This window comes from Schistocerca cancellata, chromosome 5, assembly GCF_023864275.1.
Source record: "Schistocerca cancellata isolate TAMUIC-IGC-003103 chromosome 5, iqSchCanc2.1, whole genome shotgun sequence".
NCBI classification, from domain to species: domain Eukaryota; kingdom Metazoa; phylum Arthropoda; class Insecta; order Orthoptera; family Acrididae; genus Schistocerca; species Schistocerca cancellata.
The window spans coordinates 788,601,361-788,673,449 of NC_064630.1; positions in this window are offsets into that span (position 1 = coordinate 788,601,361).

Consider the following 72,089-nt stretch of genomic DNA (forward strand, 5'->3'; position numbering starts at 1 on the left):
GAGAATCACAGTAACTCCTGCCAGCGGCTCCCCCTCTTTAAGACCTTTCTATCTTTTAATTTTTCCTACGAACAATCCTGCAGAAGCAATATGACACCATATGTCGCCCTTAACGTTGTCAAACTTACTCCCACCATGAGATTCTCGAATTTGCAAATGGGTTTCTACTCGTTACGAGGCACTTGGCTGCCTTAAGAGAGTCATAGTTACCACTGTCAGCTGCTCCCGCATTTTTAAACACTTCCTCTCATTCATTCTTCCTATGACCTCTCCTGCAGAATGTGTAAGCCACTATATGTCCCCCTTAACGTCGTCAAACTTACTCCCACCACTACTTTCTCGACTTCGCAAATGTATTTCGCCGGATAAGGAAGCATCTGACTACCTTAAGTGAATCATAGTAACTCCTGCCAGCTGCTCCCCCTCTTTAAGGCCTTTCTCTCTTTTAATTTTTCCTACGAACAGTCGTGCAGAAGCGATATGCTTCTCCATATCCATCTTAACGGTGTCGGAGTTACTAATACCGCGAGTTCCTCAAAATTGCACGTGTACTTCGTCAGGTGGCGATGCATTTGACTACCTTAAGAGAGTCATAGCAACTCCTGTCAACTGCTCCCGCCTTTTCCGTACACTTCCTTACTTTCATTCTTCCTACGACCACTCCTGCAGAAGATATGTGAGACTACATGTCCACCTTAAGGATGTCAATCTTACTCCCACCACGAGCTTCTCGAATTTGCAAATGGATTACTACTCATGAGGAGGCATTTTGGTACCTTAAGAGAGTCATAGTTACCACTGTCAGCTGCTCCCGCTTTTTTGAACACTTCCTCTCATTCATTCTTCCTATGACCTCTCCTGCTGAATCTGTAAGCCACTATATGTCCCCCTTAACGTTGTCAAACTTACTCCCACCACTAGTTTCTCGACTTCGCAAATGTATTTCGACGGATAACGAAGCATCTGACTACCTTAAGAGAATCTTAGTAACTGCTGCCAGCTGCTCCCCCTCTTTAAGGCCTTTCTCTCTTTTAATTTTTCCTACGAAAAGTCCTGCAGAAGCGATATTCCTCTCCATACCCATCTTAATGCTGTCGGAGTTACTAATACCGCGAGTTCCTCATAATTGCAAGTGTACTTCGTCAGGTGACGAGGCATTTGACTACCTTAAGAGAGTCATAGCAACTCCTGTCAACAGCTCCCGCCTTTTCGTACACTTCCTTTCTTTCATTCTTCCTACGACCACTCCTGCAGAAGATATATGCCACTATATGTCCACCTTAAGGACGTCAATCTTACTCCCACCACGAGCTTCTCGAATTTTCAAATGGGTTTCTACTCATGACAAGGCATTTGGCTACCTTAATAGAGTCATAGTTACTCCTTCCAGCTGCCCCCCTCTTTTAGGGCCTTCCCCTCCTTCATTCTTTCTACGACCAGTCCTGCAGAAGCAATATGACACCATATGTCGCCCTTAACGTTGTCAAACTTACTCCCACCATGAGATTCTCGAATTAGCAAATGGGTTTCTACACATGACGAGGCATTTGGCTACCTTAAGAGAGTCATAGTCGCCACTGTCGGCTGCTCCCGCATTTTTAAACACTTCCTCTCATTCATTCTTCCTATGACCTCTCCTGCAGAATGTGTAAGCCACTATATGTCCCCCTTAACGTCGTCAAACTTACTCCCACCACTACTATCTCGACTTCGTAAATGTATTTCCCCGGATAACGAAGCATCTGACTACCTTAAGAGAATCATTGTAACTCCTGCCAGCTGCTCCCCCTCTTTAAGGCCTTTCTCTCTTTTAATTTTGCCCACGAACAGTCCTGCAGAAGCGATATGCCTCTCCATATCCATCTTAACGCTGTCGGAGTTACTAATACCGCGAGTTCCTCAACATTGCATGTGTACTTCGTCAGGTGACGAGGCATTTGATTACCTGCTCCCGCCTTTTCGAACACTTCCTCTCTTTCATTCTTCCTACGACCGCTTCTGCAGAAGATATATGCCACTATATGTCCACTTTAAGGATGTCAATCTTACTCCCTCCACGAGCTTCTCGAGTTTGCAAACGGGTTTCTACTCATGACGAGGCATTTGGCTACCTTAAGAGAGTCATAGTTACTCCTTCCAGCTGCACCCCTCTTTTAGGGCCTTCCCCTCCTTCATTCTTTCTACGACCAGTCCTGCAGAAGCAATAAGCACTTATATGTCCACCTTAACGTTGTCAGACTCACTCCCACCAAGATTTTCTCGAGTTTGCAAAGGTGTTTCGCCGGATAACGAGGCATTTGGATACCTTAAGAGAGTCATAGTGCCTACTGCCAGCTGCATCCCCTTTTTTAAGGCCTTCCCCTCTTTCATTCTTCCTACGGCCATTCCTGCAGAAGCAATATGACACCATATGTCACCCTTAACGTTGTCAAACTTACTCCCATCATTAGATTCTCGAATTTGCAAATGGGTTTCTACTCATGACGAGGCATTTGGCTACCTTAAGGGAGTCATTGTTACTACTGTCAGCTGCACCCGCTTTTTCAGACACTTCCTCTCATTCATTCTTCCTATGACCTCTCCTGCAGAGTCTATAAGTCAATATATGTCCCCCTTAACGTTGTCAAACTTACTCCCACCACTAGTTCCTCGACGTCGCAAATGTATTTCGCCGGATAACGAAGCATCTGACTACCTTAAGAGAATCATAGTAACTCCTGCCAGCGGCTCACCCTCTTTAAGACCTTTCTCTCTTTTAATTTTTCCTACGAACAGTCCTGCAGAAGCGATATGCCTCTCCATATCCATCTTAACGGTGTCGGAGTTACTAATACCGCGAGTTCCTCAAAATTGCATGTGTACTTCGTCAGGTGACGAGGCATTTGACTACCTGCTCCCGCCTTTTCATACACTTCCTCTCTTTCATTCATCCTTCGACCGCTTCTGCAGAAGATATATGCCACTATATGTCCACTTTAAGGATGTCAATCTTACTCCCACCACGAGCTCCTCGAGATTGCAAACGGGTTTCTACTCATGACGAGGCATTTGACTACCTTAAGAGAGTCTTAGTTACTCCTTCCAGCTACTCCCTCTGTTTTCGGGCCTTCCCCTGCTTCATTCTTTCTACGACCAGTCCTGCAGAAGCAATTAGCAACGATATGTCCACCTTAACGTTGTCAGACTCACTCCCACCACGACTTTCTCGAGTTTGCAAAAGTATTTCGCCGGATAACGAGGCATTTGGCTACCTTAAGAGAGTCATAGTTTATAATGCCAGCTGCATCCCCTCTTTTAAAGCCTTCCCCTCCTTCATTCTTTTTACGACCCGTCCTGCAGAAGCAATAAGCACCTATATGTCCACCTTAACGTTGTCAGACTCACTCTCACCAAGACTTTCTCGGGTTTGCAAAAGTATTTCGCCGGATAACGAGGCATTTGGCTACCTTAAGAGAGTCATAGTTACTAATCCAGCTGCATCCCCTCTTTTAAAGCCTTCCCCTCCTTCTTTCTTTCTACGACCAGTCCTGGAGAAGCAATAAGCACCTATATGTCCACCTTAACGTTGTCAGACTCACTCTCACCAGGACTTTCTCGAGTTTGCAAAGGTATTTCGCCGGATAACGAGGCATTTGGCTGCCTTAAGAGAGCTATAGTGACTACTGCCAGCTGCATCCCCTTTTTTAAGGCCTTCCCCTCTTTCGTTCTTCCTACGGCCATTCCTGCAGTAGGAATATGACACCATATGTCCCCCTTAACGATGTTAAACTTACTCCCACCACGAGCTTCTCGAGTTTGCAAATGGGTTTCAACTCATGACGAGGCATTTGGCTATTTAAGCCGTCTTTATTCACGTCTTCGTGAACATACATAAAGAAATAGATACCCACAAAGTGGGTTTACAAATGACATATACAAAAACAAACATTAGACAGACAGGAAGTGACTTGAATACAGATGGTGTTGTGCCTGTGGATAGACGCCAGGCAGCAGCGTAGACGACTTATAATTGGGCCATCACCCAACACCAGTCCGGGGCATCGTGCGCCTAATGGCAATCATAGTGTCGAACCGCCGTGCCGCCATCACAGTCCCGATGAGTACCCTTGTTGACATCGCCGCAAAGTGGTGGTCCTTGAATCCAAGCTGCCGCAGATCCTTTGCAGATGTGGGTGACCACACCCCCCTCCATGAGATGGTAGCTGAATAGGTGGTGATGGTCTTGGCTGCTGGGGTGTGACTCCTAATCGCCTGGTGGACGGCTTCCCTATTATAAACCGCGACTTTCTGCTGGTGACACTCGTCGATGTCAAGATTGACACCAACCACCTGGGCATCGATGATATAGGCTGCATCGCCACGAACTGCCACGATGTCCGGCTTCCTCAGTCCCTCGGATGTCCTGAGGTGGGTCTCCAGGTGGACGTCGAAGCCCCTGCAACGAAGTCCCTGCGCGACGTAAGACGCTAGGGCGTTGTGTCGCTTGACTCGTGCGTCGTGACTTCGGAAGCAGTGCTGGACAACGTGATTCGCAGTTTCCTTAGCGATGCAGCCAGCCCGGCAGGTAGTGTCACCAGCACGACCTCGCTGCAACTGCGCCCGTGTTGGAAGGGCGTTGATCCTCGTACGGATGCAGGAGATGAAGTCGCGGCCTGTGATCGCTAGTCGAGGATCATTGACCCAGCGATGCTGCCCTGGTGTTCGGGCAGACTTCTTAAGGGCAGCGCCGTCCACCGACAGATGCAACCGTTCAGCCCACATCCGGCCCATTTGGTTGGAGGTTCTTATAACCGTATTATTACCCCGTAGTTGCTGCTCAAGCCTCCCAATCTCACGCCCCAGAACGTCGTCTGCTGTCCTGTCAGATAGGACACCCAATGCCCGCATCTTTGCGAGCCGGTTCCGCCGCAGAAGAGGCCCTAGCCAGCAAGCTGATGGCACTCCCAGCCCCCCAGATGACACAGGGGCATGGAAGTAACCAACAGGAACGTCCGCTGGCAGGCACAACCAAGATCTAATAGCTGCGCGGATGGTGGTGTCCATTGCTGACAGGGCTCCAAGGCGGGTCCTCGAAAGGGCCAGGCCATGGTGTATCCCTGGCAAGACGACAGTTCTGAGGGCGTGCAAACGCTGTTGTGGCTTGAGTGGTGCCTTGGATAGGACGGTCAGCTGTCGCTCGACCTCCCGCCTCGGATGTAAGAGGCTGCGTCCGCTCGTGGAGAACTCCAGACCAAGATACCGGAAAGTGCTCTCGATCCCCAGGGTTGGGAGGATGGTATACCCAGCCCTGAAGGTCGCGGTGTCGTCGACCTTAATCTTCTTCTCACGGCCAGAAGCCGTCAGGGCGAGAGTGAAGCACTTTCCGGGATTGACTTGGAGACCAAGGTCCCCAAGGGCAGATGTTGCTGCATCAATAAGGTCCTGGAGCCCTCCTGGAGTCTCGGCGAACAGCAGGAGGTCGTCAGCGAAGGCAGCAGCGTTGAGACGTCGTCCCATCTCATTGGCACCAATATAATCTGGGAGGCGAGCAAGCATGAGGTCTAAGGAAAGGTTGAAAAGGATAGGAGAGAGTGGATCACCCTGTCTAACACCCCTTGAAGGCCGCACTGGACCCAGCGACGTCCCAGGACCAGAGATCATCGTCACCCCATCCTCATAGCATCCCAGGACGTATCCAATGAACTCGTCAGGCAGACCATGTGCCCTCAGGGCGGGCCTCAGGGCACCATGGTCCAGCGAGTCGAATGCCTTGGACACATCCAGGGACGCAACATAGAGGGAGCGACAGTTCGCCCTGGCCTGAGTCATCGCCAAGCCCAACAAGAACGTATTGTGCAGCATCCCATCCTGAGGAAGGAAAGCCCGCTGACGCCCGTCCAGCACACAGGTCCGCATCAGACGGCCCGCCAGGATCTTATGGTAGACCCTAGCGAGGACTGAGCAAACCGTGATCGGACGGAAGTCAGCGGGGGATGCTGGGGCGGCCTTCTTGGGCAACAGGGATGTACGGGCTAGGAGAAGACGGGATGGGAGGCGACGGGTCAAGAGGAAAAGGTTAAGAATTTTAAGGAGGACCTCAGGGGGTATACGGCGAATCTGGGCCGTGTCAGTCGGTCTGGGCCTGCAGCAGAGCGACGAGGGGGGAACGCTGAAGCAACTTCCTCCATCGTAATAGGCGCCCACAGCTGTTCGAAGGGAACCTCGATGAAGGAGGGCAACAGCCGACCCTCCAGACGGTCCACCCGGCCAGATGGTCGCCGGGTGAAAAGGTCCTTCCAAAACTCCACCAACCCAGGAACAGGGGGTGGTGGGTGAAGGAGCGTTCCATCCAGAAGGCCGCTGATGCAGCGAGCAGCGCTCTTAGAGAAGGCCCGCTGACAGAGGGCGTAGTCCCTCCTCCGCAGAGCCCGCATCGTCCCTCGTGGCTCTGACATCCAGCGGGAGGCCACAGGATTTAGCGATGGTTCCCTGCTGCCGATGGTGTCAAGGGCAGCCGACAGCATGCCCATTATGACTGAGGCCGATGTCGTTGGCCCAAGCGCCAGGATGTCATCGACTGCTCTGTACTTAGACCCAGACGACAAGAGGGCTGCGAGGGCCGACCAGACAGCTTGGTCGACAGTATCAACAGCTGCAGACGGGGAGGGGGGTGCTGCACAGGAACCGGCAGGCTCCACAACTGAAACAGATGGAGGCGACCCCGCCCCAACAGCAGAGAGCGCAGCAACAAACTCGGCGACCTGGTTCCTATAGGCAGTTCCACGACGCTGCCCTTTGATGGACTCGAGAGAACGATTCGGGAACACATTTGCAAGCTCTTGATTTAGGAACCGGGTGCCCTTGAGCGTAAGTGCTGCTTCAAAGTGGGCCAGGCGTAGCAGCTCTTCACTAGACCACCTGGCCTTTACCCTCTCGGTGGTCACCTCTGCGTTGGCTGCGGCAGGATGGACACGGCGACGATGTACAACAAGACCCGTCTTAGTGGTGAAGGTGCGGTGGCACTCAGGACATGCGATGGCAGGCACTGCGGCTCGAGCCGGACTGGCGGCGTCGGATGCTGACCCAACGACTGGCGCGGCGTCTCCTGTGGGAGTACCGCTACCTGCGTTCTTCCTTGTGTTGGGGCCAGCTGAAAAAGGGGCAGGGGGGGCGGCAACCCCCAAGCCCCGAAAGTTCACCCCGCTCTGTCTGTCGAGGAACTTTGGAAGAGTTATACCCAGGCATAATCTTCCTAAGAACCTCTCACGACCCCTGCCACGAGAAGGCCAGAGCTTGGATTTCCCACCGAGAGGCTAAGCGAACCATCATCCACTCGACATCGCTAAGATGCTGAGGAGTGGATAGAGAGGATCCGTATAAGACGCATCATGTGAGCATTAAGAGAGTCATAGTTACTCCTTCCAGCTACTCCCCCTCTTTTCGGGCCTTCCCCTGCTTCATTCTTTCTACGACCAGTCCTGCAGAAGCAATAAGCAAAGATATGTCCACCTTAACGTTGTCAGACTCACTCCCACCAAGACTTTCTCGAGTTTGCAAAAGTATTTCGCCGGATAACGAGGCAATTGGCTACCTTAAGAGAGTCATAGTTACTCCTTCCAGCTGCCCCCCTCTTTTAGGGCCTTCCCCTACTTCATTCTTTCTACGACCAGTCCTGCAGAAGCAATATGACACCATATGTCGCCCTTAACGTTGTCAAACTTACTCCAACCATGAGATTCTCGAATTTGCAAATGGGTTTCTACTCATGAAGAGGCATTTGGCTACCTTAAGAGAGTCATAGTTAACACTGTCAGCTGCTCCCGCATTTTTAACACTTCCTCTCATTCATTCTTCCTATGACCGCTCCTGCAGAATGTGTAAGCCACTATATGTCCCCCTTAACGTCGTCTAACTTACTCCCACCACTACTTTCTCGACTTCGCAAATGTATTTCGCCGGATAACGAAGCATCTGACTACCTTAAGAGAATCATAGTAACTCCTGCCAGCTGCTCCCCCTCTTTAAGGCCGTTCTCTCTTTTAATTTTTCCTACGAACAGTCCTGCAGAAACGATATGCCTCTCCATATCCATCTTAACGCTGTCGGAGTTACTAATACCGCGAGTTCCTCAAAATTGCATGTGTACTTCGTCAGGCGACGAGGCATTTGACTACCTGCTCCCGCCTTTTCGTGCACTTCCTCTCTTTCATTCTTCCTACGACCACTTTTGCAGAAGATATATGCCACTATATGTCCACTTTAAGGATGTCAATCTTACTCCAACCACGAGCTTCTCGAGTTTGCAAACGGGTTTCTACTCATGACGAGGCATTTGGCTACCTTAAGAGAGTCATAGTTACTCCTTCCAGCTGCCCCCCTCTTTTAGGGCCTTCCCCTCCTTCATTCTTTCTACGACCAGTCTTGCAGAAGCAATAAGCACCTATATGTCCACCTTAACGTTGTCAGACTCACTCCCACCAAGACTTTCTCGAGATTGCAAAGGTATTTCGCCGGATAACGAGGCATTTGGCTACCTTAAGAGAGTCATAGTTACTACTGCCAGCTGCATCCCCTTTTTTAAAAGCCTTCCCCTCTTTCATACTTCCTACGGCCATTCCTGCAGAAGCAATATGACACCATATGTACCCCTTAACGTTGTCAAACTTACTCCTACCACGAGCTTCTCGAGTTTGCAAATGGGTTCAACTCATGACGAGGCATTTGGCAACCTTAAGAGAGTCATAGTTACTACTGTCAGCTGCTCCCGCCTTTTCAGACACTTCCTCTCATTCATTCTTCCTATGAACTTTCCTGCAGAATCTATAAGTCACTATATGTCCCCCTTAACGTTGTCAAACTTACTCCCACCACTAGATTTTCGACTTCGCAAATGTATTTCGCCGGATAACGAAGCATCTGACTACCTTAAGAGAATCATAGTAACTCCTGCCAGCGGCTTCCCCTCTTTAAGACCTTTCTCTCTTTTAAGTTTTCCTACTAACAGTCCTGCAGAAGCGATATGCCTCTCCATATCCATCTTAACGGTGTCGGAATTACTAATACCGCGAGCTCCTCAAAATTGCAAGTGTACTTCGTCAGGTGACGAGGCATTGGACTACCTTAAGAGAGTCATAGCAACTCATGACTGCTCCCGCCTTTTCGTACACTTCCTTTCTTTCATTCTTCCTACGACCACTCCTGCAGAAGATATTTACCACTATATGTCCACCTTAAGGATGTCAATCTTACTCCTACCACGAGCATCACGAGTTTGCAACTGGGTTTCTACTCATGTCGAGCCATTTGGCCCCCATAAGAGAGTCATAGTTACCCCTTCCAGCTGCTCCCCCTCTTTTAGGGCCTTCCCTCCTTCGTTCTTTCTACGACCAGTCCTGCAGAAGCAATATGCAACGATATGTCCACCTTAACGTTGTCAGACTCACTCCCACCACGACTTTCTCGAGATTGCACAAGTATTTCGCCGGATAACGAGGCATTTGGCTACCTTAAGAGAGTCACAGTTAATAATGCCAGCTGCATCCATTTTTTAAGGCCTTCCCCTCCTTCATTCTTTCTACGACCAGTCCTGCAGAAGCAATAAGCACCTATATGTCCACCTTAGCGTTGTCAGACTCACTCCCACCCAGACTTTCTCGAGTTTGGAAAGGTATTTCGCCGGATAACGAGGCATTCGGCTACCTTAAGAGAGGCATAGTGACTACTGCCAGCTGCATCCCCTTTTTTAAGGCCTTCCCCTCTGTCATACTTCCTACGGCCATTCCTGCAGAAGCAATATGACACCATATGTCCCCCTTAACGTTGTGAAACTTACTCCCACCACGAGTTTCTCGAGTTTGCAAATGGGTTCAACTCATGACGAGGCATTTGGCTACTTTAAGAGAGTCATACTTACTACTGTCAGCTGCTCCCGCTTTTTCAGACACTTCCTCTCATTCTTTCTTCCTATGAACTTTCCTGCAGAATCTGTAAGCCACTATATGTCCCCCTTAACGTTGTCAAACTTACTCCCACCACTAGTTTCTCGACTTCACAAATGTATTTCGCCGGATAACGAAGCATCTGACTACCTTAAGAGAATCATAGTACCTCCTGCCAGCGGCTTCCCCTCTTTAAGACCTTCTCTCTTTTAATTTTTCCTACGAACAGTCCTGCAGAAGCGATATGCCTCTCCATATCCATCTTAACGGTGTCGGAGTTATTAATACCGCGAGTTCCTGAAAATTGCAAGTGTACTTCGTCAGGTGACGAGGCATTTGACTACCTGCTCCCGCCTTTTCGTACACTTCCTCTCTTTCATTCTTCCTACGACCGCTTCTGCAGATGATATATGCCACTATATGTCCACTTTAAGGATGTCAATCTTACTCCCACCACGAGCTTCAAGAGTTTGCAAATGGGTTTCTACTCATGACGAGGCATTTGGCTACCTTAAGAGAGTCATAGTTACTCCTTCCAGCTACTCCCCCTCTTTTAGGGCCATCCCCTCCTTCAATCTTTCTACGACCAGTCCTGCAGAAGCAATAAGCAACGATGGGTCCACCTTAACGTTGTCAGACTCACTCCCACCACGACTTTCTCGAGTTTGCAAAAGTATTTCGCCAGATAACGAGGCATTTGGCTACCTTAAGAGAGTCATAGTTACTAATGCCAACTCCATCGCCTCTTTTAAGGCCTTCCCCTCTTTCATTCTTCCTACGGCTATTACTGCAGAAGCAATATGACACCATATGTCCCCCTTAACTTTGTCAAACTTACTCCCACCACGAGCTTCTCGAATTTGCAAATGGGTTTCAACTCATGACGAGGCATTTGGGTACCTTAAGAGTGCCATAGTTAAGACTGTCAGCTGCTCCCGCTTTTTTGAACACTTCCTCTCATTCATTCTTCCTATGACCTCTCCTGCAGAATCTGTAAGCCAATAGATGTCCCCCTTAACGTTGTCAAACTTACTCCCACCACTACTTTCTCGACTTCGCAAATGTATTTCGCCGGATAACGAAGCATCTGACTACCTTTAGAGAATCATAGTAACTGCTGCCAGCTGCTCCCCCTCTTTAAGGCCTTTCTCTCTTTTAATTTTTCCTACGAATAGTCCTGCAGAAGCGATATTCCTCTCCATACCCATCTTAACGGTGTCGGAGTTACTAATACCGCGAGTTCCTCAAAATTGCATGTGTACTTCGTCATTCGACGAGGCATTTGACTACCTGCTCCCGCCTTTTCGTACACTTCCTCTCTTTCATTCTTCATACGACCGCTTCTGCAGAAGATATATGCCACTATATGTCCACTTTAAGGATGTCAATCTTACTCCCACCACGAGCTTCTCGAGTTTGCAAACGGGTTTCTACACATAACGAGGCATTTGGCTTCCTTAAGACAGTTATAGTTACTCCTTGCAGCTGCCACCCCCTTTTAGGGCCTTCCCCTCCTTCATTCGTTCTACGACCAGTCCTGCAGAAGCAATATGACACCATATGTCGCCCTTAACGTAGTCAAACTTACTCCCACCATGAGATTCTCGAATTTGCAAATGGGTTTCTACACGTGACGAGGCATTTGGCTACCTTAAGAGAGTCATAGTTACCACTGTCAGCTGCTCCCGCATTTTTAAACACTTCCTCTCATTCATTCTTCCTATGCCCTCTCCTGCAGAATGTGTAAGCCACTATATGTCCCCCTTAACGTCGTCAAACTTACTCCCACTACTACTTTCTCGACTTCGCAAATGTATTTCGCCGGATAACGAAGCATCTGACTACCTTAAGAGAATCATAGTAACTGCTGCCAGCTGCTCCCCCTCTTTAAGGCCTTTCTCTGTTTTAATTTTTCCTACGAATAGTCCTGCAGAAGCGATATGCCTCTCCATATCGATCTTAACGCTGTCGGAGTTACTAATACCGCGAGTTCCTCAAAACTGCATGTGTACTTCGTCAGGTGACGAGGCATTTGACTACCTGCTCCCGCCTTTTCGTACACTTCCTCTCTTTCATTCTTCCTACGACCGCTTCTGCAGAAGATATATGCCACTATATGTCCACTTTAAGGATGTCAATCTTACTCCAACCACGAACTTCTCGAGTTTGCAAACGGGTTTCTACTCATGACGGGGCATTTGGCTATTTCAGCCGTCTTTATTCACAAGTATACAAGTGAATAATACCAGTAAAAACACTCTTAAGAACTAGTGCGCCGTACTCCCCGAGAGGAGTTCACAGGGGCGCCGGTTACCGATGGTGGTGTAACCGCAACATATTATTCACAAGTACATAACTAATTAATTAATCTACAAATTATAAAGACGGTATTGCTCCTGTCATTGAAGCCCCAGGAGTCAGGCAAACTAACCTATAAAACACCAACTCACTAGCCCACGCCCTCCCTGTACTTCGGCCTCAACGACGTCATATTTTCGAAGATACCAAAGACCCATGCAGTCCCCCCGAGCACCCGCGTGCTTATAGTGCTTAGTTCCCGCCTGCGGAAACCTAGTTGCAGGAGCTGGCGGGCAGATGTAGGTGCCCAGGCCCCCCTCCAGTTTAAGGTCACTGTCTTGAATAGAAGGCTGTTGGCTGCGGGTCGGAGAGCGCTGACAGCATGCCGCACCGACGGGACATCGTATTTCGCCGCCTTCTGCCGGTGACACCAGTCGGTGTCGAGGTGGTCGCCGACTATCTGCGCGTCAATGACATGCGCCACGCCGTCCTTCGACGCAACGATGTCGGGTTTGCGGACTCCCTCAGGTGTGCGGAGGTGTGGCTCGACCGACACGTCGAACCCTCGTTGAGCCAGCCCGCGCGCGACGTATTTCACAACTGCGTCGTGACGTCGCACCCGAGCACGGCTGGTGAGCCCGCAGCCCTGGACGACGTGGTTCACAGTCTCGACGGCATTGCACCGTGCACGGCACATCTTCTCCCTGTCTCGGCCGCGACTCCTCCGCGCTTTGGTTGGTAATGCGTTAATACGCGTGCGAATGCACGCCACATAGTCGCGGCCTGACAGGAAGCGACTGGTGTCCTCGACCCAGCTGTGTTGGCCCGATGTCCTGGCCGACGACGAAAGGGCTGCCCCGTCGAAGGTGATGTGCAGGCGTGCCGCCCACATCTCACCAACTTTTGCAGCCGTTGACAGCAGATGGCCCTCCCACGTAAGGTGTCGTTCCAGCGCCGCCACTTCGTGACGTGCCTCCCCCAGGTCTGCGTCGGTGGTAGTTGGCTCGAGCTGCAACAAAGTGAGAAGCCTGCCCCGCCTCAGGGTTGGCCCCATCCAGCGGGCGGATGGAATCCCAAGGCCCCCATGGGCTATTGGAGCGTGGAAGTAGCCCACAGGGGTGTCCGCTGGGAGGCGGAACCATTTCCTCACTGCAGCCCGAACACAGATGTCCATGGCCTTGAGCGCACCGATGCGGGTGCGGCTCAGGGCGAGGCCATGGTACAGGCCCGGGAGAAGAACTTCACGCAGTGCATACAGCCGCTGCTGCGGCTTCAGCGGCGCCCGCGAGATGATGTTCAGCTGTTCCTCGATGTGGTGCCTCGGATGGAAGAGGCACCGCCCAGAGGAGGAGAACTGCAGTCCCAAATAGCGGAAGGTCTCACCCACTCCCAATGCCGGCATGGTGGTGTCCCCGGCATTGAAGGTGACGCTGGCATCTACCTTCACCTTCTTCTCGCGGCCAGACGCCACGAGTGCGAGGGTGAGACACTTCCGTGGGTTAACGCGCAGCCCCAGTTGGTCGAGGGCTGCCACTGCTGCGTTGATGAGGGACTGCAGGCCCCCCTTTGTGGAGGCGAAGAGCAGGATGTCGTCCGCGAAGGCCGCCGCGTTGGTCTGGCGGCCCAACACCTTAACACCTATGTGTGAGGGCAACTGGTGTAGAACACAATCTATAGCGAAATTAAACAGGAGAGGAGACAAAGGATCTCCCTGCCGGACACCTCTTGCTGGCCGCACGGCCGGGGACTCGTCGCCGCCCCCCGCAATTACCGTCGCGCTGTCTGCATAGCAGCGCTCGACGTAATCAATGAATTCGTCCGGAAGACCATGGGCCCTCAGCACAGGGCGGAGGGCCGCATGGTCCAACGAATCGAACGCCTTGGACACATCGAGCGATGCCACGAACACAGAGCGACAGCGGCGGACGGCGCCGACGAGCACCCGGTCGAGAAGGAAGGTATTCTCCAGCATCCCATCCCTTTGGATGAAAGCCCGCTGACGTTCGTCCACAGCACACATCCGCATGAGGCGAGTCGCCAGAACCTTATGAAAGGTTCTGGCTAACACCGAGCAGACGGTGATGGGCCGAAAGTCAGCGGGGGATGCTGGGGCGGCTGTCTTAGGAAGCAGGGAGGTCCTAGCCCGGAGGAGGGATGAGGGAAGCTGGCGGGTCAGCAGGAAGAGATTCAGCAGTTTGGTGGTAACCTCCGCCGGAAGGCGGCGCAGCTGCACCGGCGAGAGGCCGTCAGGGCCGGCAACGGAGCCTCTGGGCGGCAAGGCTGCCGCAACCTCTTCTGCCGTGATCGGCCCCCACAGTCGCTCAAAGTCAACGGACTCTGCGCGCGGGAGAAGCCGGTCAGGGATGGAGCCTGCGTTGGAGGATGGCTCCGTCGTGAAGAGGCTCCGCCAGAAGTCCACCAGCCCAGGGATGTTCGGCGGCGGCTGCAGCAGGGTACCGTCCAGGAGGCCACGTACACATCGTGCACGGTTCCTCCTGAAGGCATCCTGGCATCTGGCGTACTCCCACCGGCGGCGCTTCCGCTTCGAAAGCGGAGGACCACCATCTGTTCGCCGCTTGGATGGCGGGCGCGGCGTCTTCTTCCTCGGTCCTGCGTCCACCGAGCCGACAGCACGGAGGGCCTCTGGCAGCCCAGCCGCGACCACTGCCGACGGCGTACCCGGTCCCAGACACACCAGGTCATCCAGGGCCGAGAAGCGCGCGGCTGACCGCGGCAGACCGCCGAGGTGTCTCCAAATGGCTTCGTCGACAGCAGATGTAGTTTCTGGCGGGCGCTCAAGCTCTAGCGGAGAGGGTGGCTCCTCCGGCAGCGACTCCATGGCGGGTGGGTGGCGCAGTCCTTGCTGCGCTTGGTGTTCCCGCGTTAGCTCCCCCACGTATTCCCGCACCAGCGCCTTGTGCGCCGCCGTCCTCCTCCTGCACTTGATGGCGTCCAAGGTCCGGTGCGGAAACAAGGGTAGAAGCTCCTGGTTGGCGAACAAAAATTTGGAGTCACTCGCACAGAGAAGCCTAGCCTCCGCCAGGGCGAGCTCCCGCATTTCCTCCTCCGCCCACCGAGCTCGCTTCCTGTCAGTGATGATGTCCGCATTTGCCGCTTCTGGATGGGCGCGGCGGCGGTGTTGTCCGAGCCCGATCTTGGTGCGGAACGCACGGCTGCAGGTGCTACAGTGGTACCATGGGTCTTCAGTCTCTCCTACTTCAGGGACGGTTGGTGGGCTAGCAGTTGGGACAGTTGGGTCGGGTCCTTCAGCGGAAGGCCCGTTACCCGTATTTTCTTCTCTTTTTGGCCCAACATTGAGGGTTATGCGATGGGGGGCTGGTAACCCCCCAAAGCCCCTGGTGCGGACTTCCACTCAGCTTACCAGCCCCATAAGGGCTGGCGTATCGGCGGGCCCACGGGAAGGGGGGAAACCGCAGGCAAGGAGAGGCTAAGAGGGCTAGGCCCATGTATTGCGCTTCACTTGCCCAGTAGCTACGACCTTAAGAGAGTCATAGTTACTCCCGCTTATAATGCCTTCCCCTCCTTCATTCTTTCTACGACCAGTTCTGCAGAAGCAATAAGCACTTATATGTCCACCTTAACGTTGTCAGACTCACTCCCACCAAGACTTTCTCGAGTTTGCAAAGGTATTTCGCCGGATAACGAGGCATTTGGCGACCTTAAGAGAGGCATAGTGACTACTGCCAGCTGCATCCCCTTTTTTAAGGCCTTCCCCTCTTTCATACTTCCTACGGCAATTCCTGCAGAAGCAATATGACACCATATGTCCCCCTTAACGTTGTCAAACTTACTCCCACCACGAGCTTCTCGAGTTTGCAAATGTGTTCAACTCATGACGAGGCATTTGGCTACTTGAAGAGAGTCATAGTTACTACTGTCAGCTGCTCCCGCTTTTTCAGACACTTCCTCTCATTCATTCTTCCTATGACCTTTCCTGCAGAGTCTAGAAGTCACTATATGTCCCCCTTAACGTTGTCAAACTTACTCCCACCACTAGTTTCTCGACTTCGCAAATGTATTTCGCCGGATAACGAAGCATCTGACTACCTTAAGAGAATCATAGTAACTCCTGCCAGCGGCTTCCCCTCTTTAAGACCTTTCTCTCTTTTAATTTTTCCTACGAACAGTCCTGCAGAAGCGATATGCCTCTCCATATCCATCTTAACGGTGTCGGAGTTACTAATACCGCGAGTTCCTCAAAACTGAATGTGTACTTCGCCAGGTGACGAGGCATTTGACTACCTGCTCCCGCCTTTTCATACACTTCCTCTCTTTCATTCCTCCTACGACCGCTTCTGCAGAAGATATATGCCACTATATGTCCACTTTAAGCATTTCAAACTTACTCCCACCATGAGATTCTCGAATTTGCAAATGGGTTTGTACTCATGACGACTCATTTGGTTATCTTAAGAGAGTCATAGTTACCACTCTCAGCTGCTCCCGCTTTTTTGAACACTTCCTCTCATTCATTCTTCCTATGACCTCTCCAGCAGAATCTGTAAGCCGCTATATGTCCCCCTTAACGTTGTCAAACTTACTCCCACCACTAGTTTCTCGACTTCGCAAATGTATTTCGCCGGATAACGACGCATCTGACTACCTTAAGAGTATCATAGTAACTGCTGCCAGCTGCTCCCCCTCTTTAAGGCCTTTCTCTCTTTTAATTTTTCCTACGGAAAGTCCTGCAGAAGCGATATTCCTCTCCATACCAATCTTAACGGTGTCGGAGTTACTAATACCGCGAGTTCCTCAAAATTGCATGTGTACTTCGTCAGGTGACGAGGCATTTGACAACCTTAAGAGAGTCATAGCAACTCCTGTCAACTGCTGCCGCCTTTTCGTACACTTCCTTTCTTTCATTATTCCTACGACCACTCCTGTAGAAGATATATGCCACTATATGTCCACATTAAGGATGTCAATCTTACTCCCACCACGAGCTTCTCGAATTTTCAAATGGGTTCCTACTCATGACGAGGCATTTGGCTACCTTAAGAGAGTCATAGTTACTCCTTCCAGCTGCCCTCCTCTTTTAGGGCCGTCCCCTCCTTCATTCTTTCTACGACCAGTCCTGCAGAAGCAATATGACACCATATGTCGCCCTTAACGTTGTCAAACTTACTCCCACCATGAGATTCTCGAATTTGCAAATGGGTTTCTACTCATGACGAGGCATTTGTCTACCTTAAGAGAGTCATAGTTACCACTGTCAGCTGCTCCCGCATTTTCAGACACTTCCTCTCATTCATTCTTCCTATGACCTTTCCTGCAGAATCTAGAAGTCACTATGTAGTTGTTGTTGTGGTCTTCAGTCCTGAGACTGGTCTGATGCAGCTCTCCATGCCACTCTATCCTGTGCATGCTTCTTCATCTCCCAGTACCTACTGCAACCTACATCCTTCTGAACCTGCTTAGTGTATTGATCTCTAGGTCTCCCTCTTCGATTTTTACCCTCCACGCTGCCCTCCAATGCTAAATTTGTGATCCCTCGATGCCTCAGAACATGTCCTACCAACCGATCCCTTCTTCTAGTCAAGTTGTGCCATAAACTTCTCTTCTCCCCAATCCTATTCAATACCTCCTCATTAGGTACGTGATCTACCCACCTTATCTTCAGCATTCTTCTGTAGCACCACATTTCGAAAGCTTCTATTCTCTTCTTGTCCAAACTAGTTATCGTCCATGTCTCACTTCCATACATGGCTACACTCCATACAAATACTTTCAGAAACGACTTCCTGACACCTAAATCTATATTCGATGTTAACAAATTTCTCTTCTTGATAAACGCTTTCCTTGCCATTGCCAGTCTACCTTTTATATCCTCTCTACTTCGACCATCATCGGTTATTTTACTCCCTAAATAGCAAAACTGCTTTACTACTTTAAGTGTCTCATTTCCTAATCTAATTCCCTCAGCATCACCCGACTTAATTTGACTACACTCCATTATCCTCGTTTTGCTTTTGTTGATGTTCATCTTATATCCTCCTTTCAAGACACTGTCCATTCCGTTCAACTGCTCTTCCAAGTCCTTTGCTTTCTCTGACAGAATTACAATGTCATCGGCGAACCTCAAAGTTTTTACTTCTTCTCCATGTATTTTAATACCTACTCCGAATTTTTCTTTTGTTTCCTTTACTGCTTGCTCAATATACAGATTGAATAACATCGGGGAGAGGCTACAACCCTGTCTCACTCCTTTCCCAACCACTGCTTCCCTTTCATGCCCCTCGACTCTTATAACTGCCATCTGGTTTCTGTACAAATTGTAAATAGCCTTTCGCTCCCTGTATTTTACCCCTGACACCTTCAGAATTTGAAAGAGAGTATTCCAGTCAACATTGTCAAAAGCTTTCTCTAAGTCTACAAATGCTAGAAACGTAGGTTTGCCTTTTCTTAATCTTTCTTCCAAGATAAGTCGTAAGGTCAGTATTGCCTCACGTGTTCCAACATTTCTACGGAATCCAAACTGATCCTCATCGAGGTCGGCTTCTACCAGTTTTTCCATTCGTCTGTAAAGAATTCGCGTTAGTATTTTGCAGCTGTGACTTATTAAACTGATAGTTCGGTAACTTTCACATCTGTCAACACCTGCTTTCTTTGGGATTGGAATTATTATATTCTTCTTAAAGTCTGAGGGTATTTCGCCTGTCTCATACATCTTGCTCACCAGATGGTAGAGTTTTGTCATGACTGGCTCTCCTGAGGCCATCAGTAGTTCTAATGGAATGTTGTCTACTCCCGGGGCCTTGTTTTGACTCAGGTCTTTTAGTGCTCTGTCAAACTCTTCACGCAGTATCTTATCTCCCATTTCATCTTCATCTACATCCTCTTCCATTTCCATAATATTGTCCTCAAGTACATCGCCCTTGTATAAACCCTCTATATACTCCTTCCACCTTTCTGCTTTCCCATCTTTGCTTAGAACTGTGTTGCCATCTGAGCTCTTGATATTCATACAAGTGGTTCTCTTCTCTCCAAAGGTCTCTTTAATTTTCCTGTAGGCAGTATCTATCTTACCCCTAGTGAGACAAGCCTCTACAACCTTACATTTGTCCTCTAGCCATCCCTGCTTAGCCATTTTGCACTTCCTGTCGATTTCATTTTTGAGACGTTTATATTCCTTTTTGCCTGCTTCATTTACTGCATTTTTATATTTTCTCCTTTCATCAATTAAATTCAATATTTCTTCTGTTACCCAAGGATTTCTATTAGCCCGCGTCTTTTTACCTACTTGATCGTCTGCTGCCTTCACCACTACATCCCTCAGAGCTACCCATTCTTCTTCTACTGTATTTCTTTCCCCCATTCCTATCAATTGTTCCCTAATGCTCTCCCTGAAACTCTGTACAACCTCTGGTTCTTTCAGTTTATCCAGGTCCCATCTCCTTAAATTCCCACCTTTTTGCAGTTTCTTCAGTTTCAATATGCAGTTCATAACCAATAGATTGTGGTCAGAATCTACATCTGCCCCAGGAAATGTCTTACAATTTAATACTTGGTTCCTAAATCTCTGTCTTACCATTATATAATCTATCTGAAACCTGTCAGTATCTCCAGGCTTCTTCCATGTATACAGCCTCCTTTCATGATTCTTGAACCAAGTGTTAGCTATGATTAAGTTATGCTCTGTGCAAAATTCTACAAGGCGGCTTCCTCTTTCATTCCTTCCCCCCAATCCATATTCACCTACTATGTTTCCTTCTCTCCCTTTTCCTACTGACGAATTCCAGTCACCCATCACTATTAAATTTTCGTCTCCCTTCACTACCTGAATAATTTCTTTTATCTCGTCATACATTTCATCTATTTCTTCATCATCTGCAGAGCTAGTTGGCATATAAACTTGTACTACTGTAGTAGGCATGGGCTTTGTGTCTATCTTGGCCACAATAATGCGTTCACTATGCTGTTTGTAGTAGCTAACCCGCACTCCTATTTTTTTATTCATTATTAAACTTACTCCTGCATTACCCCTATTTGATTTTGTATTTATAACCCTGTAATCACCTGACCAAAAGTCTTGTTCCTCCTGCCACCGAACTTCACTAATTCCCACTATATCTAACTTTAACCTATCCATCTCCCTTTTTAAATTTTCTAACCTACCTGCCCGATTAAGTGATCTGACATTCCACGCTCCGATCCGTAGAACGCCAGTTTTCTTTCTCCTGATAACGACGTCCTCTTGAGTAGTCCCCGCCCGGAGATCCGAATGGGGGACTATTTTACCTCCGGAATATTTTACCCAAGAGGACGCCATCATAATTTAATCATACAGTAGAGCTGCATGTCCTCGGGAAAAATTACGGCTGTAGTTTCCCCTTGCTTTCAGCCGTTCGCAGTACCAGCACAGCAAGGCCGTTTTGGTTAATGTTACAAGGCCAGATCAGTCAATCATCCAGACTGTTGCCCCTGCAACTACTGAAAAGGCTGCTGCCCCTCTTCAGGAACCACATGTTTGTCTGGCCTCTCAACAGATACCCCACCGTTGTGGTTGCACCTACGGTACGGCCATCTGTATCGCTGAGGCACGCAAGCCTCCCCACCAACGGCAAGGTCCATGGTTCATGGGGGGAGAAGTCACTATATGTCCCCTTAACGTTGTCAAACTTACTCCCACCACTAGTTTCTCGACTTCGCAAATGTATTTCGCCGGATAACGAAGCATCTGACTACCTTAAGAGAATCATAGTAACTCCTGCCAGAGGCTTCCCCTCTTTAAGACCTTTCTCTCTTTTAATTTTTCCTACGAACAGTCCTGCAGAAGCGATATGCCTCTCCATATCCATCTCAACGGTGTCGGAGTTACTAATACCGCGAGTTCCTCAAAATTGAATGTGTCCTTCGTCAGGTGACGAGGCATTTGGCTACCTGCTCCCGCCTTTTCATACACCTCCTCTCTTTCATTCTTCCTACGACCGCTTATGCAGAAGATATATGCCACTATATGTCCACTTTAAGGATGTCAATCTTACTCCCACCACGAGCTTCTCGAGATTGCAAACGGGTTTCTACTCATGACAAGGCATTTGGCTTCCTTAAGAGAGTCATAGTTACTCCTTCAAGCTACTGCCCCTGTTTTCGGGCCTTCCCCTGCTTCATTCTTTCTACGACCAGTCCTGCAGAAGCAATAAGCAAAGATATGTCCACCTTAACGTTGTCAGACTCACTCCCACCAAGACTTTCTCGAGGTTGCATAAGTATTTCGCCGGAAAACGAGGCATTTGGCTACCTTAAGAGAGTCATAGTTACTAATGCCAGCTGCATCCTCTTTTTTAAGGCCTTCCCCTCTATCATTCTTCCTACGGCCATTCCTGCAGAAGCAATATGACACCATATGTCGCCCTTAACGTTGTCAAACTTACTCCCACCATGAGATTCTCGAATTTGCAAATGGGTTTCCACACATGACGAGGCATTTGGGTACCTTAAGAGAGTCATAGTTACCACTGTCAGCTGCTCCCGCTTTTTTGAACACTTCCTCTCATTCATTCTTCCTATGACCTCTCCTGCAGAATCTGTAAGCCACTATATTTCCCCCTTAACGTTGTCAAACTTACTCCCACCACTAGTTTCTCGACTTCGCAAATGTATTTCGACGGATAACGACGCATCTGACTACCTTAAGAGAATCATAGTAACTGCTGCCAGCTGCTCCCCCTCTTTAAGGCCTTCCTCTCTTTTAATTTTTCCTACGGAAAGTCTTGCAGAAGCGATATTCCTCTCCATACCCATCTTAGCGGTGTCGGAGTTCCTAATACCGCGAGATCCTCAAAATTGCAAGTGTACTTCGTCAGGTGACGAGGCATTTGACTACCTTAAGAGAGTCATAGCAACTCCTGTCAACTGCTCCCGCCTTTTCGTACACTTCCTTTCTTTCATTCTTCCTACGACCACTTCTGCTGAAGATATATGCCACTATATGTCCACCTTAAGGATGTCAATCTTACTCCCACCACGAGCTTCTCGAATTTTCAAATGGATTTCTACTCATGACGAGGCATTTGGCTACCTTAAGACAGTCATAGTTACTCCTTCCAGCTGTTCCCCTCTTTTAGGGCCGCCCCTCCTTCATTCTTTCTACGACCAGTCCTGCAGAAGCAATATGACACCATATGTCGCCCTTAACGTTGTCAAACTTACTCCCACCATGAGATTCTCGAATTTGCAAATGGGTTTCTACTCATGACGAGGCATTTGGCTACCTTAAGAGAGTCATAGTTTCTCCTTCCAGCTGCCCCCCTCTTTTAGGGCCTTCCCCTCCATCAATCTTTCTACGACCAGTCCTGCAGAAGCAATAAGCACCTATATGTCCACCTTAACGTTGTCAGACTCACTCCCACCAAGACTTTCTGTAGTTTGCAAAGGTATTTCGCCGGATAACGAGGCATTTGGCTACCTTAAGAGAGTCATAGTTACTACTGTCAGCTGCTCCCGCTCTTTCAGACTCTTTCTCTCATTCATTCTTCTTATGACCTCTCCTGCAGAATCTATAAGTCACTATATGTCCCCCTTAACGTCGTCAAACTTACTCCCACCACTACTTTCTCGACTTCGCAAATGTATTTCGACGGATAACGAAGCATCTGACTACCTTAAGAGAATCATAGTAACTCCTGCCAGCGGCTTCTCCTCTTTAAGACCTTTCTCTCTTTTAATTTTTCCTACGAACAGTCCTGCAGAAGCGATTGCCTCTCCATATAAATCTTAACGGTGTCGGAGTTACTAATACCGCGAGTTCCTCAAAATTTCATGTGTACTTCGTCAGGTGACGAGGCATTTGACTACCTGCTCCCGCCTTTTCGTACACTTCCTCTCTTTCATTCTTCCTACGACCGCTTCTGCAGAAGATATTTGCCACTATATGTCCACTTTAAGGATGTCAATCTGACTCCCACCACGAGCTTCTCGAGATTGCAAACGGGTTTCTACTCATGACGAGGGATTTGGCTACCTTAAGAGAGTCATAGTTACTACTGTCAGCTGCTCCCGCTTTTTCAGACACTTTCTCTCATTCATTCTTCTTATGACCTCTCCTGCAGAATCTATAAGTCACCATATGTCCCCCTTAACGTCGTCAAACTTACTCCCACCACTACTTTCTCGACTTCGCAAATGTATTTCGCCGGATAACGACGCATCTGACTACCTTAAGAGAATCATAGTAACTGCTGCCAGCTGCTCCCCCTCTTTAAGGCCTTTCTCTCTTTTAATTTTTCCTACGAAAAGTCCTGCAGAAGCGATATTCCTCTCCATACCCATCTTAACGGTGTCGGCGTTACTAATACCGCGAGTTCCTCAAAATTGCAAGTGAACTTCGTCAGGTGACGAGGCATTTGATTACCTTAAGAGAGTCATAGCAACTCCTGTCAACTGCTCCCGCCTTTTCGTACACTTCCTTTCTTTCATTCTTCCTACGACCACTACTGCAGAAGATATATGCCCCTATATGTCCACCTTAAGGATGTCAATCTTACTCCCACCACGAGCTTCTCGAATTTTCAAATGGGTTTCTACTCATGACGAGGCATTTGGCTACCTTCAGCAAGTCATAATTAATCCTTCCAGCTGCCCCCCTCTTTTAGGGCCGTCCCCTCCTTCATTCTTTCTACGACCAGTCCTTCAGAAGCAATATGACAATATATGTCGCCCTTAACGTTGTCAAACTTACTCCCACCATGAGATTCTCGAATTTGCAAATGGGTTTCTACTCATGACGAGGCATTTGGCTACCTTAAGAGAGACATAGTTACCACTGTCAGCTGCTCCCGCATTTTTAAACACTTCCTCTCATTCATTCTTCATATGACCCCTCCTGCAGAATGTGTAAGCCACTATAAGTCCCCCTTAACGTCGTCAAACTTAAACCCACCACTACTTTCTCGACTTCGCAAATGTATTTCGCCGGATAACGAAGCATCTGACGACCTTAAGAGAATCATAGTAACTCCTGCCAGTTGCTCCCCCTCTTTAAGGCCTTTCTCTCTTTTAATTTTTCCTACGAAAAGTCCTGCAGAAGCGATATGCCTCTCCATATCAATCTTAACGCTGTCGGAGTTACTAATACGGCGAGTTCCTCAAAATTGCATGTGTACTTCGTCAGGTGACGAGGCATTTGACTACCTGCTCCCGCCTTTTCGTACACTTCCTCTCTTTCATTCTTCCTACGACCGCTTCTGCAGAAGATATATGCCACTATATGTCCACTTTAAGGATGTCAATCTTACTCCAACCACGAGCTTCTCGAGTTTGCAGAGGGGTTTATAATCAAGACGAGGCATTTGGCTACCTTAAGAGAGTCATAGTTACTCCTTCCAGCTACTCCCCCTCTTTTAGGGCCTTCCCCTGCTTCAATCTTTCTACGACCAGTCCTGCAGAAGCAATAAGCAACGATGGGTCCACCTTAACATGTCAGACTCACTCCCACCACGACTTTCTCGAGTTTGCAAAGGTATTTCGCCGGATAACGAGGCATTTGGATACCTTAAGAGAGGCATAATGACTACTGCCAGCTGCATCCCCTTTCTTAAGGCCTTCCCTTCTTTCATACTTCCTACGGCCACTCCTGCAGAAGCAATATGACACCATATGTCCCCCTTAACGTTGTCAAACTTACTCCCACCACGAGCTTCTCGAGTTTGCAAATGGGTTCGACTCATGACGAGGCATTTGGCTACCTTAAGAGAGTCATAGTTACTACTCTCAGCTGCTCCCTCTTTTTCAGACACTTCCTCCTATTCATTCTTCCTATGACCTTTCCTGCAGAATCTAGAAGTCACTATATGTCCCCCTTAACGTTGTCAAACTTACTCCCGCCACTAGTTTCTCGACTTCGCAAATGTATTTCGCCGGATAACGAAGCATCTGACTACCTTAAGAGAATCATAGTAACTCCTGCCAGCGGCTTCCCCTCTTTAAGACCTTTCACTCTTTTAATTTTTCCTACGAACAGTCCTGCAGAAGCGATATGCCTCCCCCTTTTCCATCTTAACGGTGTCGGAGTTACTAATACCGCGAGATCCTCAAAATTGCATGTGTACTTCGTCAGGTGACGAGCCATTTGACTACCTGCTCCCGCCTATTCATACACTTCCTCTCTTTCATTCTTCCTACGACCGCTTCTGTAGAAGATATATGCCACTATATGTCCACTTTAAGGATGTCAATCTTACTCCCACCACGAGCTTTTCGAGATTGCAAACGGGTTTCTACTCATGACGAGGGATTTGGCTACCTTAAGAGAGTCATAGTTACTCCTTCCAGCTACTCCCCCTCTTTTAGGGCCTTCCCCTGCTTCAATCTTTCTACGACCTGTCCTGCAGAAGCAATAAGCAACGATGGGTCCACCTTAACGTTGTCAGACTCACTCCCACCACGACCTTCTCGAGTTTGCAAAAGTATTTCGCCAGATAACGACGCATTTGGCTACCTTAAGAGTCATAGTTACTAATGCCAACTGCATCGCCTCTTTTAAGGCCTTCCCCTCTTTCATTCTTCCTACGGCTCTTACTGCAGAAGCAATATGACACCATATGTCCCCCTTAACTTTGTCAAACTTACTCCCACCACGAGCTTCTCGAATTTGCAAATGGGTTTCAACTCATGACGAGGCATTTGGGTACCTTAAGAGTGTCATAGTTACCACTGTCAGCTGCTCCCGCTTTTTTGAACACTTCCTTTCATTCATTCTTCCTATGACCTCTCCTGCAGAATCTGTAAGCCAATAGATGTCCCCCTTAACGTTGTCAAACTTACTCCCACCACTACTTTCTCGACTTCGCAAATGTATTTCGCCGGATAACGAAGCATCTGACTACCTTTAGAGAATCATAGTAACTGCTGCCAGCTGCTCCCCCTCTTTAAGGCCTTTCTCTCTTTTAATTTTTCCTACGAATAGTCCTGCAGAAGCGATATTCCTCTCCATACCCATCTTAACGGTGTCGGAGTTACTAATACCGCGAGTTCCTCAAAATTGCATGTGTACTTCGTCATTCGACGAGGCATTTGACTACCTGCTCCCGCCTTTTCGTACACTTCCTCTCTTTCATTCTTCATACGACCGCTTCTGCAGAAGATATATGCCACTATATGTCCACTTTAAGGATGTCAATCTTACTCCCACCACGAGCTTCTCGAGTTTGCAAACGGGTTTCTACACATGACGAGGCATTTGTCTACCTTAAGAGAGTTATAGTTACTCCTTCCAGCTGCCCCCCCCTTTTAGGGCCTTCCCCTCCTTCATTCGTTCTACGACCAGTCCTGCAGAAGCAATATGACACCATATGTCGCCCTTAACGTAGTCAAACTTACTCCCACCATGAGATTCTCGAATTTGCAAATGGGTTTCTACTCGTGACGAGGCATTTGGCTACCTTAAGAGAGTCATAGTTACCACTGTCAGCTGCTCCCGCATTTTTAAACACTTCCTCTCATTCATTCTTCCTATGCCCTCTCCTGCAGAATGTGTAAGCCACTATATGTCCCCCTTAACGTCGTCAAACTTACTCCCACTACTACTTTCTCGACTTCGCAAATGTATTTCGCCGGATAACGAAGCATCTGACTACCTTAAGAGAATCATAGTAACTGCTGCCAGCTGCTCCCCCTCTTTAAGGCCTTTCTCTCTTTTAATTTTTCCTACGAATAGTCTTGCAGAAGCGATATGCCTCTTCATATCGATCTTAACGCTGTCGGAGTTACTAATACCGCGAGTTCCTCAAAACTGCATGTGTACTTCGTCAGGTGACGAGGCATTTGACTACCTGCTCCCGCCTTTTCGTACACTTCCTCTCTTTCATTCTTCCAACGACCGCTTCTGCAGAAGATATATGCCACTATATGTCCACTTTAAGGATGTCAGTCTTACTCCAACCACGAACTTCTCGAGTTTGCAAACGGGTTTCTACTCATGACGGGGCATTTGGCTATATTAGCCGGCTTTATTCACGGTTGTGAATATTACAAAGTAGTGCTACCTGCAAAGCAGGTTTACAAGGTTTCACATAAAAGATAAAATTACACTAACATATAAACACAAACACAAGAATAAAGCAGGTATTGTGCCTGAGACGCCAGGCAGCAGCGGAAGAGTTGAGCTGATCCTAGCCAACGCCAGTGCGGTTCATCGTGCGGCGGCGTGGGGCAGTCATTGTGTCAAAACGCCGCGCCGCCATAATGCTGCCCAACAGCACTCTTGTGCAGATTGTTGAAAGATGTCCGCTGGTCACGCCCACGTCCTGGAGCGCTCTTGCGGATGCAGGAGACCAGACGCCACGCCAATTGATGGTTGCTGACGTGGTGGTGATCTCTCGGACTGCCGGATAAAGCTCTCGCACCTCTGCGAAGACGGCCTGCTTGTCATAGATGGCTACCTTCTCCCTATGACAACGATCGAGGTCGAGACTATCGCCGATCACCTGGGCGTCAATAATATACGCTGTTTCGCCACGGACTGCAACAACATCAGGCTTCTTTAAGCCTTCTGATGTGCGGAGGTGAGGCTCCAATAGAACTTCGTAGCCTCTCCGACGAAGGCCTCGCACCAGATACGACGCCACGGCGTCATGTCGGGCAATGCGGGCCCCGTCGCTCCTCCAGCACTGCTGTATCACATGGTTGGCTGTCTCTGTGGCGTTGCAGCCTCCCCTGCACCTCGTATCACCCTCCCGCCCTCGTAGCAGCCGTGCCTGAGTAGGCAGGGCATTAATCCTGGCTCGAAGGCAGGAGATGTAGTCGCGGCCTGTGAGAAACTGCCGAGTGTTAGACACCCAGCAGTGCTGCCCTGGTGTTTGGGCAGACTTCCGTAGAGCAGCGCCGTCGACAGATAAGTGCAGGCGTTCGGCCCAGCACCGACCCAGTTGGTAGGTGGACTTAATAACGTCGCCATTCCACCGTAAGGCATTGTCCAACTGATGGATTTCTCGTATAAGGGAGTCCTGGGAAGTATCGTCAGCGGCCGTGCCCAGTCCCTCCATCTTCGCGAGGCGCCTCCTCCGGAGAAGAGGACCCAGCCAGCGGGCTGCTGGGACCCCCAGGCCCCCGTGAGAGACAGGGGCATGAAAGTATCCAACAGGAGTGTCCGCTGGCAGGTGGAGCCAGGATCTAGTGGCTTTGCGCACGCAAACATCGAGGGACGAGAGGGCCCCTAGACGTGTCCTTCCCAGGGCCAGACCATGAAAGATGCCCGGCAGGATTACTGAACAGAGGGAAAAAAGTCTTTGCTGAGGCTTAAGTGGTGCCCTGCTAATGGTGTCCAACTGTTTCTCGACCTCCCGCCGAGGATGGAAAATGCTGCGCCCACATGTGGTGAATTGCAGGCCTAAGTACTTAAAGGAATCACCCATCGCCAGCGCCGGTATGTTGTTATTACCTGCCCGAAAAGTGACTGAGTTGTCAACCTTAATCTTCTTCTCCCGACCTGATGCAACCAGGGCGAGAGAGAAGCACTTCCTTGGGTTGATCTCAAGTCCAAGGTCACCTAGGGCCGCTGTAGCGATGGTGATTAGCTCCTGCAATCCATCCTTCGTCTCGGCGAACAGAAGAAGGTCATCCGCGAACGCAGCAGCATTAATTCTTCGGCCGAGAATACGGGCACCAACATGCTCAGGAAGACAGGAGAGGAGAATGTCTATCGACATGTTGAAAAGGATGGGGGATAAGGGATCACCTTGCCGCACCCCCCTTGAAGGCCGCACTAGATCCGACGACTTCCCAGTAGCACAGATAACCGTCGAGCTCGCCTCATAGCACCCCAGGATGTAGTCAATGAACTCGACCGGCAGACCATGGGCCCTAAGCACAGGACCCAGGGCACCATGGGCCAGCGAGTCGAAGGCCTTTGACACATCCAGCGATGCTACGTACAGCGAGCCGGCAGTACTCCGCGCCTGGGTCATCGCCAGATCCAGAAGAAAGGTGTTGTGGAGCATCCCATCCTGCGGGATGAAAGCCCGCTGACGACCGTCCAAGGCACAGTGGCGCATAAGGCGGCCAGCCAGAACTTTGTGAAAAACCCTGGTCAGCACCGAACACACCGTGATTGGTCGGAAGTCAGCAGGGGATGCTGCGGCAGTCTTCTTGGGGAGCAAGGTGGTGCGAGCCTGTAGGAGACGGGACGGGAGGGAACGGGAGAGGAGTAAAAGGTTGAGGAATTTAAGAAGAGCCTCACGGGGAAGGCGACGTAACTGCGATGGTGTGAGGCGATCAGGGCCTGCGGCGGAGCTGCGAGGGGGAAGAGCTGCAGCTACCTCATCTGCAGTAATGGGTGCCCACAGAACTTGGAAGGGCACACACTTACAGAATGGCAACAACTTACCGGAGAGACCCTCCCCCCGTGGAGGCCGAGACCTGACACGAGGGGGAGTAAACAGATCCCTCCAAAACTCAATCAGCCCCGGGATGGTGGGTGGCTGATGGAGAAGTGTGCCATCGAGAAGACCATTAATACAGCGCGCAGAGTTCTTCTTAAAAGCGCGCTGCACTACAGCATATTCCCACCTTCTCCTCGCCCGCTTCCGCTCAGGGGGTTGTTGAAATTCCTTGCCAGGAGCTCGGCATAGAGATGGTTCCCTGCTACCAAGTTCTTCAAGAGCGGGAACAAGCATAGCTTGGATGGAGCTCCGGCTGGCAGCGGGGCCCAAGGCCACAACTGCATCGAGTGAGCGAAAACGCGGGCCCGAGGAGGGCAACTCCGCAATCAGGGACCAGATAGCCTGATCGGCGTCTTCACACGGAGAAGATGACTGTGATGAGGAAGAGGCCACAGCAGATCCGTCAGCAGAGCCCTGTAGATCTTGGTCTCTCACTGAGAGCTCGGCAACGAAATTGGCCACCATGTTCTTATAGGCCTGCCCCTTGCGCTGACACTTGATAGATTCGAGTGTGCGATCTGGGAAAGATTTAACGAGCTCTTGGTTGAAGAACCGGCAGCCTTGGAGGGACAAGGCCGCCTCAGCATGCGCAAGACGGAGCAATTCTTCTTGCGACCACCTGGCCTTCTTCCTCTCCGTTTGCACCTCCGCGTTGGCGGCATCAGGGTGGGCACGACGGCGATGAACGCCGAGCCCGGTCTTAGTTGAGAAGGACCGCAGACATTCAGGGCAGACAACGGGGAGCGGCGCTCGACCCGCACTGGTTGGCTGGCTGGATAGCTCGTCAGCTGGCACAGGCACTCCAGCGGGAGGCCTGGTACCTTGTTTTCTTCTCGTAGTTGCACCAGCTGGAAACAAAAGGCAGGGGAGGAGGTAACCCCCAAGCCTTAAACGACACCCTGCTCTGTCGGTCGGAGAGCTTCAAAAGAATTACAACTTTCTCAGCACCCCTTACGACCCCCGCCACTTGAAGGCCAGAGCTAGGATTTCCCACCGAGAGGCTAGTCGAACCATCATCCACCCAACATCACAAGGATGCTAAGGGGTGGACCGAGAGGGTCCATATATTACGCATCACATGGGCATTTGGGAGTCATAGTTACTCCTTTAGCTGCCCCCCTCTTTTAGTGCCTTCCCCTCCTTCATTCTTTCTACGACCAGTTCTGCAGAAGCAATAAGCACCCATATGTCCACCTTAACGTTGTCAGACTCACTCCCACCAAGACTTTCTCGAGTTTGCAAAGGTATTTCGCCGGATAACGAGGCATTTGGCGACCTTAAGAGAGGCATAGTGACTACTGCCAGCTGCATCCCCTTTTTTAAGGCCTTCCCCTCTTTCATACTTCCTACGGCCATTCCTGCAGAAGCAATATGACACCATATGTCCCCCTTAACGTTGTCAAACTTACTCCCACCACGAGCTTCTCGAGTTTGCAAATGGGTTCAACTCATGACGAGGCATTTGGCTACCTGAAGAGAGTCATAGTTACTACTGTCAGCTGCTCCCGCTTTTTCAGACACTTCCTCTCATTCATTCTTCCTATGACCTTTCCTGCAGAATCTAGAAGTCACTATATGTCCCCCTTAACGTTGTCAAACTTACTCCCACCACTAGTTTCTCGACTTCGCAAATTTATTTCGCCGGATAACGAAGCATCTGACTACCTTAAGAGAATCATAGTAACTCCTGCCAGCGGCTTCCCCTCTTTAAGACCTTTCTCTCTTTTAATTTTTCCTACGAACAGTCCTGCAGAAGCGATATGCCTCTCCATATCCATCTTAACGGTGTCGGAGTTACTAATACCGCGAGTTCCTCAAAATTGAATGTGTACTTCGTCAGGTGACGAGGCATTTGACTACGTGCTCCCGCCTTTTCATACACTTCCTCTCATTCTTCCTACGACCGCTTCTGCAGAAGATATATGCCACTATAAGTCCACTTTAAGGATGTCAAACTTACTCCCACCATGAGATTCTCGAATTTGCAAATGGGTTTGTACTCATGACGAGGCATTTGGGTATCTTAAGAGAGTCATAGTTACCACTCTCAGCTGCTCCCGCTTTTTTGAACACTTCCTCTCATTCATTCTTCCTATGACCTCTCCAGCAGAATCTGTAAGCCACTATATGTCCCCCATAACGTTGTCAAACTTACTCCCACCACTAGTTTCTCGACTTCGCAAATGTATTTCGCCGGATAACGACGCATCTGACTACCTTAAGAGAATCATAGTAACTGCTGCCAGCTGCTCCCCCTCTTTAAGGCCTTTCTCTCTTTTAATTTTTCCTACGGAAAGTCCTGCAGAAGCGATATTCCTCTCCATACCTATCTTAACGGTGTCGGAGTTACTAATACCGCGAGTTCCTGAAAATTGCAAGTGTACTTCGTCAGGTGACGAGGCATTTGACTACCTTAAGAGAGTCATAGCAACTCCTGTCAACTGCTGCCGCCTTTTCGTACACTTCCTTTCTTTCATTCTTCCTACGACCACTCCTGTAGAAGATATATGCCACTATATGTCCACATTAAGGATGTCAATCTTACTCCCACCACGAGCTTCTCGAATTTTCAAATGGGTTCCTACTCATGACGAGGCATTTGGCTACCTTAAGAGAGTCATAGTTACTCCTTCCAGCTGCCCTCCTCTTTTAGGGCCGTCCCCTCCTTCATTCTTTCTACGACCAGTCCTGCAGAAGCAATATGACACCATATGTCTCCCTTAACGTTGTCGAACTTACTCCCACCATGAGATTCTCGAATTTGCAAATGGGTTTCTACTCATGACGAGGCATTTGTCTACCTTAAGAGAGTCATAGTTACCACTGTCAGCTGCTCCCGCATTTTCAGACACTTCCTCTCATTCATTCTTCCTATGACCTTTCCTGCAGAATCTAGAAGTCACTATGTTGTTGTTGTTGTGGTCTTCAGTCCTGAGACTGGTCTGATGCAGCTCTCCATGCCACTCTATCCTGTGCAAGCTTCTTCATCTCCCAGTACCTACTGCAACCTACATCCTTCTGAACCTGCTTAGTGTATTGATCTCTTGGTCTCCCTCTACGATTTTTACCCTCCACGCTGCCCTCCAATGCTAAATTTGTGATCCCTCGATGCCTCAGAACATGTCCTACCAACCGATCCCTTCTTCTAGTCAAGTTGTGCCACAAACTTCTCTTCTCCCCAATCCTATTCAATACCTCCTCATTAGTTACGTGATCTACCCACCTTATCTTCAGCATTCCTCTGTAGCACCACATTTCGAAAGCTTCTATTCTCTTCTTGTCCAAACTAGTTATCGTCCATGTCTCACTTCCATACATGGCTACACTCCATACAAATACTTTCAGAAACGACTTCCTGACACCTAAATCTATATTCGATGTTAACAAATTTCTCTTCTTGATAAACGCTTTCCTTGCCATTGCCAGTCTACCTTTTATATCCTCTCTACTTCGACCATCATCGGTTATTTTACTCCCTAAATAGCAAAACTGCTTTACTACTTTAAGTGTCTCATTTCCTAATCTAATTCCCTCAGCATCACCCGACTTAATTTGACTACACTCCATTATCCTCGTTTTGCTTTTGTTGATGTTCATCTTATATCCTCCTTTCAAGACACTGTCCATTCCGTTCAACTGCTCTTCCAAGTCCTTTGCTTTCTCTGACAGAATTACAATGTCATCGGCGAACCTCAAAGTTTTTACTTCTTCTCCATGTATTTTAATACCTACTCCGAATTTTTCTTTTGTTTCCTTTACTGCTTGCTCAATATACAGATTGAATAACATCGGGGAGAGGCTACAACCCTGTCTCACTCCTTTCCCAACCACTGCTTCCCTTTCATGCCCCTCGACTCTTATAACTGCCATCTGGTTTCTGTACAAATTGTAAATAGCCTTTCGCTCCCTGTATTTTACCCCTGACACCTTCAGAATTTGAAAGAGAGTATTCCAGTCAACATTGTCAAAAGCTTTCTCTAAGTCTACAAATGCTAGAAACGTAGGTTTGCCTTTTCTTAATCTTTCTTCCAAGATAAGTCGTAAGGTCAGTATTGCCTCACGTGTTCCAACATTTCTACGGAATCCAAACTGATCCTCATCGAGGTCGGCTTCTACCAGTTTTTCCATTCGTCTGTAAAGAATTCGCGTTAGTATTTTGCAGCTGTGACTTATTAAACTGATAGTTCGGTAACTTTCACATCTGTCAACACCTGCTTTCTTTGGGATTGGAATTATTATATTCTTCTTAAAGTCTGAGGGTATTTCGCCTGTCTCATACATCTTGCTCACCAGATGGTAGAGTTTTGTCATGACTGGCTCTCCTGAGGCCATCAGTAGTTCTAATGGAATGTTGTCTACTCCCGGGGCCTTGTTTTGACTCAGGTCTTTTAGTGCTCTGTCAAACTCTTCACGCAGTATCTTATCTCCCATTTCATCTTCATCTACATCCTCTTCCATTTCCATAATATTGTCCTCAAGTACATCGCCCTTGTATAAACCCTCTATATACTCCTTCCACCTTTCTGCTTTCCCTTCTTTGCTTAGAACTGGGTTGCCATCTGAGCTCTTGATATTCATACAAGTGGTTCTCTTCTCTCCAAAGGTCTCTTTAATTTTCCTGTAGGCAGTATCTATCATACCCCTAGTGAGACAAGCCTCTACATCCTTACATTTGTCCTCTAGCCATCCCTGCTTAGCCATTTTGCACTTCCTGTCGATTTCATTTTTGAGACGTTTATATTCCTTTTTGCCTGCTTCATTTACTGCATTTTTATATTTTCTCCTTTCATCAATTAAATTCAATATTTCTTCTGTTACCCAAGGATTTCTATTAGCCCGCGTCTTTTTACCTACTTGATCGTCTGCTGCCTTCACCACTACATCCCTCAGAGCTACCCATTCTTCTTCTACTGTATTTCTTTCCCCCATTCCTATCAATTGTTCCCTAATGCTCTCCCTGAAACTCTGTACAACCTCTGGTTCTTTCAGTTTATCCAGGTCCCATCTCCTTAAATTCCCACCGTTTTGCAGTTTCTTCAGTTTCAATATGCAGTTCATAACCAATAGATTGTGGTCAGAATCTACATCTGCCCCAGGAAATGTCTTACAATTTAATACTTGGTTCCTAAATCTCTGTCTTACCATTATATAATCTATCTGAAACCTGTCAGTATCTCCAGGCTTCTTCCATGTATACAGCCTCCTTTCATGATTCTTGAACCAAGTGTTAGCTATGATTAAGTTATGCTCTGTGCAAAATTCTACAAGGCGGCTTCCTCTTTCATTCCTTCCCCCCAATCCATATTCACCTACTATGTTTCCTTCTCTCCCTTTTCCTACTGACGAATTCCAGTCACCCATCACTATTAAATTTTCGTCTCCCTTCACTACCTGAATAATTTCTTTTATCTCGTCATACATTTCATCTATTTCTTCATCATCTGCAGAGCTAGTTGGCATATAAACTTGTACTACTGTAGTAGGCATGGGCTTTGTGTCTATCTTGGCCACAATAATGCGTTCACTATGCTGTTTGTAGTAGCTAACCCGCACTCCTATTTTTTTTATTCATTATTAAACTTACTCCTGCATTACCCCTATTTGATTTTGTATTTATAACCCTGTAATCACCTGTCCAAAAGTCTTGTTCCTCCTGCCACCGAACTTCACTAATTCCCACTATATCTAACTTTAACCTATCCATCTCCCTTTTTAAATTTTCTAACCTACCTGCCCGATTAAGTGATCTGACATTCCACGCTCCGATCCGTAGAACGCCAGTTTTCTTTCTCCTGATAACGACGTCCTCTTGAGTAGTCCCCGCCCGGAGATCCGAATGGGGGACTATTTTACCTCCGGAATATTTTACCCAAGAGGACGCCATCATCATTTAATCATACAGTAGAGCTGCATGTCCTCGGGAAAAATTACGGCTGTAGTTACCCCTTGCTTTCAGCCGTTCGCAGTACCAGCACAGCAAGGCCGTTTTGGTTAATGTTACAAGGCCAGATCAGTCAATCATCCAGACTGTTGCCCCTGCAACTACTGAAAAGGCTGCTGCCCCTCTTCAGGAACCACATGTTTGTCTGGCCTCTCAACAGATACCCCACCGTTGTGGTTGCACCTACGGTACGGCCATCTGTATCGCTGAGGCACGCAAGCCTCCCCACCAACGGCAAGGTCCATGGTTCATGGGGGGAGAAGTCACTATATGTCCCCCTTAACGTTGTCAAACTTACTCCCACCACTAGTTTCTCGACTTCGCAAATGTATTTCGCCGGATAACGAAGCATCTGACTACCTTAAGAGAATCATAGTAACTCCTGCCAGAGGCTTCCCCTCTTTAAGACCTTTCTCTCTTTTAATTTTTCCTACGAACAGTCCTGCAGAAGCGATATGCCTCTCCATATCCATCTCAACGGTGTCGGAGTTACTAATACCGCGAGTTCCTCAAAATTGAAGATGTACATCGTCAGGTGACGAGGCATTTGGCTACCTGCTCCCGCCTTTTCATACACCTCCTCTCTTTCATTCTTCCTACGACCGCTTATGCAGAAGATATATGCCACTATATGTCCACTTTAAGGATGTCAATCTTACTCCCACCACGAGCTTCTCGAGAATGCAAACGGGTTTCTACTCATGACGAGGCATTTGCTTCCTTAAGAGAGACATAGTTATTCCTTCAAGCTACTGCCCCTGTTTTCGGGCCTTCCCCTGCTTCATTCTTTCTACGACCAGTCCTGCAGAAGCAATAAGCAAAGATATGTCCACCTTAACGTTGTCAGACTCACTCCCACCACGGCTTTCTCGAGGTTGCATAAGTATTTCGCCGGATAAAGAGGCATTTGGCTACCTTAAGAGAGTCATAGTTACTAATGCTAGCTGCATCCCCTTTTTTAAGGCCTTCCCCTCTATCATTCTTCCTACGGCCATTCCTGCAGAAGCAATATGACACCATATGTCGCCCTTAACGTTGTAAAACTTACTCCCACCATGAGATTCTCGAATTTGCAAATGGGTTTCCACTCATGACGAGGCATTTGGGTACCTTAAGAGAGTCATAGTTACCACTGTCAGCTGCTCCCGCTTTTTTGAACACTTCCTCTCATTCATTCTTCCTATGACCTCTCCTGCAGAATCTGTAAGCCACTCTATGTCCCCCTTAACGTTGTCAAACTTACTCCCACCACTAGTTTCTCGACTTCGCAAATGTATTTCGACGGATAACGACGCATCTGACTACCTTAAGAGAATCATAGTAACTGCTGCCAGCTGCTCCCCCTCTTTAAGGCCTTCCTCTCTTTTAATTTTTCCTACGGAAAGTCCTGCAGAAGCGATATTCCTCTCCATACCCATCTTAGCGGTGTCGGAGTTACTAATACCGCGAGATCCTCAAAATTGCAAGTGTACTTCGTCAGGTGACGAGGCATTTGACTACCTGCTCCCGCCTTTTCGTACACTTCCTCTCTTTCATTCTTCCTACGACCGCTTCTGCAGAAGATATATGCCACTATATGTCCAATTTAAGGATGTCAATCTTACTCCAACCACGAGCTTCTCGAGTTTGCAAAGGGGTTTATAATCATGACGAGGCATTTGGCTATTGCAGCCGTCTTTATTCACAAGCATACATGTGAATAATACAAGTACAAAAAACACTCTTAAGAACTAGTGCGCCGTACTCCCCGAGAGGAGTTCACAGGGGCGCCGGTTACCGATGGTGGTGTAACCGCAAAACATATTATTCACAGATACATTACTAATTATTAATCTAAAGAATATAAAGACGGTATTGCTCCTGTCATTGAAGCCCCAGGAGTCAGGGCAAACTAACCTAAAAAACACCAACTCACTAGCCCACGCCCTCCCTGTACTTCGGCCTCAACGACGTCATATTTTCGAAGATTCCAAAGATCCATGCTGTCCCCCCGAGCACCCGCGTGCTTATAGTGCTTAGTTCCCGCCTGCGGAAACCCAGTTGCAGGAGCTGGCGGGCAGATGTTGGTGCCCAAGCCCCCCTCCAGTTTAAGGTCACTGTCTTGAATTGAAGGCTGTTGGCTGCGGGTCGGAGAGCGCCGACAGCTTGCCGCACCGACGGGACATCGTATTTCGCCGCCTTCTGCCGGTGACACCAGTCGGTGTCGAGGTGGTCGCCGACTATTTGCGCGTCGATGACATGCGCCACGTCGTCCTTCGACGCTACGATGTCGGGTTTGCGGACTCCCTCAGGTGTGCGGAGGTGTGGCTCGACAGACACGTCGAACCCTCGTTGAGCCAGCCCGCGCGCGACGTATTTCACAACTGCGTCGTGACGCCGCACCCGGGCACGGCTGGTGAGCCCGCAGCCCTGGACGACGTGGTTCGCAGTCTCGACGGCATTGCACCGTGCACGGCACATCTTCTCCCTGTCTCGACCGCGACTCCTACGCGCTTTGGTTGGTAATGCGTTGATACGCGTGCGAATGCACGCCACATAGTCGCGGCCTGACAGGAAGCGACTGGTGTCCTCGACCCAGCTGTGTTGGCCCGATGTCCTGGCCGACGACGAAAGGGCTGCCCCGTCGAAGGCGATGTGCAGGCGTGCCGCCCACATCTCACCAGCTTTTGCAGCCGTTGACAGCAGATGGCCCTCCCACGTAAAGTGTCGTTCAAGCGCCGCCACTTCGTGACGTGCCTCCCCCAGGTCTGCGTCGGTAGTAGTAGGCTCGAGCTGCAACAAAGTGAGAAGCCTGCCCCGCCTCAGGGTTGGCCCCATCCAGCGGGCGGATGGAATCCCAAGGCCCCCATGGGCTATTGGAGCGTGGAAGTAGCCCACAGGGGTGTCCGCTGGGAGGCGGAACCATTTCCTCACCGCAGCCCGAACACAGATGTCCATGGCCTTGAGCGCACCGATGCGGGTGCGGCTCAGGGCGAGGCCATGGTACAGGCCCGGGAGAAGAACTTCACGCAGTGCATACAGCCGCTGCTGCGGCTTCAGCGGCGCCCGCGAGATGATGGTCAGCTGCTCCTCGATGTGGTGCCTCGGATGGAAGAGGCACCGCCCAGAGGAGGAGAACTGCAGTCCCAAATAGCGGAAGGTCTCACCCACTCCCAATGCCGGCATGGTGGTGTCCCCGGCATTGAAGGTGACGCTGGCATCTACCTTCACCTTCTTCTCGCGGCCAGACGCCACGAGTGCGAGGGTGAGACACTTCCGTGGGTTCACACGCAGCCCCAGTTGGTCGAGGGTGCCACTGCTGCGTTGATGAGGGACTGCAGGCCCCCCCTTGTGGAGGCGAAGAGCAGGATGTCGTCCGCGAAGGCCGCCGCGCCGGTCTGGCGGCCCAACACCTTGACACCTATGTGTGAGGGCAACTGGTTAAGAACACAATCTATAGCGAAATTAAACAGGAGAGGAGACAAAGGATCTCCCTGCCGGACACCTCTTGCTGGCCGCACGGCCGGGGACTCGTCGCCGTCCCCCGCAATTACCGTCGCGCTGTCTGCATAGCAGCGCTCGATGTAATCGATGAATTCGTCCGGAAGACCATGGGCCTTCAGCACAGGGCGGAGGGCAGCATGGTCCAACGAATCGAACGCCTTGGACACATCGAGCGATGCCACGAACACAGAGCGACAGCGGCGGACGGCGCCGACGAGCACCCGGTCGAGAAGGAAGGTATTCTCCAGCATCCCATCCCTTGAGATGAAAGCCCGCTGACGTTCGTCCACAGCACACATCCGCATAAGGCGAGTCGCCAGAACCTTATGAAAGGTTCTGGCGAACACCGAGCAGACGGTGATGGGCCGAAAGTCAGCGGGGGATGCTGGGGCGGCTGTCTTAGGAAGCAGGGAGGTCCTAGCCCGGAGGAGGGATGAGGGAAGCTGGCGGGTCAGCAGGAAGAGATTAAGCAGTTTGGTGGTGACCTCCGCCGGAAGGCGGCGCAGCTGCACCGGCGAGAGGCCGTCAGGGCCGGCAACGGAGCCTCTGGGCGGCAAGGCTGCCGCAACCTCTTCTGTCGTGATCGGCCCCCACAGGCGCTCAAAGTCAACGGACTCTGCGCGCGGGAGAAGCCGGTCAGGGATGGAGCCTGCGTTGGAGGGTGGCTCCGTCGTGAAGAGGCTACGCCAGAAGTCCACCAGCCCAGGGATGTTCGGCGGCGGCTGGAGCAGGGTGCCGTCCAGGAGGCCACGTACACATCGTGCACGGTTCCTCCTGAAGGCATCCTGGCATCTGGCGTACTCCCACCGGCGGCGCTTCCGCTTCGAAAGCGGAGGACCACCATCTGTTCGCCGCTTGGATGGCGGGCGCGGCGTCTTCTTCCTTGGTCCTGCTTCCACCGAGCCGACAGCACGGAGGGCCTCAGGCAGCCCGGCCGCGACCACTGCCGACGGCGTACCCGGTCCCAGACACACCAGGTCATCCAGGGCCGAGAAGCGCGCGGCTGACCGCGGCAGACCGCCGAGGTGTCTCCAAATGGCTTCGTCGACAGCAGATGTAGGTTCTGGCGGGCGCTCCAGCTCCAGCGGAGAGGGTGGCTCCTCCGGCAGCGACTCCATGGCGGGTGGGTGGCGCAGTCCTTGCTGCGCTTGGTGTTCCCGCGTTAGCTCCCCCACGTACTCCCGCACCAGCACCTTGTGCGCCGCCGTCCTCCTCCTGCACTTGATGGCGTCCAAGGTCCGGTGCGGAAACAAGGGTAGAAGCTCCTGGTTGGCGAACAAAAATTTGGAGTCGCTCGCACAGAGAAGCCTTGCCTCCGCCAGGGCGAGCTCCCGCATTTCCTCCTCCGCCCACCGAGCTCGCTTCCTGTCAGTGATGATATCCGCATTTGCCGCTTCTGGATGGGCGCGGCGGCGGTGTTGTCCGAGCCCGATCTTGGTGCGGAACGCACGGCTGCAGGTGCTACAGTGGTACCATGGATCTTCAGCTTCTCCTACTTCAGGGACGGTTGGTGGGCTAGCAGTTGGGACAGTTGGGTCGGGTCCTTCAGCGGAAGGCCCGTTACCCGTATTTTCATCTCTTGTTGGCCCAACGTTGAGGGTTATGCGATGGGGGGCTGGTAACCCCCCAAAGCCCCAGGTGCGGACTTCCACTCAGCTTACCAGCCCCATAAGGGCTGGCGTATCGGCGGGCCCACGGGAAGGGGGGAAGCCGCAGGCAAGGAGAGGCTAAGAGGGCTAGGCCCATGTATTGCGCTTCACTTGCCCAGTAGCTACGACCTTAAGAGAGTCATAGTTACTCCTTCCAGCTACTCCCCCTCTTTTAGGGCCTTCCCCTGCTTCAATCTTTCTACGACCAGTCCTGCAGAAGCAATAAGCAACGATGGGTCCATCTTAACGTTGTCAGACTCACTCCCACCACGACTTTCTCGAGTTTGCAAAAGTATTTCGCCAGATAACGAGGCATTTGGCTACCTTAAGTGAGTCATAGTTACTAATGCCAGCTGCATCCTCTCTTTTAAGGCCTTCCCCTCTTTCATTCTTCCTACGGCCATTACTGCAGAAGCAATATGACACCATATGTCCGCCTTAACTTTGTCAAAATTACTCCCACCACGAGCTTCTCGAGTTTGCACATTGTTTCAACTCATGACGAGGCATTTGGCTACCTTAAGGGACTCATAGTTACTACTGTCAGCTGCACCCGCTTTTTCAGACACTTCCTCTCATTCATTCTTCCTATGACATTTCCTGCAGAATCTATAAGTCACTATATGTCCCCCTTAACGTTGTCAAACTTACTCCCACCACTAGTTTCTCGACTTCGCAAATGTATTTCGCAGGATAACGAAGCATCTGACTACCTTAAGAGAATCATATTAACTCCTGCCAGCGGCTTCCACTCTTTAAGACCTTTCTCTCTTTTAATTTTTCCTACGAACAGTCCTGCAGAAGCGATATGCCTCTCCATATCCATCTTAACGGTGTCGGAGTTACTAATACCGCGAGTTCCTCAAAATTGCATGTGTACTTCGTCAGGTGACGAGGCATTTGATTAGATTAGATTAGATTAATCCTAGTTCCTTGGATCATGAATACGATATTTCGTAATGATGTGGAACGAGTCGAATTTTCCAATACATGACATAATTAGGTTAATTTAACAACATACTTAAGTTAATATGACAACTTTATTCTTTTGTGTGTTTTTTTTATTTTTCTTTATTTTTTATTTTTATTTTTTTATTTTTTTTATTTTTTAATATTTTTTTTTCTTAATTTATATCTAAAAATTCCTCTATGGAGTAGAAGGAGTTGTCATTCAGAAATTCTTTTAATTTCTTCTTAAATATTTGTTGGTTATCTGTCAGACTTTTGATACTATTTGGTAAGTGACCGAAGACTTTAGTGCCAGTATAATTCACCCCTTTCTGTGCCAAAGTTAGATTTAATCTTGAATAGTGAAGATCGTCCTTTCTCCTAGTATTGTAGTTATGCACACTGCTATTACTTTTGAATTGGGTTTGGTTGTTAATCACAAATTTCATAAGAGAGTATATATACTGAGAAGCCACTGTGAATATCCCTAGATCCTTAAATAAATGTCTGCAGGATGATCTTGGGTGGACTCCAGCTATTATTCTGATTACACGCTTTTGTGCAATAAATACTTTATTCCTCAGTGATGAATTACCCCAAAATATGATGCCATATGAAAGCAACGAGTGAAAATAGGCGTAGTAAGCTAATTTACTAAGATGTTTATCACCAAAATTTGCAATGACCCTTATTGCATAAGTAGCTGAACTCAAACGTTTCAGCAGATCATCAATGTGTTTCATCCAGTTTAATCTCTCATCAATGGACATACCTAAAAATTTGGAATATTCTACCTTAGCTATATGCTTCTGATTAAGGTCTATATTTATTAATGGCGTCATACCATTCACTGTACGGAACTGTATGTACTGTGTCTTATCAAAATTCAGTGAGAGTCCGTTTACAAGGAACCACTTAGTAATTTTCTGAAAGACAGTATTGACAATTTCATCAGATAATTCTTGTTTCTCAGGTGTGATTACTATACTTGTATCATCAGCAAAGAGAACTAACTTTGCCTCTTCATGAATATAGAATGGCAAGTCATTAATATATAATAAGAACAATAAAGGACCCAAGACTGACCCTTGTGGAACCCCATTCTTGATAGTTCCCCAGTTTGAGGAATGTGCTGATCTTTGCATGTTACGAGAACTACTTATTTCAACTTTCTGCACTCTTCCAGTTAGGTACGAATTAAACCATTTGTGCACTGTCCCACTCATGCCACAATACTTGAGCTTGTCTAGCAGAATTTCATGATTTACACAATCAAAAGCCTTTGAGAGATCACAAAAAATCCCAATGGGTGGTTTTCGGTTATTCAGATCATTCAAAATTTGACTGGTGAAAGCATATATGGCATTTTCTGTTGAAAAACCTTTCTGGAAACCAAACTGACATTTTGTTAGTACTTCATTTTTACAGATATGTGAAGCTACTCTTGAATACATTACTTTCTCAAAAATTTTGGATAAAGCTGTTAGAAGGGAGATTGGACGGTAATTGTTGACATCAGATCTATCCCCCTTTTTATGCAAAGGTATAACAATAGCATATTTCAGTCTATCAGGGAAAATGCCCTGTTCCAGAGAGCTATTACACAGGTGGCTGAGAATCTTACTTATCTGTTGAGAACAAGCTTTTAGTATTTTGCTGGAAATGCCATCAATTCCATGTGAGTTTTTGCTTTTAAGCAAGTTTATTATTTTCTTAATTTCAGAGGGAGAAGTGGGTGAGATTTCAATTGTATCAAATTGCATAGGTATGGCCTCTTCCATTAACAGCCTAGCATCTTCTAATGAACACCTGGATCCTACTATATCCACAACATTTAGAAAATGATTATTAAAAATATTTTCAACTTCTGACTTTTTGTTCGTAAAGCTTTCATTCAATTTGATGGTAATACTGTCTTCCTCTGCTCTTGGTTGACCTGTTTCTCTTTTAATAATATTCCAAATTGTTTTAATTTTATTATCAGAGTTGCTGATTTCAGACATGATACACATACTCCTGGATTTTTTAATAACTTTTCTTAATATAACACAGTAGTTTTTATAATTTTTGATAGTTTCTGGGTCACTACTCTTTCTTGCTGTAAGATACATTTCCCTTTTCCGGTTACAAGATATTTTTATACCCTTAGTAAGCCATGGTTTGTTACAAGGTTTCTTACGGGTAAATTTAACTATTTTCTTGGGGAAGCAGTTTTCAAATGCATTTACAAAAATGTCATGAAATAAATTATATTTTAAATTGGCATCAGGTTCACGGTACACCCCATCCCAGTCTAACTGCTGTAGGCTTTCCCTGAAATTTGCAATTGTTAAATCGTTGACTGAACGTACTACTTTGGAGGACTGTTTAGTATTGCTGAATGGAGCTATGTCATATATTGTAACTAGCTGTGCACCATGATCAGAAAGACCATTCTCAACAGGCTGAGCATTTATCTGGTTAAACTTATCTTGGTCTACAAAGAAGTTATCTATCAGTGAGCTGCTATCCTTTACCACCCGAGTAGGAAAATCAATAACGGGTGTCAAATTGAAAGGACCGAGTAATACTTCAAGGTCATTTTTCCTATTACCCTCTTTCAGAGAATCTACATTGAAGTCCCCACAAATAATAATTTGCTTCCCCCTGTCTGACAGATAGCACAACAAGGAGTCCAAATTTTTCAGAAATAGATGAAAATTTCCTGATGGGGACCTATATACAGTTACAATTATAAATGTGCCTTTATTTAATTTAAGCTCACAGGCACATGCTTCTATATGTTTCTCTACACAAAACTTTTTTGTTTCTATACTTTTCGCACAATGATAACTTTTGACATATATGGCAACTCCTACTTTCTCCATATTTTCTCTCATTACATGTGCAGAGAGCTTATAACCACTTACATTTACCTTATCTATATCAGTAACAATTTGATGCTCAGACAGGCATAGTATATCTATTTCATTCTCAGCTTCTAAATCTTCTAAACAAACCAGAAGCTCATCTACTTTATTCTTTAAACTCCCAATATTTTGATGAAATATACTTACATTATTTTTAATTATACTTTTATGAGACCCTTTCCTTATTGTAACATTTGCAGTACTCTCCTGTCTGAGTTTCTCATTGTGCTTAGGCCTAGTTCCTATACCAGTGGTCACATGGTGTTCAGAGAGGCAGATTATGTCAACTGGGTTGGGTGACTTTAATACATCAATGCAATTACCTAGGACTGAGATACAACTTGGTGGAGATAAAATTTCTGGTGATTGGTGAAAATTTATAATTGGTAGCTGTGATTGGTGATCTAATGTGCTAGAATTGTACTGTTTAATTTCTTTCCTAAACTGAAGATTTGTTTCAATCCTGACCTCTCGTAGAACTTGACATCTTTCTGTCTTACCTATCCTAAAAAAGGTGCTGCTCCAACACCTGTAACCACTGGTATTTTACCATTCATGGCAGTGCCTCCCCCCCTTAAATTTCCTGCTATTACCCCAGCCAGTTTCCCCTTCCCTTTCCTGTTGAGATGTAGGCCGTGCCTGGTATAGTCCCACCTACTGAGATAATCAACAGGAACCACACCAATATGAGCCCCCGCACCTGACCCAAGCAGCCGTTCCAACTCCAAATTAACTCTCCCAACAGAAGAGTCCAAATGAGGCCGGTCATGGCGTCTCAGGACAGATACAAATTCAACATTGGTGTGTCTCGATGCCGACGCAATCTTTACCAGGTCGCACTCTATACTGTACCCAGGATCTCTGTCGATGCTGTTCCCTGGCCCTCCCACAATAACCACGGTGTCTTCCCTGGTAAATCCTTTACAGAGTGAACCTAAATCCTCTGTCACCTGATCCAGACTAGCACTTGGTTTGAAAAAATTTGTGACCTGGTATTCTGGTCCTAATTCCTCCTGCAGAAGTTGGCCTACACCTCTGGCATGAGAACTGCCTAACAACAAAACTTTCTTCCTTTTCGATGACTTTCCTACATTCTTTTTCAATTTCCTATTGAAAGTTTGTTGTGTCCTGTCTACACCTACCTCTGCTTGAGGCTCATCAGTTTCTAACTGAAGCAACAGGTCAAACTTATTTTTGACATTCACCACAAAACTGTCAGACTTAGTTCTAGGCCTGTTCCTTCTGCTACCTGTTGCCACTTCCCACCTCTCTTTGCCCTTCTCCCTCCTTAACCCGTCCAGATCTTCCCTAGCCTGATCTAGCTCAGCCTGAAGGGCAGCAATTTTCCCCTCCTGTTCCACTATCTTCCTATCTCTGCTGCAAATCCTACATAACCACTGATGAGCCTGATCCACTTTCCCAACACCCACGCCACTGCAGTCCCCCCAGTGAAAAAAACTACTGCATCCATCACACCAAACCCCGGAACTAACAATTCTACGGCAAGTCAGGCACTTCTCACTCATGGCAAAAATAATACTTTAGCTAGAATAAATCAATTAAATTACCGAAAATCAAAAAAGACGTTACAAGAATTAAGCCTATTCACAAATGTATATAAGCAAGTTTTTGATTTAAAATTCCGCTGTTTTTCTGAGATCTGTATTAAAACAACGAAGGTATACGCCATTTATTATATATTTCACTCGATGGAATGAAAAAAAGGACTATTAAACGATATACTTTAACTTTGATTCTCGAAAAACGTTACGAGAATTAGGCCTATAAACAAATGTATATAGGCAAGTTTCTGATATAAAATTACGCTGTTTTTCTGAAATCTGTATTAAAACAATGAATTTATACGCTATTTACGGTAGTTTACTTATTTGTTACCGAGAAACTAGTTAAATTACCGTGAAACAAGAAACAAACACGTTTACAAAATTTAAGCCTAAGCGCGACTTCGCGAAGTTACGATCTTTTCGTGTTTTCTGAAAAAATACGCAAAGAAAAGTCAAACCTTTAACGGCAAGAGTAAACGATACACTAATGCACGTATTTAATTTGTTGTCGGCGTTAAACTAAATTATATTCCTGTCTAAATCACTTAACTTTCTGGAAGTGGTTTCTGGCGTCACTTACTCGGCGGCCATCTTGGAACAAACTACCTGCTCCCGCCTTTTCATACACTTCCTCTCTTTCGTTCTTCCTACGACCGCTTCTGCAGAAGATATATGCCACTATATGTCCACTTTAAGGATGTCAATCTTACTCCCACCACGAGCTTCTCGAGATTGCAAACGGGTTTCTACTCATGACGAGGCATTTGGCTACCTTAAGAGAGTCATAGTTACACCTTCCAGCTACTCCCCCTGTTTTCGGGCCTTCCCTGCTTCATTCTTTCTACGACCAGTCCTGCAGAAGCAATAAGCAACGATGGGTCCACCTTAACGTTGTCAGACTCACTCCCACCACGACTTTCTCGAGTTTGCAAAAGTATTTCGTCAGATAACGAGGCATTTGGCTACCTTAAGAGAGTCATAGTTACTAATGCCAGCTGCATCCCCTCTTTTAAGGCCTTTCCCTCTTTCATTCTTCCTACGGCCATTACTGCAGAAGCAATATGACACCATATGTCCCCCTTAACTTTGTCAAACTTACTCCCACCACGAGCTTCTCGAATTTGCAAATGGGTTTCAACTCATGACGAGGCATTTGGGTACCTTAAGAGTGTCATAGTTACCACTGTCAGCTGCTCCCGGTTTTTTGAACACTACCTCTCATTCATTCTTCCTATGACCTCTACTGCAGAATCTGTAAGCCACTATGTGTCCCCATTAACGTTGTCAAACTTACTCCCACCACTAGTTTCTCGACTTCGCAAATGTATTTCGACGGATAACGAAGCATCTGACTACCTTAAGAGAATCATAGTAACTGCTGCCAGCTGCTCCCCCTCTTTAGGCCTTTCTCTCTTTTAATTTTTCCTACGAAAATTCCTTCAGAAGCGATATTCCTCTCCATACCCATCTTAACGGTGTCGGAGTTACTAATACCGCGAGTTCCTCAAAATTGCATGTGTACTTCGTCAGGTGACGAGGCATTTGACTACGTGCTCCCACCTTTTCGTACACTTCCTCTCTTTCATTCTTCCTACGACCGCTTCTGAAGAAGATATATGCCACTATATGTCCACTTTAAGGATGTCAATATTACTCCCACCACGAGCTTCTCGAGTTTGCAAACGGGTTTCTACTCATGACGAGGCATTTGGCTACTTTAAGAGAGTCATAGTTACTACTGTCAGCTGCTCCCGATTTTTCATACACTTCCTCTCATTCATTCTTCCTATGACCTCTCCTGCAGAATCTATAAGTCACTATATGTCGCCCTTAACGTTGTCAAACTTACTCCCACCGTGAGATTCTCGAATTTGCAAATGGGTTTCTACTCATGACGAGGCATTTGGGTACCTTAAGAGAGTCATAGTTACCACTGTCAGCTGCTCCCGCATTTTTGAACACTTCCTCTCATTCATTCTTCCTATGACCTCTCCTGCAGAATCTGTAAGCCACTATATGTCCCCCTTAACGTTGTCAAACTTACTCCCACCACTAGTTTCTCGACTTCGCAAATGTATTTCGACGGATAACGAAGCATCTGACTACCTTAAGAGAATAATAGTAACTGCTGCCAGCTGCTCCCCCTCTTTAGGGCCTCTCTATCTTTTAATTTTTCCTACGAAAAGTCCTGCAGAAGCGATATGCCTCTCCATATCCATCTTAACGGTGTCGGAGTTACTAATACCGCGAGTTCCTCAAAATTGCATGTGTACTTCGTCAGGTGACGAGGCATTTGACTACCTGCTCCCGCCTTTTCATACACTTCCTCTCTTTCATTCTTCCTTCGACCGCTTCTGCAGAAGATATATGCCACTATATGTCCACTTTAAGGATGTCAATCTTACTCCCACCACGAGCTTCTCGAGATTGCAAACGGGTTTTTATTCATGACGAGGCATTTGGCTACCTTAAGAGAGTCATAATTACACCTTCCAGCTACTCCCCCTGTTTTCGGGCCTTCCCCTGCTTCATTCTTTCTACGACCAGTCCTGCAGAAGCAATAAGCAACGATGGGTCCACCTTAACGTTGTCAGACTCACTCCCACCACGACTTTCTCGAGTTTGCAAAAGTATTTCGTCAGATAACGAGGCATTTGGCTATCTTAAGAGAGTCATAGTTACTAATGCCAGCTGCATCCCCTCTTTTAAGGCCTTCCCCTCTTTCATTCTTCCTACGGCCATTACTGCAGAAGCAATATGACACCATATGTCCCCCATAACTTTGTCAAACTTACTCCCACCACGAGCTTCTCGAATTTGCAAATGGGTTTCAACTCATGACGAGGCATTTGGGTACCTTAAGAGTGTCATAGTTACCACTGTCAGCTGCTCCCGGTTTTTTGAACACTTCCTCTCATTCATTCTTCCTATGACCTCTACTGCAGAATCTGTAAGCCACTATATGTCCCCCTTAACGTTGTCAAACTTACTCCCACCACTAGTTTCTCGACTTCGCAAATGTATTTCGACGGATAACGAAGCATCTGACTACCTTAAAAGAATCATAGTAACTGCTGCCAGCTGCTCCCCCTCTTTAGGGCCTCTCTCTCTTTTAATTTTTCCTACGAAAAGTCCTTCAGAAGCGATATTCCTCTCCATACCCATCTTAACGGTGTCGGAGTTACTAATACCGCGAGTTCCTCAAAATTGCATGTGTACTTCGTCAGGTGACGAGGCATTTGACTACGTGCTCCCACCTTTTTGTACACTTCCTCTCTTTCATTCTTCCTACGACCGCTTCTGATGAAGATATATGCCACTATATGTCCACTTTAAGGATGTCAATCTTACTCCCACCACGAGCTTCTCGAGTTTGCAAACGGGTTTCTACTCATGACGAGGTATTCGGCTACCTTAAGAGAGTCATAGTTACTCCTTCCAGCTGCATGCCTCTTTTAGGGCCTTCCCTTCCTTCATTCTGTCTACGACAAGTCCTGCAGAAGCAATAAGCACCTATATGTCCACCTTAACGTTGTCAGACTCACTCCCACCAAGACTTTCTCGAGTTTGCAAAGGTATTTCGCCGGATAACGAGGCATTTGGCTACCTTAAGAGAGTCAAGGCAACTCCTGTCAACTGCTCCCGCCTTTTCGTACACTTCTTTTCTTTCATTCTCCCTACGACCACTCTTGCAGAAGATATTTGCCACTATATGTCCACTTTAAGGATGTCAATCTTACTCCCACCACGAGCATCTCGAGTTTGCAAATGGGTATCTATTCATGTCGAGCCATTTGGCTCCCTTAAGAGAGTCATAGTTACTCCTTCCAGCTGCTCCCCCTCTTTTAGGGCCTTCCCCTCCTTCATTCTTTCTACGACAAGTCCTGCAGAAGCAATAAGCACCTGTATATCCACCTTAACGTTGTCAGACTCACTCCCACCAAGACTTTCTCGAGTTTGCAAAGGTATTTCGCCGTATAACGAGGCATTTGGCTACCTTAAGAGAGTCATAGTGACTACTGCCAGCTGCATCCCCTTTTTTAAAGCCTTCCCCTCTTTCATTCTTCCTACGGCCATTCCTGCAGAAGCAATTTGACACCATATGTCGCCCTTAACGTAGTCAAACTTACTCCCACCATGAGATTCTCGAATTTGCAAATGGGTTTCAACTCATGACGAGGCATTTGGCTACTTTAAGAGAGTCATAGTTACTACTGTCAGCTGCTCCCGATTTTTCATACACTTCCTCTCATTCATTCTTCCTATGACCTCTCCTGCAGAATCTATAAGTCACTATAAGTCCCCCTTAACGTTGTCAAACTTACTCCCACCACTTGTTTCTCGACTTCGCAAATGTATTTCGCCGGATAACGAAGCATCTGACTACCTTAAGAGAATCATAGTAACTCCTGCCAGCGGCTCACTCTCTTTAAGACCTTTCTCTCTTTTAATTTTTCCTACGAACAGTCCTGCAGAAGCGATATGCCTCTCCATATCCATCTTAACGCTCTCGGAGTTACTAATACCGCGAGTTCCTCAAAATTGAATGTGTACTTCGTCAGGTGACGAGGCATTTGACTACCTGCTCCCGCCTTTAAGTACACTTCCTCTCTTCAATTCTTCCTACGACCGCTTCTGCAGAAGATATATGCCACTATATGTCCACTATAAGGATGTCATTCTTACTCCCACACCGAGCTTCTCGAGATTGCAAACGGGTTTCTACTCATGACGAGGGATTCGGCTACCTTAAGAGAGTCATAGTTACTCCTTCCAGCCACTCCCCCTCTTTTCGGGCCTTCCCCTGCTTCATTCTTTCTACGACCAGTCCTGCAGAAGCAATAAGCAAAGATATGTCCACCTTAACGTTGTCAGACTCACTCCCACCACGACTTTCTCGAGTTTGCAAAAGTATTTCGCCGGATAACGAGGCATTTGGCTACCTTAAGAGAGTCATAGTTACTAATGCCAGCTGCATCCCCTCTTTTAAGGCCTTCCCCTCTTTCATTTTTCCTATGGCCATTCCTGCAGAAGCAATATGACACCATATGTCGCCCTTAACGTTGTCAAACTTACTCCCACCATGAGATTCTCGAATTTGCAAATGGGTTTCTACTCATGACGAGGCATTTGGGTACCTTAAGAGTGTCATAGTTACCACTGTCAGCTGCTCCCGGTTTTTTGAACACTTCCTCTCATTCATTCTTCCTATGACCGCTACTGCAGAATCTGTAAGCCACTATATGTCCCCCTTAACGTTGTCAAACTTACTCCCACCACTAGTTTCTCGACTTCGCAAATGTATTTCGCCGGATAACGAAGCATCTGACTACCTTAAGAGAATCATAGTAATTGCTGCCAGCTGCTCCCCCTCTTTAAGGCCTTTCCCTCTTTTAATTTTTCCTACGAAAAGTCCTTCAGAAGCGATATTCCTCTTCATACCCATCTTAACGCTCTCGGAGTTACTAATACCGCGAGTTCCTCAAAATTGCATGTGTACTTCGTCAGGTGACGAGGCATTTGACTACGTGCTCCCACCTTTTCGTACACTTCCTCTCTTTCATTCTTCCTACGACCGCTTCTGCAGAAGATATATGCCACTATATGTCCACTTTAAGGATGTCAATCTTACTCCCACCACGAGCTTCTCGAGTTTGCAAACGGGTTTCTACTCATGACGAGGTATTCGGCTACCTTAAGAGAGTCATAGTTATTCCTTCCAGCTGCACCCCTCTTTTAGGGCCTTCCCCTCCTTCATTCTTTCTACGACCAGTCCTGCAGAAGCAATAAGCACCTATATGTCCACCTTAACGTAGTCAGACTCACTCCCACCAAGACTTTCTCGAGTTTGCAAAGGTATTTCGCCGGATAACGTGGCATTTGGCTACCTTAAGAGAGTCATAGTGACAACTGCCAGCTGCATCCCCTTTTTTAAGGCCTTCCCCTCTTTCATTCTTCCTACGGCCATTCCTGCAGAAGGAATATGACACCATATGTCCCCCTTAACGTTGTCAAACATACTCCCACCACGAGCTTCTCGAGTTTGCAAATGGGTTTCAACTCATGACGAGGCATTTGGCTACTTTAAGAGAGTCATAGTTACTACTGTCAGCTGCTCCCGATTTTTCATACACTTCCTCTCATTCATTCTTCCTATGACCTCTCCTGCAGAATCTATAAGTCACTATATGTCCCCCTTAACGTTGTCAAACTTACTCCCACCACTAGTTTCTCGACTTCGCAAATGTATTTCGCCGGATAACGATGCATCTGGCAACCTTAAGAGAATCATAGTAACTCCTGCCAGCAGCTCACCCTCTTTAAGACCTTTCTCTCTTTTAATTTTTCCTACGAACAGTCCTGCAGAAGCGATATGCCTCTCCATATCCATCTTAACGGTGTCGGAGTTACTAATACCTCGAGTTCCTCGAAATTGAATGAGTACTTCGTCAGGTGACGAGGCATTTGGCTAGCTGCTCCCGCCTTATCGTACACTTCCTCTTTTCCATTCTTCCTACGACCGCTTCTGCAGAAGATATATGCCACTATATGTCCACTATAAGGATGTCAATCTTACTCCCACCACGAGCTTCTCGAGATTGCAAACGGGTTTCTACTCATGACGGGGCATTCGGCTACCTTAAGAGAGTCATATTTACTCCTTCCAGCTACTCCCCCTCTTTTCGGGCCTTCCCCTGCTTCACTCTTTCTACGACCAGTCCTGCAGAAGCAATAGGCAAAGATATGTCCACCTTAACGTTGTCAGACTCACTCCCACCACGACTTTCTCGAGTTTGCAAAAGGATTTCGCCGGATAACGAGGCATTTGGCTACCTTAGGAGAGTCATAGTTACTAATGCCAGCTGCATCCCCTCTTTTAAGGCCTTCCCCTCTTTCATTCTTCCTACGGCCATTCCTGCAGAAGCAATTTGACACCATATGTCGCCCTTAGCGTTGTCAAACTTACTCCCACCATGAGATTCCGGAATTTGCAAATGGGTTTCTACTCATGACGAGGCATTTGGGTACCTTAAGAGAGTCATAGTTACCACTGTCAGCTGCTCCCGCTTTTTTGAACACTTCCTCTCATTCTTTGTTCCTATGACCTCTCCTGCAGAATCTGTAAGCCACTATATGTCCCCCTTAACGTTCTCAAACTTACTCCCACCACTAGTTTCTCGACTTCGCAAATGTATTTCGACGGATAACGAAGCATCTGACTACCTTAAGAGAATCATAGTAACTGCTGCCAGTTGCTCCCCCTCTTTAAGGCCTTTCTCTCTTTTAATTTTTCCTACGAAAAGTAGTGCAGAAGCGATATTCCTCTCCATACCCATCTTAACGGTGTCGGAGTTACTAATACCGCTAGTTCCTCAATATTGCATGTGTACTTCGTCAGGTGCTGAGGCATTTGACTACCTGCTGCCGCCTTTTCGTACACTTCCTCTCTTTCATTCTTCCTACGACCGCTTCTGAAGAAGATATATGCCACTATATGTCCACTTTAAGGATGTCAATCTTACTCCCACCACGAGCTTCTCGAGTTTGCAAACGGGTTTCTACTCATGACGAGGTATTTGGCTACCTTAAGAGAGTCATAGTTACTCCTTCCAGCTGCACCCCTCTTTAAGGGCCTTCCCCTCCTTCATTCTTTCTACGACCAGTCCTGCAGAAGCAATATGACACCATATGTCGCCCTTAACGTTGTCAAACTTACTCCCACCATGAGATTCTCGAATTTGCAAATGGGTTTCTACTCATGACGAGGCATTTGGGTACCTTAAGAGAGTCATAGTCACCACTGTCAGCTGCTCCCGCATTTTTAAACACTTCCTCTCATTCATTCTTCCTATGACCTCTCCTGCAGAATGTGTAAGCCACTATATGTCCCCCTTAACGTCGTCAAACTTTCTCCCACCACTACTTTCTCGACTTCGCAAATGTATTTCGCCGGATAACGAAGCATCTGACTACCTTAAGAGAATCATAGTAACTCCTTCCAGCTGCTCCCCCTCTTTTAGGGCCTTCCCCTCCTTCATTCTTTCTACGACAAGTCCTGCAGAAGCAATAAGCACCTGTATGTCCACCTTAACGTTGTCAGACTCACTCCCACCAAGACTTTCTCGAGTTTGCAAAGGTATTTCGCCGGATAACGAGGCATTTGGTTACCTTAAGAGAGTCATAGCAACTCCTGGCAACTGCTCCCGCCTTTTCGTACACTTCCTTTCTTTCATTCTTCCTACGACCACTCTTGCAGAAGATATTTGCCACTATATGTCCACTTTAAGGATGTCAATCTTACTCCCACCACGAGCATCTCGAGTTTGCAAATGGGTTTCTATTCATGTCGAGCCATTTGGCTCCCTTAAGAGAGTCATAGTTACTCCTTCCAGCTGCTCCCCCTCTTTTAGGGCCTTCCCCTCCTTCATTCTTTCTACGACAAGTCCTGCAGAAGCAATAAGCACCTGTATGTCCACCTTAACGTTGTCAGACTCACTCCCACCAAGACTTTCTCGAGTTTGCAAAGGTATTTCGCCGGATAACGAGCCATTTGGCTACCTTAAGAGAGTCATAGTGACTACTGCCAGCTGCATCCCCTTTTTTAAGGCCTTCCCCTCTTTCATTCTTCCTACGGCCATTCCTGCAGAAGCAATTTGACACCATATGTCGCCCTTAACGTTGTCAAACTTACTCCCACCACTACTTTCTCGACTTCGCAAATGTATTTCGCCGGATAACGAAGCATCTGACTACCTTAAGAGAATCATAGTAACTCCTGCCAGCGGCTCACCCTCTTTAAGACCTTTCTCTCTTTTAATTTTTCCTACGAACAGTCCTGCAGAAGCGATATGCCTCTCCATATCCATCTTAACGCTCTCGGAGTTACTAATACCGCGAGTTCCTCAAAATTGAATGTGTACTTCGTCAGGTGACGAGGCATCTGTCTACCTGCTCCCGCCTTTAAGTACACTTCCTCTCTTCAATTCTTACTACGACCGCTTCTGCAGAAGATATATGACACTATATGTCCACTATAAGGATGTCAATCTTACTCCCACACCGAGCTTCTCGAGATTGCAAACGGGTTTCTACTCATGACGAGGCATTCGGCTACATTAAGAGAGTCATAGTTACTCCTTCCAGCTACTCCCCCTCTTTTCGGGCCTTCCCCTGCTTCATTCTTTCTACGACCAGTCCTGCAGAAGCAATAAGCAAAGATATGTCCACCTTAACGTTGTCAGACTCACTCCCACCACGACTTTCTCGAGTTTGCAAAAGTATTTCGCCGGATAACGAGGCATTTGGCTACCTTAAGAGAGTCATAGTGACTACTGCCAGCTGCATCCCCTTTTTTAAGGCCTTCCCCTCTTTCATTCTTCCTATGGCCATTCCTGCAGAAGCAATATGACACCATATGTCGCCCTTAACGTTGTCAAACTTACTCCCACCATGAGATTCTCGAATTTGCAAATGGGTTTCTACTCATGACGAGGCATTTGGGTACCTTATGAAAGTCATAGTTACCACTGTCAGCTGCTCCCGCTTTTTTGAACACTTCCTCTCATTCATTCTTCCTATGACCTTTCCTGCAGAATCTGTAAGCCACTATATGTCCCCCTTAACGTTGTCAAACTTACTCCCACCACTAGTTTCTCGACTTCGCAAATGTCTTTCGACGGATAACGAAGCATCTGACTACCTTAAGAGAATCATAGTAACTGCTGCCAGCTGCTCCCCCTCTTTAAGGCCTTTCTCTCTTTTAATTTTTCCTACGAAAAGTCCTGCAGAAGCGATATTCCTCTCCATACCCATCTTAACGGTGTCGGAGTTACTAATACCGCGAGTTCCTCAAAATTGCAAGTGTACTTCGTCAGGTGACGAGGCATTTGACTACCTTAAGAGAGTCATAATAACTCCTGTCAACTGCTCCCGCCTTTTCGTACACTTCCTTTCTTTCATTCTTCCTACGACCACTCCTGCAGAAGATATATGCCACTATATGTCGACCTTAAGGATGTCAATCTTACTCCCACCACGAACTTCTCGAATTTTCAAATGGGTTTCTACTCATGACGAGGCATTTGGCTACCTTAAGAGAGTCATAGTTACTCCTTCCATTTGCCCCCCTCTTTTAGGGCCGTCCCCTCCTTCGTTCTTTCTACGACCAGTCCTGCAGAAGCAATATGACACCATATGTCGCCCTTAACGTTGTCAAACTTACTCCCACCATGAGATTCTCGAATTTGCAAATGGGTTTCTACTCATGACGAGGCATTTGGCTACCTTAAGAGAGTCATAGTTACCACTGTCAGCTGCTCCCGCATTTTTAAACACTTCCTCTCCTTCATTCTTCCTATGACCTCTCCTGCAGAATGTGTAAGCCACTATATGTCCCCCTTAACGTCGTCAAACTTACTCCCACCACTACTTTCTCGACTTCGCAAATGTATTTCGCCGGATAACGAGGCATTTGGCTATTTCAGCCGTCTTTATTCACAAAAATACATGTGAATAATACAAGTAAAAACACTCTTTAGAGCTAGTGCGCCGTACTCCCCGAGAGGAGTTCACAGGGGCGCCGGTTACCGCTGGTGGTGTAACCGCAAGAACATATTATTCACAAGTACTATACAAATTATTAATCTAAAGAATACAAAGACGGTATTGCTCCTGTTATTGAAGCCCCAGGAGTCAGGGCAAACTAACCTAAAAAACACCAACTCACTAGCCCACGCCCTCCCTGTACTTCGGCCTTATCGACGTCATATTTTCGAAGATTCCAAAGATCCATGCAGTCCCTCCGAGCACCCGCGTGCTTATTGTGCTTAATTCCCGCCTGCGGAAACCCAGTTGCAGGAGCTGGCGGGCAGATGTTGGTGCCCAAGTCCCCCTCCAGTTTAGGGTCACTGTCTTGAACAGAAGGCTGTTGGCTGTGGGTGGGAGAGCGCCGACAGCATGCCGCACCGACGGGACATCATATTTCGCCGCCTTCTGCCGGTGACACCACTTGGTGTCGAGGTGGTCGCCGACTATTTGCGCGTCGATGACATGCGCCACGCCGTCCTTCGACGCTACGATGTCGGGTTTGCGGACTCCCTCTGGTGTGCGGAGGTGTGGCTCGACAGACACGTCGAACCCTCGTTGAGCCAGCCCGCGCGCGACGTATTTCACAACTGCGTCGTGACGCCGCACCCGGGCACGGCTGGTGAGCCCGCAGCCCTGGACGACGTGGTTCGCAGTCTCGACGGCATTGCACCTTGCACGGCACATCTTCTCCCTGTCTCGGCCGCGACTCCTGCGCGCTTTGGTTGGTAATGCGTTTATACGCGTGCGAATGCACGCCACATAGTCGCGGCCCGACAGGAAGCGACTGGTGTCCTCGACCCAGCTGTGTTGGCCCGATGTCCTGGCCGACGACGAAAGGGCTGCCCCGTCGAAGGCGATGTGCAGGCGTGCCGCCCACATCTCACCAGCTTTTGCAGCCGTTGACAGCAGATGGCCCTCCCACGTGAGGTGTCGTTCAAGCGCCGCCACTTCGTGTCGTGCCTCCCCCAGGTCTGCGTCGGTGGTAGTACGCTCGAGCTGCAACAAAGTGAGAAGCCTGCCCCGCCTCAGGGTTGGCCCCATCCAGCGGGCGGATGGAATCCCAAGGCCCCCATGGGCTATTGGAGCGTGGAAGTAGCCCACAGGGGTGTCCGCTGGGAGGCGGAACCATTTCCTCACCGCAGCCCGAACACAGATGTCCATGGCCTTGAGCGCACCGATGCGGGTGCGGCTCAGGGCGAGGCCATGGTACAGGCCCGGGAGAAGAACCTCACGCAGTGCATACAGCCGCTGCTGCGGCTTCAGCGGCGCCCGCGAGATGATGGTCAGCTGCTCTTCGATGTGGTGCCTCGGATGGAAGAGGCACCGCCCAGAGGAGGAGAGCTGCAGTCCCAAATAGCGGAAGGTCTCACCCACTCCCAATGCCGGCATGGTGGTGTCCCCGGCATTGAAGGTGACGCTGGCATCCACCTTCACCTTCTTCTCGCGGCCAGACGCCACGAGTGCGAGGGTGAGACACTTCCGCGGGTTAACACGCAGCCCCAGTTGGTCGAGGGTGCCACTGCTGCGTTGATGAGGGACTGCAGGCCCCCCCTTGTGGAGGCGAAGAGCAGGATGTCGTCCGCGAAGGCCGCCGCGTTGATCTGGCGGCCCAACACCTTAACACCTATGTGTGAGGGCAACTGGTTTAGAACACAATCTACAGCGAAATTAAACAGGAGAGGAGACAAAGGATCTCCCTGCCGGACACCTCTTGCTGGCCGCACGGCCGGGGACTCGTCGCCGCCCCCCGCAATTACCGTCGCGCTGTCTGCATAGCAGCGCTCGATGTAATCGATGAATTCGTCCGGAAGACCATGGGCTTTCAGCACAGGGCGGAGGGCCGCATGGTCCAACGAATCGAACGCCTTGGACACATCGAGCGATGCCATGAACACAGAGCGACAGCGGCGGACGGCGCCGACGAGCACCCGGTCGAGAAGGAAGGTATTCTCCAGCATCCCATCCCTTGGGATGAAAGCCCGCTGACGTTCGTCCACAGCACACATCCGCATAAGGCGAGTCGCCAGAACCTTATGAAAGGTTCTGGATAACACCAAGCAGACGGTGATGGGCCGAAAGTCAGCGGGGGATGCTGGGGCGGCTGTCTTAGGAAGCAGGGAGGTCCTAGCCCGGAGGAGGGATGAGGGAAGCTGGCGGGTCAGCAGGAAAAGATTTAGCAGTTTGGTGGTGACCTCCGCCGGAAGGCGGCGCAGCTGCACCGGCGAGGGGCCGTCAGGGCCGGCAACGGAGCCTCTGGGCGGCAAGGCTGCCGCCACCTCTTCTGCAGTGATCGGCCCCCACAGGCGCTCAAAGTCAACGGACTCTGCGCGCGGGAGAAGCCGGTCAGGGATGGAGCCTGCGTTGGAGGGTGGCTCCGTCGTGAAGAGGCTGCGCCAGAAGTCCACCAGCCCAGGGATGTTCGGCGGCGGCTGGAACAGGGTGCCGTCCAGGAGGCCACGTACACAGCGTGCACGGTTCCTCCTGAAGGCATCCTGGCATCTGGCGTACTCCCACCGGCATCGCTTCCGCTTCGAAAGCGGAGGACCACCATCTGTCCGCCGCTTGGATAGCGGGCGCGGCGTCTTCTTCCTTGGTCCTGCTTCCTCCGAGCCGACAGCACAGAGGGCCTCAGGCAGCCCGGCCGCGACCACTGCCGATGGCGTACCCGGTCCCAGACATACCAGGTCATCCAGGGCCGAGAAGCGCGCGGCTGACCGCGGCAGACCGCCGAGGTGTCTCCATATGGCTTCGTCGACAGCAGATGTAGTTTCTGGCGGGCGCTCAAGCTACAGCGGAGAGGGTGGCTCCTCCGGCAGCGACTCCATGGCGGGTGGGTGGCGCAGTCCTTGCTGCGCTTGGTGTTCCCTGGTCAGCTCCCCCACGTACTCCCGCACCAGCGCCTTGTGCGCCGCCGTCCTCCTCCTGCACTTGATGGCGTCCAAGGTACGTTGCGGGAACAAGGGTAGAAGCTCCTGGTTGGCAAATAAAAATTTGGAGTCGCTCGCACAGAGAACCTAGCCTCCGCCAGGGCGAGCTCCCGCATTTCCTCCTCCGCCCACCGAGCTCGCTTCCTGTCTGTGGTGACCTCCGCATTTGCCGCTTCTGGATGGGCGCGGCGGCGGTGTTGACCGAGCCCGATCTTGGTGCGGATCGCACGGCTGCAGGTGCTACAGTGGAACCTTGGATCTTCAGCTTCTCCTACTTCAGGGACGGTTGGTGGGCTAGCAGTTGGGACAGTTGGGTCCTTCAGCGGAAGGCCCGGTACCCGTATTTTCTTCTCTTGTTGGCCCAACGTTGAGGGTTATGCGATGGGGGGCTGGTAACCCCCCAAAGAGCCGGGTGCGGACTTCCACTCAGCTTACCAGCCCCATGAGGGCTGGCGTATCGGCGGGCCCACGGGAAGGGGGGAAGCCGCAGGCAAGGAGAGGCTAAGAGGGCTAGGCCCATGTATTGCGCTTCACTTGCCCAGTAGCTACGACCTTAAGAGAGTCATAGTTACTCCTTCCAGCTACTCCCCCTCTTTTAGGCCTTCCCCTGCTTCATTCTTTCTACGACCAGTCCTGCAGAAGCAATAAACAACGATGGGTCCACCTTAACGTTGTCAGACTCACTCCCACCACGACTTTCTCGAGTTTGCAAAAGTCCTGCAGTAGCGATATGCCTATCCATATCCATCTTAACGGTGTCGGAATTACTAATACCGCGAGTTCCTCAAAATTGCAAGTGTACTTAGCCAGGTGACGAGGCTTTTGACTAGCTTAAGAGAGTCATAGCAACTCCTGTCAACTGCTCCCGCCTTTTCGTACACATCCTTTCTTTCATTCTTCCTACGACCACTCTTGCAGAAGATATTTGCCACTATATGTCCACCTTAAGGATGTCAATCTTACTCCCACCACGAGCTTCTCGAATTTGCAAATGGGTTTCAACTCATGACGGGGCATTTGGGTACCTTAAGAGTGTCATAGTTACCACTGTCAGCTGCTCCCGCTTTTTTGAACACTTCCTCTCATTCATTCTTCCTATGACCTCTCCTGCAGAGTCTGTAAGCCACTATATGTCCTCTTAACGTTGTCAAACTTACTCCCACCACTAGTTTCTCGACTTCGCAAATGTATTTCGACGGATAACGAAGGATCTGACTACCTTAAGAGAATCGTAGTAACTGCTGCCAGCTGCTCCCCCTCTTTAAGGCCTTTCTCTCTTTTAGTTTTTCCTACGAAAAGTCCTGCAGAAGCGATGTTCCGCTCCATACCCATCTTAACGGTGTCGCAGTTACTAATACCGCGAGTTCCTCAAAATTGCAAGTGTACTTCGTCAGGTGACGAGGCATTTGACTACCTTAAGAGAGTCATAGCAACTCCTGTCAACTGCTCCCGCCTTTTCGTACACTTCCTTTCTTTCATTCTTCCTACGACCACTCCTGCAGAAGATATATGCCACTATATGTCCACCTTAAGGATGTCAATCTTACTCCCACTACGAGCTTCTCGAATTTTCAAATGCGTTTCTACTCATGACGAGGCATTTGACTACCTTAAGAGAGTCATAGTTACTCCCTCCAGCTGCCCCCCTCTTTTAGGGCCTTCCCCTCCTTCATTCTTTCTACGACCAATCCTGCAGAAGCAATATGACACCATATGTCGCCCTTAACGTAGTCAAACTTACCCCCACCATGAGATTCTCGAATTTGCAAATGGGTTTCTACTCATGACGAGGCATTTGGCTACCTTAAGAGAGTCATAATTACCACTGTCAGCTGCTTCCGCATTTTTAAACACTTCCTCTCATTCATTCTTCCTATGACCTCTCCTGCAGAATGTGTAAGTCACTATATGTCCCCCTTAACGTCGTCAAACTTACTCCAACCACTACTTTCTCGACTTCGCAAATGTATTTCGCCGGATAACGAAGCATCTGACTACCTTAAGAGAATCATTGTAACTCCTGTCAGCTGCTCCCCCTCTTTAGGCCTTTCTCTCTTTTAATTTTTCCTACGAACAGTCCTGCAGAAGCGATATGCCTCTCCATATCCATCTTAACGGTGTCGGAGTTACTAATACCGCGAGTTCCTCAAAATTGCATGAGTACTTCGTCAGGTGACGAGCCATTTGACTACCTGCTCCCGCCTTATCGTACACTGCCTCTCTTTCAGTCTTCCTACGACCGCTTCTGCAGAAGATATATGACACTACATGTCCACTTTAAGAATGTTAATCTTACTCCCACCACGAGCTTCACGAGTTTGCAAATGGGTTTCTACTCATGACGAGGCATTTGGCTACTTTAAGAGAGTCATAGTTACTTCTTCCAGCTACTCCCCCTCTTTTAGGGCCTTCCCCTGCTTCAATCTTTCTACGACCAGTCCTGCAGAAGCAATAAGCAACGATGGGTCCACCTTAACGTTGTCAGACTCACTCCCACCAGGACTTTCTCGAGTTTGCAAAAGTATTTCGCCAGATAACGAGGCATTTGGCTACCTTAACAGAGTCATAGTTACTAATGCCAGCTGCATTCCCTCTTTTAAGGCCTTCCCCTCCTTCATTCTTTCTACGGCCATTACTGCAGAAGCAATATGACACCATATCTTCCCTTAACTTTGTCAAACTTACTCCCACCACGAGCTTCTCGAATTTGCAAATGGGTTTCAACTCATGACGAGGCAATTAAGTACCTTAAGAGTGTCATAGATACCACTGTCAGCTGCTCCCGCTTTTTTGTACACTTCCACTCATTCATTCTTCCTATGACGTCTCCTACAGAATCTGTAAGCCACTATTTGTCCTCTTAACGTTGTCAAACTTACTCCCACCACTAGTTTCTCGACTTCGCAAATGTATTTCGACGGATGACGAACATCTGACTACCTTAAGAGAATCATAGTAACTGCTGCCAGCTGCTCCCCCTCTTTAAGGCCTTTCTCTCTTTTAATTTTTCCTACGAAAAGTCCTGCAGAAGCGATATTCCTCTCCATACCCATCTTAACGGTGTCGGAGTTACTAATACCGCGAGTTCCTCAAAATTGCAAGTGTACTTCGTCAGGTGACGAGGCATTTGACTACCTTAAGAGAGTCATAGCCACTCCTGTCAACTGCTCCCGCCTTTTCGTACACTTCCTTTCTTTCATTCTTCCTACGACCACTCCTGCAGAAGATATATGCCACTATATGTCCACTTTAAGGATGTCAATCTTACTCCCACCACGAGCTTCTCGAATTTTCAAATGTGTTTCTACTCATGACGAGGCATTTGACTACCTTAAGAGAGTCATAATTACTCCTTCCAGCTGCCCCCCTCTTTTAGGGCCTTCCCCTCCTTCATTCTTTCTACGACCAGTCCTGCAGAAGCAATAAGCACCTATATGTCCACCTTAACGTTGTCAGACTCACTCCCACCAAGACTTTCTCGAGTTTGCAAAGGTATATCGCCGGATAACGAGGCATTTGGCTACCTTAAAAGAGGCATAGTGACTACTGCCAGCTGCATCCCCTTTTTTAAGGCCTTCCCCTCTTTCATACCTCCTACGGCCATTCCTGCAGAGGCAATATGAAACCATATGTCCCCCTTAACGTTGCTCCCGCTTTTTCAGACACTTCCTCTCATTCATTCTTCCTATGACCTTTCCTGCAGAGTCTATAAGTCACTATATGTCACCCTCAACGTTCTCAAACTTACTCCCACCACTAGTTTCTCGACTTCGCAAATGTATTTCGCCGGATAACGAAGCATCTGACTCACTTAAGAGAATCATAGTAACTCCTGCCAGCTGCTCCCCCTCTTTAAGCCCTTTCTCTCTTTTAATTTTTCCTACGAACAGTCCTGCAGAAGCGATATGCCTCTCCATATCCATCTTAACGCTGTCGGAGTTACTAATACCGCGAGTTCCTCAAAATTGCATGAGTACTTCGTCAGGTGACGAGCCATTTGACTACCTGCTCCCGCCTTATCGTACACTGCCTCTCTTTCAGTCTTCCTACGACCGCTTCTGCAGAAGATATATGACACTATATGTCCACCCTAAGGATGTCAATCTTACTCCCACCACGAGCTTCTCGAATTTTCAAATGGGTTTCTACTCATGACGAGGCATTTGACTACCTTAAGAGAGTCATAGTTGCTCCTTCCAGCTGCCCCCCTTTTTAGGGCCTTCCCTTCCTTCATTCTTTCTACGACCAGTCCTGCAGAAGCAATATGACACCATATGTCGCCCTTAACGTAGTCAAATTTACTCCCACCATGAGATTCTCGAATTTGCAAATGGGTTTCTACTCATGACGAGGCATTTGGCTACCTTAAGAGAGTCATAGTTACCACTGTCAGCTGCTCCCGCATTTTTAAACACTTCCTCTCATTCATTCTTCCTATGACCTCTCCTGCAGAATGTGTAAGCCACTATATGTCCCCCTTAACGTCGTCAAACTCACTCCCACCACTACTTTCTCGACTTCGCAAATGTATTTCGCCGGATATCGAAGCATGTGACTACCTTAAGAGAATCTATGTAACTCCTGCCAGCTGCTCCCCCTCTTTAAGGCCTTTCTCTCTTTTAATTTTTCCTACGAACAGTCCTGCAGAAGCGATATGCCTCTCCATATCCATCTTAACGCTGTCGGAGTTACTAATACCGCGAGTTCCTCAAAATTGCAAGTGTACTTCGACAGGTGACGAGGCATTTGACTACCTTAAGAGAGTCATAGCAACTCCTGTCAACTGCCCTCCGCCTTTTCGTACACTTCCTTTCTTTCATTCTTCCTACGACCACTCTTTCAGAAGAAATATGCCACTATATGTCCACCTTAAGGATGTCAATCTTACTCCCACCACGAGCTTCTCGAATTTGCAAATGGGTTTCTACTCATGAGGAGGCATTTGGGTACCTTAAGAGAGTCATAGTTACCACTGTCCGCTGCTCCTGCTTTTTTGAACACTTCCTCTCATTCATTCTTCCTATGACCTCTCCTGCAGAATCTGTAAGCCACTATATGCCTCCTTAACGTTGTCAAACTTACTCCCACCACTAGTTTCTCGACTTCGCAAATGTATTTCGACGGATAACGAAGCATCTGACTACCTTAAGAGAATCATAGTAACTGCTGCCAGCTGTTCCCCCTCTTTAAGGCCTTTCTCTATTTTAATTTCTCCTACGAAAAGTCCTGCAGAAGCGACATTCCTCTCCATACCCATCTTAACGGTGTCGGTGTTACTAACACCGCGAGTTCCACAAAATTGCATGTGTACTTCGTCAGGTGACGAGGCATTTGACTACCTGCTCCCGCCTTTTCGTACAGTTCCTCTCTTTCATTCTTCCTACGACCGCTTCTGCAGAAGATATATGCCACTATATGTCCACTTTAAGGATGTTAATCCTATTCCCACCACGAGTTTCACGAGTTTGCGAATGGGTTTCTACTCATGACGAGGCATTTGGCTACCGTAAGAGAGTTATAGTTACTTCTTCCAGCTACTCCCCCTCTTTTAGGGCCTTCCCCTGCTTCAATCTTTCTACGACCAGTCCTGCAGAAGCAATAAGCAACGATGGGTCCACCTTAACGTTGTCAGACTCACTCCCACGACGACTTTCTCGAGTTTGCAAAAGTATTTCGCCAGATAACGAGGCATTTGGATACGTTAACAGAGTCATAGTTACTAATGCCAGCTGCATCCCCTCTTTTAAGGCCTTCCCCTCTTTCATTCTTCCTACGGCCATTACTGCAGAAGCAATATGACACCATATGTCCCACTTAACTTTGCCAAACTTACTCCCACTACGAGCTTCTCGAATTTGCAAATGGGTTTCTACACATGACCAGTCATTTGGGTACCTTAAGAGAGTCATGGTTACCACTGTCAGCTGCTCCCGCTTTCTTGAACACTTCCTCTCATTCATTCTACCTATGACCTCTCATGCAGAATCTGTAAGCCACTATATGTCCCCCTTAATGTTGTCAAACTTACTCCCACCACTAGTTTCTCGACTTCGCAAATGATTTTCGACGGATAACGAAGCATCTGACTACCTTAAGAGAATCATAGTAACTGCTGCCAGCTGCTCCCCCTCTTTAAGGCCTTTCTCTCTTTTAATTTTTCCTACGAAGAGTCCTGCAGAAGCGATATTCCTCTCCATACCCATCTTAACGTTGTCGGAGTTACTAATACCGGGAGTTCCTCAAAATTGCATGTGTACTTCGTCAGGTGACAAGGCATCTGACTACCTGCACCCGCCATTTCGTACACTTCCTTTCTTTCATTCTTCCTACGACCGCTTCTATAAAAGATATATGCCACTATATGTCCACTTTAAGAATGTCAATCTTACTCCCACCACTAGATTCTCGACTTCGCAAATGTATTTCGCCGGATAACGAAGCATCTGACTACGTTAAGAGAATCATAGTAACTCCTGCCAGAGGCTCCCCCCCTTTAAGACCTTTCTCTCTTTTAATTTTTCCTACGAACAGTCCTGCAGAAGCGATATGCCTCTCCATATCCATCTTAACGGTGTCGGAGTTACTAATACCGCGAGTTCCTCAAAATTGCAAGTGTACTTCGTCAGGTGACGAGGCATTTGACTACATTAAGAGAGTCATAGCAACTCCTCTCAACTGCCCTCCGCCTTTTCGTACACTTCCTTTCTTTCATTCTTCCTACGACCACTCCTTCAGAATATATATGCCACTATATGTCCACCTAAAGGATGTCAATCTTACTCCCACCACGAGCTTCTCGAATTTGCAAATGGGTTTCTACTCATGAGGGGGCATTTGGGTACCTTAAGAGAGTTATAGTTACTAATGCCAGCTGCATCACCTCTTTTAAGGCCTTTCCCTCTTTCATTCTGCCTACGGCCATTCCTGCAGAAGCAATATGACACCATATGTCGCCCTTAACGTTGTCAAACTTACTCCCACCATGAGATTCTCGAATTTGCAAATGGGTTTCTACTCATGACGAGGCATTTGGCTACTTTAAGAGAGTCATAATTACTCCTTCCAGCTGCCCCCCTCATTTACGGCCTTCCCCTCCTTCATTCATTCTACGACCAGTCCTGCAGAAGCAATATGACACCATATGTCGCCCTTAACGTTGTCAAACTTACTCCCACCATGAGATTCTCGAATTTGCAAATGGATTTCTACTCATGACGAGGCATTTGGCAACCTTAAGAGGGTCATAGTTACCACTGTCAGCTGCTCCCGCATTTTTAAACACTTCCTCTCATTCATTCTTCCTATGACCTCTCCTGCAGAATGTGTAAGCCACTATATGTCCCCCTTAACGTCGTCAAACTCACTCCCACCACTACTTTCTCGGCTTCGCAAATGTATTTCGCCGGATATCGAAGCATGTGACTACCTTAAGAGAATCATTGTAACTCCTGCCAGCTGCTCCCCCTCTTTAAGGCCTTTCTCTCTTTTAATTTTTCCTACGAACAGTCCTGCAGAAGCGATATGCCTCTCCATATCCATCTTAACGCTGTCGGAGTTACTAATACCGCGAGTTCCTCAAAATTGCAAGTGTACTTCGACAGGTGACGAGGCATTTGACTACCTTAAGAGAGTCATAGCAACTCCTGTCAACTGCCCTCCGCCTTTTCGTACACTTCCTTTCTTTCATTCTTCCTACGACCACTCTTTCAGAAGAAATATGCCACTATATGTCCACCTTAAGGATGTCAATCTTACTCCCACCACGAGCTTCTCGAATTTGCAAATGGGTTTCTACTCATGAGGAGGCATTTGGGTACCTTAAGAGAGTCATAGTTACCACTGTCCGCTGCTCCTGCTTTTTTGAACACTTCCTCTCATTCATTCTTCCTATGACCTCTCCTGCAGAATCTGTAAGCCACTATATGCCTCCCTTAACGTTGTCAAACTTACTCCCACCACTAGTTTCTCGACTTCGCAAATGTATTTCGACGGATAACGAAGCATCTGACTACCTTAAGAGAATCATAGTAACTGCTGCCAGCTGTTCCCCCTCTTTAAGGCCTTTCTCTCTTTTAATTTCTCCTACGAAAAGTCCTGCAGAAGCGACATTCCTCTCCATACCCATCTTAACGGTGTCGGTGTTACTAACACCGCGAGTTCCACAAAATTGCATGTGTACTTCGTCAGGTGACGAGGCATTTGACTATCTGTTCCCGCCTTTTCGTACACTTCCTCTTTTTCATTCTTCCTACGACCGCTTCTGCAGAAGATATATGCCACTATATGTCCACTTTAAGGATGTCAATCTTACTCCCACCACGAGCTTCTCGTGATTGCAAACGGGTTTCTACTCATGACGAGGCATTTGGCTACCTTAAGAGAGTCATAGTTACTCCTTCCAGCTACTCCCCCTCTTTTCGGGCCTTCCCCTGCTTCATTCATTCTACGACCAGTCCTGCAGAAGCAATAAGCAACGATATGTCCACATAAACGTTGTCAGACTCACTCCCGCCACGACTTTCTCGAGTTTGCAAAAGTATTTCGCCGGATAACGATGCATTTGGCTACCTTAAGAGAGTCATGGTAACTAATGCCAGCTGCATCCCCTCTTTTAAGACCTTCACCTCTTTCATTCTTCCTACGGCCATTCCTGCAGAAGCAATATGACACCATATGTCGCCCTTAACGTTGTCAAACTTACTCCCACCACGAGCTTCTCCAGTTTGCAAATGGGTTTCAACTCATGATGAGGCATTTGGCTACCTTAAGAGAGTTATAGTTACTACTGTCAGCTACTCCCGCTTTTTCAGACACTTCCTCTCATTCATTCTTCCTATGACCTCTCCTGCAGTATCTATGAGTCACTATATGTCCCCCTTAACGTTGTCAAACTTACTCCCACCACTAGTTTCTCGACTTCGCAAATGTATTTCGACGGATAACGAAGTATCTGACTACCTTAAGAGAATCATAGTAACTCCTGCCAGCTGCTCCCCCTCTTTAAGGCCTATCTCTCTTTTAATTTTTCCTACGAAAAGTCCTGCAGAAGCGATATGCCTCTCCATATCCATCTTAACGCTATCGGAGTTACTAATACCGCGAGTTCCTCAAAATTGCATGTGTACTTCGTCAGGTGACGAGGCATTTGACTACCTGCTCCCGCCTTTTCGTACACTTCCACTTTTTCATTCTTCCTACGACCGCTTCTGCAGAAGATATATGCCACTATATGTCCACTTTAAGGATGTCAATCTTACTCCCACCACGAGCTTCTCGTGATTGCAAACGGGTTTCTACTCATGACGAAGCATTTGGCTACCTTAAGAGAGTCATAGTTACTCCTTCCAGCTACTCCCCCTCTTTTCGGGCCTTCCCCACCTTCATTCTTTCTACGACCAGTCCTGCAGAAGCAATAACCAACGATATGTCCACATAAACGTTGTCAGACTCACTCCCGCCACGACTTTCTCGAGTTTGCAAAAGTATTTCGCCGGATAACGATGCATTTGGCTACCTTAAGAGAGACACAGTTACTAATGCCAGCTGCATCCCCTTTTTAAGGACTTCCCCTCTTTCATTCTTCCTACGGCCAATCCTGCAGAAGCAATATGACACCATATGTCCACCTTAACGTTGTCAAACTTACTCCCACCACGAGCTTCTCGAATTTTCAAATGGGTTTCTACTCATGACGAGGCATTTGGCTACCTTAAGAGAGTCATAGTTACTCCTTCCAGCTGCCCCCCTATTTTAGGGCATTCCCCTCCTTCATTCCTTCTACGACCAGTCCTGGAGAAGCGATATGACACCATATGTCGCCCTTAACGTTGTCAAACTTACTCCCACCATGAGATTCTCGAATTTGCAAATGGGTTTCTACTCACTACGAGGCATTTGGCTACCTTAAGAGAGTCATAGTTACTCCTTCCAGCTACTCCCCCTCTTTTAGGGCCTTCCCCTGCTTCATTTTTTCTACGACCAGTCCTGCAGAAGCAATAAGCAACGATATGTCCACCCTAACGTTATCAGACTCACTCCCACCACGACTTTCTCGAGTTTGTAAAAGTATTTCGCCAGATAACGAGGCATTTGGCTACCTTAAAAGAGTCATAGTTACTAATGCCAGCTGCATCCCTTCTTTTGAGGCCTTTCCCTCTTTCATTCTTCCTACAGCCATTCCTGCACAAGGAATATGACACCATATGTCCCCCTTAACGTTGTCAAACTTACTCCCACCACGAGCTTCTCGAGTTTGCCAATGGGTTTCAACTCATGACGAGGCATTTGCTACCTTAAGAGAGTAATAGTTACTACTGTCAGCTGCTCCCGCTTTTTCAGACACTTCCTCTCATTCATTCTTCCTATGACCTCTCTTGCAGTATCTATAAGTCACTATATGTCCCCCTTAACGTTGTCAAACATACTCCCTCCACTAGTTTCTCGACTTCGCAAATGTATTTCGCCGGATAAAGAAGCATCTGACTACTTTAAGAGAATCATAGTAACTCCTGCCAGCGGCTCCCCCTCTTTAAGACCTTTCTCTCTTTTAATTTTTCCTACGAACAGTCCTGCAGAAGCGATATGCCTTTCCATATCCATCTTAACGGTGTCGGAGTTACTAATACCGCTAGTTCCTCAAAATTACAAGTGTACTTCGTCAGGTGACGAGGCATTTGACTACCTTAAGAGAGTCATAGCAACTCCTGTCAACTGCCCTCCGCCTTTTCGTACACTTCCTTTCTTTCATTCTTTCTACGACCACTCCTTCAGAAGATATATGCCACTATATGTCCACCTTAAGGATGTCAATTTTACTCCCACCACGAGCTACTCGAATTTGCAAATGGGTTTCTACTCATGAGGAGGCATTTGGGTTTCTTAAGAGAGTCATAGTTACCACTGTCAGCTGCTCCCGCTTTTTTGAACACTTCCTCTCATTCATTCTTCCTATGACCTTTCCTGCAGAATCTGTAAGCCACTATAAGTCACCCTTAACGTTGTCAAACTTACTCCCACCACTAGTTTCTCGACTTCGCAAATGTATTTCGACGGATAACGAAGCATCTGACTACCTTAAGAGAATCATAGTAACTGCTGCCAGCTGCTCCCCCTCTTTAAGGCCTTTCTCTCTTTTAATTTTTCCTACGAAAAGTCCTGCAGAAGCGATATTCCTCTCCATACCCATCTTAACGGTGTCGGAGTTACTAATACCGCGATTTCCTCAAAAGTGCAAGTGTACTTCGTCAGGTGACGAGGCGCTTGACTACCTTAAGAGAGTCATAGCAACTCCTGTCAACTGCTCCCGCCTTTTCGTACACTTCCTTTCTTTTATTCTTCCTACGACCACTCCTGCAGAAGATATATGCCACTATATGTCCACCTTAAGGATGTCAATCTTACTCCCACCACGAGCTTCTCGAATTTTCAAATGGGTTTCTACGCATGACGAGGCATTTGGCTGCCTTAAGAGAGTCGTTGTTACTCCATCCAGCTGCCCCCCTCTTTTAGGATCTTCCCGTCCTTCATTATCTCTACGACCAGTTCTGCAGAAACAATATGACACAATATGTCGCCCTTAAAGTTGTCAAACATACCCCCACCATGAGATTCTCGAATTTGCAAATGGGTTTCTACTCATGACGAGGCATTTGGCTACCTACAAAGAGTCATAGTTTCCACTGTCAGCTGCTCCCGCATTTTTAAACACTTCCTCTCATTCATTATTCCTATGACCTCTCCTGCAGAATTTGTAAGCCACTATATGTCCCCCTTAACGACGTCAAACCTACTCCCACCACTAGTTTCTCGACTTCGCAAATGTATTTCGCCGGATAACGAAGCATCTGACTACCTTAAGAGAACCACAGTAACTCCTGCCAGCTTCTCCCCCTCCTTAAGGCCTTTCTCTCTTTTAATTTTTCCTACGAACAGTCCTGCAGAAGCGATATGCCTCTCCATATCCATCTTAACGCTGTCGGAGTTACTAATACCGCGAGTTCCTCAAAATTGCATGTGTACTTCGTCAGGTGACGAGGCATTTGACTACCTGCTCCCGCCTTTTCGCACAATTCCTTTCTTTCATTCTTCCTACGACCGCATCTGCAGAAGATATATGCCACTATATGTCCACTTTAAGGATGTCAATCTTACTCCCACAACGAGCTTCTCGAATCTTCAAATGGGTTTCTACACATGACGAGGCATTTGGCTACCATAAGAGAGTCATAGTTACTCCTTCCAGCTGCCCCTCTATTTTAGGGCCTTCCCCTCCTTCATTCCTTCTACGACCAGTCCTGCAGAACCAATAAGCAAAGATATGTCCACCCTAAAGATTTCAGACTCACTTCCACCACGACTTTCTCGAGTTTGCAAAAGTATTTCGCCGGATAACGAGGCATTTGGCTTCCTTAAGAGAGTCATAGTTACTAATGCCATCAGCATCCCCTCTTTTAAGGCCTACCCCTCT